The sequence below is a fragment of the Homo sapiens genome, chromosome 5 (genome assembly GCF_000001405.40).
Source record: "Homo sapiens chromosome 5, GRCh38.p14 Primary Assembly".
Classification (NCBI taxonomy): Eukaryota; Metazoa; Chordata; class Mammalia; order Primates; family Hominidae; genus Homo; species Homo sapiens.
In genome coordinates this window covers 162,981,955-163,054,043 of record NC_000005.10, presented here as the reverse complement: position 1 = coordinate 163,054,043, position 72,089 = coordinate 162,981,955, and the positions used below count along the sequence as shown (strand labels likewise).

The following is a 72,089-nucleotide window of genomic DNA, read 5'->3' as shown; positions in this document are numbered from 1 at the left end:
ACAAGATTTCATTTTTTTATTGCTGAATAATATTCCATTGTGTGTATGTACCACACTTTTCTTTATCCAATCATTTGACGATGGACACTTTGATTGCATATCTTGGTGATTGTGAATAGTGCTGCAATAAACATGGGAATGGAGCTATTTCTTAGATAATACTAATTTCCTTTCACTGGGATGTATACCCAGGAGTGAAATTCCTGGATCATATGGTAGTTCTGTTCATAGTTTTTTTAGAAACCTCCATACTGTTCTTCAGAGTGGCTGTACTACTTGTATTCCCACAGAGTATGGAAGTTCCCCTTTTGTTACATCTTTGCCAGCATTCATTATTACCTGTCTTTTGCATAAAAGCCATTTTAACTGGGGTCAGATGATGTCTCATTGTAGTTTTGATTTGCATTTCTCTGATGAGTAGCAATGTTGAACATTTTTTCATATACCTGTTGGCCATTTGTATGTCTTCTTTTGAGAAATGGCTACGTAGATCTTTTGCCCATTTTCTAGTCAAATTATTTGTTGAGATGTTTGAGCTTCTCATATATTTTGGTTATTAATCCCTTGTTAGATGGGTAGTATGCAAATATTTTCTCCCATTCTGTGGGTTGTCTCTTCAGTTTGTTTATGATTTCCTATGCTGCACAGAAGCTTGACTTGATGTTATCCCATTTGTCTATTTTTGCTTTGGTTGCCTGTGTCTGTGGGATGTATTACTCAAGTCTTTTCCCACTCTAATATCCTGGAGATTTTCCCCTATGTTTTCTTGTAGTAGTTTTATAGTTTGAAGTCATGGATTAAGTCTTTAATCCATTTTGATTTGATTTTTGTATATGGGGAGAGATAGGGGTCTAGTTTCCTTTTTCTGCATATGAATATCCAGTTTCCCTGGCACCATTTATTGAAGAGACTATTCTTTCCTCCATGTATATTCTTGGAGCCATTCTCAAAAATGTGTTGACTATTGTATTAGTTCATTTTTCACACTGCTATAAAGAACTTCTGAGACTGGGTAATTTATTATTTCATTTTATTTTTATTTTTTGCTCTAGGTAACAGGTTTTTTTAAAAAATTTATTCATTATACTTTAAGTTCTGGGATACATGTGCAGAACGTGCAGGTTTGTTACATAGGTCAACATGTGCCACGGTGGTTTGCTGCATTCATCAACCCGTCATTTATATTAGGTATTTCTCCTAATGCTATCCCTCCCCTAGCCCCCCACCCCCTGATAGGCCCCGGTGTGTGATGTTCCCCTTCCTGTGTCCATGTGTTCTCATTGTTCAACTCCCACTTATGAGTGAGAACATGCAATGTTTGGTTTTCTGTACTTGTGTTAGTTTGCTGAGAATGATGGTTTCCAGCTTTATTCATGTCCCTGCAAAGGGACATTAACTCATCCTTTTTGTAAGGCTGCATAGTATTCCATGGTATACATATGCCACATTTTCTTTATTCAGTCTATCTTTGATGGGCATTTGGATTGGTTCCAAGTCTTTGCTATTGTGAATAGTGCTGCAATAAACATACATGCTCATGTGTCTTTATAGTAGAATGATTTATAATCCTTTGGGTATATACCCAGTAATGGGATTGCTGGGGCAAATGGTATTTCTAGTTCTAGATCCTTAAGGAATTGCTACACTGTCTTCCACAATGGTTGAACTAATTTACACTCCCACCCACAATGTAAAAGCATTCCTATTTCTCTACATCCTCTCCAGCATCTGTTGTTTTTTGACTTTTTAATGATCACCATTCTAACTGACATGAGATGGTATCTCATTGTGGTTTTGATTTGCATTTCTCTAATGACCAGTGATGATGACCTTTTTTTCATATGTTTGTTGGCCACATAAATGTCTTCTTTTGAGAAGTGATTGTTCATATCCTTTGCCCACTTTTTGATGGGGTTGTCTTTTTCTTTTAAATTTGTTTAAATTCCTTGTAGATTTTGTATATTAGCCCTTTGTCAAATAAATAGATTGCAAAAATTTTCACCTGTTCTGTAGGTTGCCTGTTCACTCTGATGATAGTTTCTTTTGCTGCGCAAAAGCTCTTTAGTTTAATTAGATCCCATTTGTCAATTTTGACTTTTGTTGCCATTGCTGTTTGTGTTTTAGTCATGAAGTCTTTGCCCATGCCTATGTCCTGAAAGGTATTGCCTAGGTTTTCTTCTAGGGTTTTTATGGTTTTAGGTCATACATTTAGGTCTTTAATCCATCTTGAGTAAATTTTTTTATAAGGTGCAAGGAAGAGGTCCAGTTTCAGTTTACTGCATATGGCTAGCCAGTTTTCCCAACAGCATTTATTAAATAGGGAATTGTTTCTCCGTTGCTTGTTTTTGTCAGGTTTGTCAAAGATCAGATGATTGTAGATGTGTTGTTACTTCTGAGGCCTCTGTTCTGTTCCATTGGCCTATATATCTGTTTTGGTACCAGTACCAAGCTGTTCTGGACACAGTAGCCTTGTAGTATAATTTGAAGTCAGGTAGCGTGATGCCTCCAGGTTTGTTCTTTTTGCTTAGGATTGTCTTAACTGTACAGGCTCTTTTTTGCTTCCATATGAAATTTAAAGTAGTTTTTTTCTAAATCTGTGAAGAAAGTCAAGGGTAGCTTGATGGGGATAGCATTGAGTCTATAAATTACTTTGGGCAGTATGGCCATTTTCACGATATTGATTCTTCCTATCCATGAGGATGGAATGTTTTTCCATTTGTTTGTGTCCTCTCTTACTTGAGCAATGGTTTGTAGTTCTCCTTGAAGAGGTCCTTCACATCCCTTGTAAGTTGTATTCTTAGGTATTTTATTCTCTTTGTAACAATTGTGAATGGGAGTTCACTCATGATTTATTGGTGTATAGGAATGCTTGAGTTTTGCACCTTGATTTTGTATCCTGAGACTTTGCTGAAGTTGCTTATCAGCTTAAGGAGATTTTGGGCTGAGATGATAAGGTTTTCTAAATATACAATCATGTCATCTGCAAACAGAGACCATTTGACTTCGTGTATTTCTATTTGAATACCCCTTATATGTTTCTCTTGCCTGATTCCCTGGCTAGAACTTCCAATACTATGTTGAATAGGAGTGGTGAGAGAGGTCATCCTTGTCTTGTGCCAGTTTTCAAAGGGAAATCTTCCAGCTTTTGCCCATTCAGTATGATATTGGCTGTGGGTTTGTCATAAATAGCTCTTATTGTTTTGAGATATGTTCAATCAATACCTAGTCTACTGAGAGCTTTTAACATGAAGAGGTGTTGAATTTTATCGAAGGCCTTTTCTGTATCTATTGAGATAATCATGTGGTTTTAGTCATTGGTTCTGTTTATGTGATGAATTACGTTTATAGATTTGCATATGTGGAACCAGCCTTGTATCCGAGGGATGAAGCTGACTTGATCGCGGTGCATAAGCTTTTTGATGTGCTGCTGGATTTGGTTTGCCAGTATTTTGTTGAGGATTTTCACATTGATGTTCATCAGGGATATTGGCCTGAAATTTTTTGTTGTTGTTCTGTCTTTGCCAGGTTTTAGTATCAGGATGATGCTGGCCTCATAAAATGAGTTAGGGAAGAGTCCCTCTTTTTGTATTGTTTGGAATAGTTCAGAAGGAATGGTACCAGCCCCTTTTTGTAGCTCTGGTAGAATTCAGCTGTGAATCCTTCTGGTCCTGGACTTTTTTTGGTTGGTAGGCTATTAATTATTGCCTCCATTCCAGAGCCTGTTATTGGTGTATTCAGAGATTCAACTTCTTCCTGGTTTAGTCTTGGGAGGGGGTATGTATCCAGAAATTTATCCATTTCTTCTAGATTTTCTAGTTTATTTGCATAGACGTGTTTCTACTATTCTCTGATGGTGGTTTTATTTCTGTGGGGTTGGTGGTGACATCTCTTTTATCATTTTTCATTGTGTCTATTTGATTCTTCTATATTTTCTTCTTTATTAATTGGCTAGTGGTCTATTTTGTTCATCTTAAAAAAAAAAAACAGCTCCTGGATGCATTGATGTTTTTGAAGGGTTTTTTGTGTCTCTAAATCCTTCAGTTCTGCTCTGATCTTAGTTATTTCTTGTATTCTGCGAGCTTTTGGATTTGTTTGCTTTTGCATCTCTAGTTCCTTTAATTGTGATGTTAGGGTGTCGATTTTAGATCTTTCCCGCTTTCTCCTGTGGGCACTTAGTGCTATAAATTTCCCTCTTAACACTGCTTTAGCTGTGTGCCAGAGATTCTGGTACCTTGTGTCTTTGTTCTCATTGTTTTCAAAGAACTTCTTTATTTCTGACTTAATTTCGTTATTTACCCAGTAGTCATTTAGGAGCAGGTTGTTCAGTTTCCATGTAGTTGTGCGGTTTTGAGTGAGTTTCTTAATCCTGAGTTCTAATTCGATTGCACTGTGGTCTGAGAGACTGTTTGTTATGACTTCCATTCTTTTGCATTTGCTGAGGAGTGTTTTACTTCCAATTATGTGGTCAATTTTAGAATAAGTGCTATGTGGTGCTGAGAAGAATGTATATTCTGTTGATTTGGGGTGGAGAGTTCTGTAGATGTGTATTAGGTCCCCTTGGTCCAGAGCTGAATTCAAGTCCTGAATATCCTTGTTAATCTTCTGTCTCATTGATCTGTCTAATATTGACATTGGGGTGTTAAAGTCTCCCACTATTATTGTGTAGGAGTCTCAGTCTCTTTGTAGTTCTCTAAGAACTTGCTTTATGAATCTGGGTGCCCCTGTATTGGGTGCATATATATTTAGGATAGTTAGCTCTTCTTGTTGAATTGATCCCTTTACCATTATGTAATGGCTTTCTTTGTCTCTTTTGACTTTTGTTGGTTTAAAGTGTTTTATCAGAGACTAGGATTGCAACCCCTGCTTTTTTTTTTTTTTTTTTTGCAATGCTTGGTAAATCTTCCTCCATCCCTTTATTTTGAGCCTATGCGTGTCCTTGAGGTGTGGCTGGCAAGATGGCCGAATAGGAACAGCTTCAGTCTGCAGCACCCCATGAGATCAATGCAGAAGGTGGGTGATTCCTGCATTTCCAATTGAGGTACCCGGCTCATCTCATTGGTACTAGTTAGATAGTACATGAAGCCCACGGAGGGCAAGATGAAGCAGAGTCAGGCATTGCCTCACCCAGGAAGCATGAGGGGTCGGGGAACTCCCTCCCCTTGCAAGAGAAGCTGTGAGGATCTGTGCCATGTGGGAGGGTGCATTCTGACCCAGATACTATGCTTTTCCCACCATCTTCACAACCTGCAGACCAGGAGATTCCCTCCGGTGCCTACACCACCAGTGCCCTGGGATTCAAGCACAAAGCTGGGTGGCTGTTTGGGCAGACACCGAGCTGGCTGCAGGAGTTTTTTCATACCCCAGTGGCACCTGGAACAACAGCAAGACAGAAGTGTTCACTCCCCTGGAAGGAGCCTGAAGCCAGGGAGCCAAGTAGTTTTGCTCAGTGGATCCCATCCCCACAGAGCCCAGCAAGCTAAGATCCACTGGCTTAAAATTCTCGCTGCCAGCACAACAGTCTGAAGTTAACCTGGGATGTTCCAACTTGGTTTGGGGGAGGGAAATCCGGCATTACTGAGGCTTCAGTAGGTGGTTTTTCCCTCACAGTGTAAACAAAGCCACCAAGAAGTTCGAACTGAGTGGAGCCCACCACAGCTCGACAAACCCACTGCAGTCAGACTGCCTCTCTAGATTCCTCCGCTCTGGGCAGGGCATCTCTGAAAGAAAGGCAGCAGCCCCAGTCAGGGGTTTATAGATAAAACTCCCATCTCCCTGGGACAGAGCTCCTGGGGGAATGGGAAGCTGTGGGTGCAGCTTCAGCAGACTTAAACATTCTTGCCTGCCAACACTGAAGAGAGCAGCAGATCTCCTAGCACAGTGCTTGAGCTCTGCTAAGCAACAGACTGGCTCCACAAGTGGGTCCCTGACCCCCATGACTCCTAAGTGGGAGAAACCTCTCAGCAGGTGTTGACAGACACCTCATACAGGAGTGCTCCGGCTGGCATCTGGCGGATGCTCCTCTGAGATGAAGCTTCCAGAGGAAGGAACAGGCAGCAATCTTTGATCTTCTGCACCTCTGCTGGTGATACCCAGGCAAACAGGATCTGGAGTGGATCTCCAGAAAACTCCAGCAGACCGGCAGCAGAGGGGACTGACTGTTAGAAGGAAAACTAACAAACAGAATGGAATACTGTCAACATCAACAAAAAGAATATCCACACAAAAACCCCATCTGAAGGTCACTAACATCAAAGACCAAAAGTAGATAAATCCATGAAGATGAGGAAAAATCAGCATAAAAACGCTGACAATTCCAAAAACCAGAACATCTCTATTCCTCCAAAGGATCACAACTCCTCGCCAGCATTGGAACAAAACTGGATGGAGAATGAGTTTGATGAATTGACAGAAGTAGCCTTCAGAAGGTGGGTAATAACAAACTCCTCAGAGCTAAAGAGCATGTTCTAACCCAATGCAAGGAAGCTAAGAACCTTGAAAAAAGGTTAGACTAATTGCTACCTGGAATAACCCATTTAGAGAAGAAAATAAATGACCTGATGGAGCTGAAAAACACAGCACAAGGATTTCATGAAGCATACACAAGTATCAGTAGCAGCATCAAACAAACAGAAGAAAAAATATCAGAGAGTGAAGATCAACTTAATGAAATAAAGTGCGAGTACAAGATTAGAGAAAAAACTGTGAAAAGAAACAAAGAAAGCCTCCAAGAAATATGGGGCTATGTGAACAGAACAAACCTGTGTTTGATTGGTGTACCTGAAAGCAACAGGGAGAATGGAACTAAGTTGGAAAACACTCTTCAGGATATTATCCAGGAGAACTCCCCCAACCTAGCAAGACAGGCCAACACTGAAATTCAGGAAATACAGAGGACACCACAAAGATACTCCTCAAGAAGAGCAACCCCAAGACACATAATCATTAGATTCACCAAAGTTGAAATGAAGGAAAAAATGTTAAGGACAGATGGAGAGAAAGGTCGGGTTACCCACAAAGGGAAGCCCATCAGACTAACAGTGGATCTCTCTGCAGAAACCCTACAAACCAGAAGAGAGTGGTAGCCAACATTCTTAAAGAAAAGAATTTTCAACCCAGAATTTCATATGCAGCCAAACTAAGCTTCCTAAGTGAAGGAGAAATAAAATCCTTTACTGAGAAGCAAATGCTGAGAGATTTTGTCACCACCAGGCCTGCCTTACCAGAGCTCCTAAAGGGAGCACTAAATATGGAAAGGAAAAACCTGTACCAGCCACTTCAAAAACATACCAAATTGTAAAGACCATCAACACTATGAAGAAATTGCATCAATTAACGGCACCATAACCAGTTAGCATCATAGATCAAATTCACTCATAACAATAATAACCTGAAATGTAAACGGACTGAATGCCCCCATTAAAAGATACAGACTGCCAAATTGGATAAAGAGTCAAGACCCATCGGTGTGCTGTATTCAGGAGACTGGGTAATTTATAAAGAAAAGAGGTTTAATTGACTCACAGTTCTGCATGGCTGGGGAGGCATGAAGGGAAAGCAGGGGACAGGTAAGAGAGAGAGAATGAAAGCAGGGGAAATGTCAGATGCTGATAAAACCATCAGATCTCATGAGAACTCACTCCCTATCACACAAACTGCATAAGGGATACTGCCCCCATGATCCAATCACCTCCTACCAGGTCTCTCCCTCCACACATGGGGATTATGGGGATTACAAATCAAGATGAAATTTAGGTGGGGCATAGAGCCAAACCATATAATTCCACAGTGTGAAAAAGGACTATTACAACTGTAAATTCATGGATTTATTTCTGGGTTCTCTATTCTATTCCATTGGTCTATGTGTCTTGTTTTCAATGCCAGTTCCATGTTGTTTTGGTTACTATAGCTTTGTAGTATTATTTGAAGTTAAGTAATGTGACACTTCTAACCTTTTTCTTTTTGCTCAGGTTTGCTTTGGCTGTTGAATGTCTTTTGTGGTTCTATACATATTTTATGATTAAAAAAATTCTGTGCAGAATATCATTTTTTATAGAGATTGCATGAATCTGTAGATTGCTTTGAGTAATATGGAGATTTTAACAATATTGATTATTCCAACCTATAAACATGGAATATGTTTCATTTTCTTTGTTTCCTCTTTAATTACTTTCATCAATGTTTTGTAGTTTTCATTGTACAGATCTTTCACTTCTTTGGTTAAGTTAAATCCTAAGTATTTTATCTTATTCATAGCTATCATAAATGGGATTACCTTTTTGGTTTCTTTTTCAGATGATTTGCTGTCGACATATACAAAAACTACAGATTTTTGCATGTCGATTTTGTGTCCTGCAACTTTACTGTGTTTGTTTATCAGTTCTAATGGTTTTTTTGATGGGATCTTTAGGTTTTTCTAAATATAATGTCAGATTGTCTGCACACATGGATAATTTGATGTTTTTCTTTCCAATTTTGATGCCCTTTGTTTCTTTCTCTTGTCTGATTTCTCTAGCTAGGACTTCCAGTTCTATGTTGAATAACAGTGGTGAAAGTTGGCATCCTTGTCTTGCTTCAGATCTTACAAGAGGGTCTTTTTCCTCATTCAATGTGATACTCTTTATGGGTCTGTCATATATGGCTTTTATCATGTTCCACCATGTTTCATCTGTATCCAGTTTGTTGAAAGTTTTTATCAAGGTAGTATATGGAATTTTATCAAATGCTTTTTTGGCATTTATTGAAATGACCATATGGTTTGTGTCCTTCATTTTGTTGATATGATGTGTCACATTTATTGATTTGCCTATGTTGACCCATCCTTGTATCACTGGGATGAATCCCACTTGATCTTGGTGAATGATCTTTTTAGTGTATCATTGAATTTGGTTTGCTAGTATTTTGTTGAAGATTTTTGCATCTATGTTTATCAACTATATTGGTTTGAAATTTTCTTTTTTGTTGTTGTGTCTTTGGTTTTGGTATCAGGGTAATAATGACTTTGTAGGATGAGTTTCAAAGTATTCCCTTCTCCTCATGTTTTTGGAATAGTTTGAGTCAAAATGGTATTAGTTCTTGCAGTGAAACAATCAGGTCCTGGACTTTTTTTGTCTTCATGGGAGCCTTTTATTACTGCTTCTAGGTTGTTACCTGTTATTGGTCTATTAAGGTTTTAGATTTTTTCATGGTTCAATGTAGGTAGGTTGTGTGTATCTAGGAATTTATTCATTTCTCCTAAGTGTTTTCAATTTATTGTCATATAATTGCTTAATAGTCTCTAATGATCCTTTAAATTTCTGTAGTATCAGTTATAATATCTCCCTTTTCATCTCTGATTTTATTTATTTGGGTCTTCTATTTTTTTTTCCCCTGGTATGGATAAAGGCTTGTCAGTTTTGTTTACCCCAATAAACCAACTTTTTGTCCTGCTGATCTTTTGTTATTTTGTTATTGTTATTTTAGCATCAATTTCATTTATTTCTGCTCTGATCTTCATTTTTTTCTTCTTCTAATTTTGAGTTTGGTTTGCACTTGCTTTTCTAGTTCTTTAAGATGCGCTGTGTTGTTTATTTGAAGTTTTTCTGTTTTTTTTTTGATGTAGGCATTTATTGCTATAAACTTCTCTCTTAGTACTGTTTTGCTCTATCCCATAGGTTTTGGTATGCTGTGTTCCCATTTTCATTTATAACATTATTTTTTAAATTTTTCTTTAATTTTTATTTATAGTATGATTTTTAAAATTTCCTTCTTAATTTTCCCTCTTATAGGCATTTATTGCTATAAATTTCTTAGTACAGCTTTTGCTCTATCTTATAGGTTTTGTATGTTGTGTTTCAGTTTTCTTTTATGGCTTGATTTTTAAAATTTCCTTCTTATTTTTTCATTGCCCTAATGTTTATTTGAAAAATATTGTTTAATTTGTATGTATTTCATAGTTTCAAAGTTCCTCTTCTTATTAACTTTTAGTTTTGTTCCATTGTGGTAAGAAAAACGACTTGATATGACTGTAATTAAAAAGAATTTTGATAATTGTTTTGTTGTCTAACATATGGTTTATCCTTGAGAATGTTTTATGTGCTGAGGAGAAGGACTTGTATTCTGCAGCTGTTAAATGTATGTTCTGTGAGTATCTATTATGTCCATTTGGTCTGTGTTACAGGTTAAGTTTATTGTATCCTTGTTGATTTTCTGTTTCAATAACTTGTGCATTGCTAAAAATCGGGTGTTGGGGCATTACTGTATTGGAATCTATCTTTTTCTTTAGTTCTAATAATATTTGCTTTGTGTGTCTGGGTGCTCCAGCATTGAATGCATACATATTTACAATAATTATATTGTTTTGCTGATTTGACCCCTTTATCATTATTAGTGACCTTTTGTCTCTTTATACACTTTATGTCTTGAAATCTATTTTATCTGATATAAGTATAGCTACTTCTACTCTTTTTTGGTTTCCATTTGCATGGAATTTTTTTTTTTTACATTCCTTCTATTTCAGTCTATTTGTGCCTTTTTAGATGAAGTGGATTTCTTGTAGGCAGCAAAGAGCACAGAGTTAAGTCTTATTTTTTAATCCATTAAACCACACTGTATGTTTTTAATTAGACAATCAATGTTATTATTGATATTTAGAGACTTACTACTGCCATTTTAAAAATTTGTTTTCGGGTTGTTTTGTTGGTACTCTCTTCCTTTTTTTCCTTCTTTCTGTCTTCCTTTTTGCAAAAGTGATTTTCTCTGGTAGTGTGTTTTATTTTCTTGCTTTTTATTTTTTGTGTATCTGTTGTAGATGTTTATTTTGTGATGACCATAAATAGGGCTTGCAAATAATCCCTTATAACCAATTATTTTAAACCAATGACAATTTAACTCTGATCACAAAGAAAATAAAAAAATCAAAGAGGAAACTAAAAAACTTCACACTTTAAATTCCATCATCCCCTCCCTGCTTTTTGAGTTTTTTTCTCTTTTATCTTTTTATATTGTCTATCTCTTTTAAAAAATTGTTGTAGCTATTATTTTTGATAGGTTTATCTTTTATTTAAAGATATGAGTGATTTACATACTGCAGTTACAGTGTTAGAATATTCTGTATTTGTCTGTGTACTTACTTTTACCAGCGAGTTTTACAACTTCAGATGATTTCTTGTTGCTCATTAATGTTCTTTTCTTTCACATTGACTACCTTCCTTTAGCATTTTTTTAAGAGAGGTCTCGTGTTGAAAAAAATCTGTCAGTTTTTTTGGTCTGGAAAACTCTTCTTCATGTTTGAAGGATAATTTTTGCTAGATATACTATTCTAGGTTGAAAAGTTTTTTTCTTTCAACACTTTGAATATGTCATCCCACTTCCTCCTAGCTCTTAAGACTTTCTCTGAGAAGTTGACTGTCAACGTTATCAGAGCTCATTTATATGTTGTTTTTTTTTCTTTCGCTGCTTTTAGAATTTTTTCTTTGTCTTTGACTTTTGATGGTGACTGTTACATGACTTGAAATAGTCTTATTTGGGTTGAATCTGCCCAGTGTTCTTTGACCTTCTTGTAACTGGATATTCATATCTTTCTCCAGGTTTGAAACATTCTCTGTTATTATTTTCTTGAATATACTTTCTACCCCATTCTCTCTCTTTAAGGCCGATAACTCTTAGAATTGCCTTCTTGAGACTATTTTCTGAATCTTGTATATGTGTTTCATTCTTTTTCATTCTTATTTTCTCTTCTGATTGTGTATTTTTATATAGCCTGTATTCAAGCTCATTAATGTTTTTCTTCTGCTCAAGCAATTCTGCCATTGAGAGGCTCTAATGCATTTTTTTAGCTTGTTAATTGAATTTTTCAGTTCAAGAATTTCTACTTGATTTTTTTTAAATTTTTATTTCAATCTCTTTGTTACATTTGTATAATAGAATTCTGAATTTTTTCTCTGTGTTACCTTGAGATGATTGAGCTTCCTCAACACAGCTATATTGAATTCCCTGCTTGAGAGGTCACATATCATCATCACTCCAGGATTGGTCACAGATGCCTTTTTTAGTTCATTTGGTGAGGTCATGTTTTCCTGAATGTTCTTGATCCTTGAGAACATTTGTCAATGTCTGGGCATTGAAAAGTCAGGTTTTTATTTCAATCTTTGCAGTCTGAGTTTGTTTATATTTGTCCTTGTTTAGAGGGCTTTCCAATAATTCAAAGGGGACTAAGTGTTGTGACCTAAGCTTGTGGTCCCTGCAGCATTTTCACATGAGAGGGTTCTTTAAGTCCCTCTCATGTGAAAAGATACACAGACTTGTGTAGATACACAGACTTGGTAGACTTGGGGAAGATAAAAGGAGAATTCCCTGGGTTACCAGGCAAAGTCTCTCACTCTCTTTCCTCTGCTCTCTCCAATCAGAAGTAGTATTTCTCTGTGAGGGAGTTTTTTTTTTCTGTCCTTGGAGTTGTGGGTGGGATGGCACAGGCACTCTTTTGGCCACCACAGCTGGCATCATGTTGAGTCACACCTGAAGCCCATGGCTTTCCAGACCAGCATAGTACTAGAGTTCACCCAGGGCCTGAGGCCACCACAGTCTGGCTGTCACAGATATTTACTTAAGGCCTAAATCCCCTTTAGTCAGCAGTTAGTGAATCCTGCTGGGACTGGGTAGCTGTCATCTGGGCAGTGGATTCCCTTCTGGCTGAAGTTGTACCTAGAAACGCCATCCAGGAGCAAATAAATGAAATTGGGGGCTTCAGGAATATGCCTGGTGCTTTGTTTTACTGTGGCTGAGTTGGCACCTAAGTTGCAAGACAAAGTCCTCTGTACTCTTACCTCTCCTTCCCCCAAGTAAAAGGAGTTGCTACAGGAGCTGCATTGCTGGGAGGTGGGGGAGGGGTGATTCAGGCACTATCATGGCCACTGCGACTGTTGTTGCACTTTGTCACACCCCAAGTCCACTGCAGCATCAGGGCTTCCACAAGGACTGCAGTCCTTATGGCCCAACTGCCACTCAGATTTATCCAGGGCCCCAGGTCACTTTAGTCAACTAGTGATGAAGTTGGCCAGGAAGTGACTTTCTCTTCCTGGGGCAGAGGAGTCCCCCTTTGATCCATGACTGTGTGGTCTAAATGCTCCCTCAGTTGGCACTGGCAGAATTTTGCCTGGTGTTGTATTCCACTGTGACTAGGTGGCTCTGAGTTTCAATGCTAAAACCCACGCTCACTTCACTTTCTCTTCCCTAAGCCCATGGATTCTTTCTCCATGCTGCCCTGCCTGGGGTTGCAGAATGTGTTACAATGCAAGACTGTCTGTCTTACCCACTTCAATGCCTCTTTCCTTGTTATTATGTTAAAACCAGGTACTGTGATTACCCACTTTTTTTTTGGTTCTTATGAAGGTGTTTGCTTGCATGGATATTTGTTTAATTTGATGTTCCTGTGGGAACCCTGAAGGATTCTATTTGGCCTTCTTGCTCCACCTTCCCTAATCCCCTTCATTTAGAGATTAAAATGCAGATCATGAGAAGATAAGAAGTTTGCTTATCTGAAAATATCCAAAGGTTCTTCTTCAAATGTCACTTTTTTCTCTGTTTTAAAAAAATAGTTCTGAGAATATCTTTTACTTTTAAATGTTCACTTTTAGTAGTCAAATCCCAGAAGGCAATGTTATTTTTAGGAGTATGTTTAAATAAAAAAGCTCATTTACCATCTAAGCTTAAGAAGGTAAGCAAATTAATATTGCATGATAAAGTCCCCATCAAGCATCTCATACTTAAGCAAAGAACCCAACTCATAGTTTGTGGCTGTATTAGTCTGTTCCCACACTGCTATAAAGATACTACCTGAGGCTGGGTAATTTATAAACAAAGGAGGTTTAATTGAGTCACAGTTTCACATGGCTGGGGAAGCCTCAGGAAACTTACAATCACGGTGGAAGGGGAAGCAGGCATCTTCTTCACGAGATGGCAGGAGAGACTGAGTGACAGAGAGAAGGCAGAAGACCCCCTTATAAAAAACCATCAGATCTCATGAGAACTCACTCACTATCATGAGAACAGCTTGGGGGAAACCGCCTTTGTGATCTAATCACTTCCCTCCAGGTCTCTCCCTCAACACCTGGGGATTACAATTCAAAATGAGATTTGGGTGGGGACACAATGTCTAATCATACCAGTGGCTTTATTAAAACTTTCATTCAAAATATGTTTTACATTATCTGTGACTCAGGAAATCCCCATCTGCATATCAGGCTAAATAAACAAGAAACACAGTCGGAGAATAATTGGACTTTTAAGTATTGAGAAGTTTAGAGCCCGAATATTCTATATGCAGACCACGATGCTCATATTTGTTTGTTTAAATAAGTATCTGGTCTAAAGGCTCACATTTTTATATAAGCTACAGATTTGTAGTTCTGGTACCCAGTAACAATGGGGCAGCCTCGCGATCTATAAAATCAAAAGGTAATGACTCAGAGTTAGGACCATTTCTGGATGACATTGAGATGGTCAATCTTGTCTACAACAGATCTATGTTGGGGGACCTTGGAAGTATTGGCCACCTTCATGGGCTCCATGGCCTCTGCCCTGCACACTGCAGCAGCATGGCCATGCTGCTGCTCCAAGGTCAATAGGGTATTTACAGCCAGTAGTGATTTTCCACCCTGATCTGTAGGCAATAGATCATGTTCTGCTTGGTGTGCAATGAGGGGCAGCAGCCACCAGTGCATCCCGATCCACTGTCTAGCAGGTATGTGAGTACGGATGAAGAGGGTGGTCAGAAACATGGTGCCTGCCCTCTGGAATCTGCATCTGGATTCCCTCTGGAATCTGCATCTCCCAGGCTGCCATTGTATCAAAAGTGCACCTGCGTCCTTTTTTTCTTTTTTTAAACTATGAAGTGGCAAAGACAGTTTGCTGAATAAAAATGAAGATTCTCTTAGACTTTGGGGACTGAACTCAAATCTGGAGCAAATTCTTAGTATAAAAACAGAAGTATGAGAAAAGGGACAACACGCTAGTTTCAGTCTTGCCTCTAGGTCTTTATGCTGTAAATGGAAGTGCCACTCATATTACCAGCAGGGGTGAGGAATGAATAAATTCAAGGTTGACCAGATTAATGCCATCGGATTAATGCACATCTGCTGCAAAGGGCAGAGAGCAATACTCATTGGTACTAATCTTTAACGAAAGTTGAAAAGGGAATACAGTTATATGGGGTTTTTTACAGAGGTTGCCTGACTGGCTACCCAGAGGTAGCATTATTGTATTTTATTGTAATTAAGGGCAGCAGGAAGAGCATATTTTAGTTAAAATATAGAGTATGTCAATCTTTCAGGGTTGAATGATATGAGATAACCTCATTGTATAGGGCACCATTGACATAAGTAACTCCATCTTAGGAAAAGACTCAATCTTACATTTCAAAAGGCACCTTGCCAACCGGGACTAGATGTTTTGCTTGATCAATAAAGACTGGACCCAACCAGATAAGGACAAAGTACACTCTTCCACTGTCAGTCCTCACCAGAGGATTCTAGGGAAATAAAAGAGCATGACTTCAGCAGCTCAAAATGGCTGTCTTAACAGACACTCTCTTTCTAGCATTCATGATAAGCAACCAGCATCTGCTGCCAAAGACTCTGTCCACATCAAAGACTCTTCTGTGAAAGACCAGCAACCACCTGGGCCAGACCAGGATATTCTTTTGGCCTACATCACTCTCTACGAACTGGTCTGTTAACCTGTTTTTGCTATCTCTTTTCTCTTGATGTTAAATGTCACTTAGTTTGTTGTGGAATGTTTAATCTATAACATGTATTGTTTAAGTATACTATCATGTATGGTTGGCAATATTGACTGACTTGTGGAGTGGCTTGAGCCAGTGTGCCTACAGCTCTAATTACCAGTGAGTGGGAATTACTAAAGAGAACTGCTTCCTTGGGAACTCCATATAGCTCGTGGCTTTTATGATTGAGATAGTATCAATAAAAGTCTGATATTTTGGGAAAGACACAGACAGGCATGAATCTGATTATCCTGACATTGCACCACTCATGATACACATTCAGAAGAATCTTACCAGGATGCCAGTTAACTAATTCAGAAAGAGTAATATTAAAGGAGACTGCCAGATATTCTCTTTCTTATAGAGCAACCTACAGGGAAACCAAATATTACATAGTTACTTGATAAGCACTTAATAAGAGCAATAAGGATTAGTAGATTAATCAGTTATTCAAGAATATCTGGAAATGATGAACTTGATTCATCCATTTCTATAATGAGAGCCACTGAGACTTGCCTGGTCATGTCCCTAGACTAGAGCAATTATTCCCCAGTCTTTATTTTATTCATGCTGGACTCAATCTCATTTTCATCTTTTCATTCTGACCACCTCATATGTGGTGAGATACCTAATCTTTCAAAATTAATATTATTTGCTTTGCATAGCTTTGAGACATTCTAACATGGTCATTTTTTACTAATGATGTATAGATTTAAAAAATATATGTTTAACTTACAGGTCCCTTTTGAATAAATGTATTTTTAAAAAAATATATATCTTTATGCTCATGTCCCCTTTCCTTCTAAGATTTTACCCCTTTTTCACTTTTAAATTCCTATATTCCTCAAATAGCTGTTGGGGTGATTAATTCACACACACACACACGCCATAAATATATATATATATATATATATATATATATATATATATATATATATATATATATTTATAGACGTCTGTTAGTGGGTATCTGTTTTTGGCTACCTAGAATCAACTCATGCTTTAGGGAACCACAACTCTGATTTCTCTGGTACCTCACTCTTCTTCCACTTGAGTCCATATGCTTTCAAGGTGTTGAAGCTATCCTAGACCAGGAATGGTTATGTGCCTATGTGCCTGTGTGCCTTGGGTCTGCCCTGTAAGACATAGAATTTCCTTGATACAGTGATCAAATCAGGAATAGCACATGACCCAGTCAGAGCAATAAGAAAAACAACTGAACTATACAGCATGGACGATAACAGCTGTTTCTTTTCCTCTTCCCCCTCCTGCTTTTTTCTCCTCCCTTCCCAATCTTTCTTTTTCACCTTCTCTTTCTTATTCCTCTTCCTCTTATTCCATCTCCTTCTCCTCCTCCTTTTTCTACTCCTTTCTTCTCTAAGGAAACTTTCTTCCTGGTCCAAGAATGACTTACTGTAGTAATATTATATATAGCAGGACATCAAATGGTTAAGTTGCATTGTATAATTGAAGCACAATATTTTTAGAAAACATACTTTTTGACTCATAATAACTGGTGGTTTTAAAATATAGTCACAAACCTTTGACACTCCTCTCTTCAAAAGATGGAGCCCGTATTAGTCCATTCTCATGCTGCTATGAAGAAATACCCAAGACTAGATAATTTATAAAGAAAAGAGGTTTAATTGACTCTCAATTCTGCATGGCTAGGGAGGCCTCAGGAAACTTACAATAATGGCAGAAGGCACCTCTTCACAGGGCAGCAGGAGACAGAGAATGAGTGTCAGCAGGGGAAATGTCAGGTGCTTACAACATCATCAGATCTCATGAGAACTCACTCACTATCATGAGAACAGCATGGGGTAAACTGCCCCCATGATTCAATTACCTCCCACCAGATCCTTCCCAAGACACATGGGATTATGGGATTAAAATTCAAGATGAGATTTAGGTGGGTCCACAAAACTAAGCCATATAATTCCTCCCCTGGCCCCTCTCAAATTTCATGTCCTCACATTTCAAACCATGATCATACCCTTCTAACAGTCCTCCAAAGTCTTAACTCATTCCAGCATTAACTCAAAAGTCCAAATCCAAAGTCTCTTCTGAGACAAGGCAAGTCCCTTCTGACTATGAGTCTATAAAATTAAAAGCAAGTTAGTTACTTCCTAGATACAATGGGGTACAAGCATTGGGTAAATACACCCATTCCAAATGGGAGATACTGGCCAAAACAAAGGGGCCAGAGGCCCCATGCAAGTCCAAAATCTAGTAGAACAGTCATTAAACCTTAAAGTTCCGAAGTGATCTCCTTTGACTCCATGTTTCACATCCAGGTCATGCTGATGCAAGAGGTGGGCTCCCATGGCCTTGGGCAGCTCTGCATTTGTGGCTTTGCAGGGTACAGCCCCCTTCCCAGCTGTTTCCACAGGCTGGCATTGAATGTCTGTGACTTTTCCAGGCACACAGTACGAACTGTAGGTAGATCTACCATTCTGGGGCCTAGAGGATGGCGACCCTCTTCACACAGCTCCACCAAGCAGTGACCCTGTAAGAACTCTGTGTGGGGGCTCCAACCCCACATTTCCCTTCTGCACTGCCCTAGCAGAGATTCTCCATGAGGGTTCTGCCCCTGCAGCAAACTTCTTCCTCTTCCTCTTCCTCCTCCTCTTCCTCTTCCTCCTCCTCCTCTTGTTCTTCTTCTTTTTTTTTTTTTTTTTTGAGATGGAGTCTCACTCTGTCACCCAGGCTGGAGTGCAGTGGCACTAACTTGGCTCACTGCAACTTCCACCTCCCAGGTTCAAATGATTGTCCCACTTCAGCCTCCCAAGTAGCTGGCATTATAGGCATGCACCACCATGCCCTGCTAACTTTTTTTTTGTATTTTTAGTAGAGACTGGGTTTCACCATGCTGACCAGGCTGGTTTTGAACTCTTGACCTCAAGTGATATGCCTGCCTCAGCCTCCCAAAGTGCTGGGATTACAGGCATGAGCCACTGCACCTGGCCAGCAGCTAACTTTTGCCTAGCCATCCAGGCATTTACATATGTCCTCTGAAATCTTGGCAGAGGCTCCCAAATATCAATTCTTGACTTCTGTGCACCTGCAGTCCCAACACCACATGTGAGACACCAAGGCTTGGGGCTTGTACCCTCTGAAGCAATGGTATGAGCTGTACTTTGGCCACTTTTAGCCATGGCTAGAATGCAGGGCACCAAGTTCTGAGACTGCACAAAACAGCATGGCCAGGGCCAGGCCCATGAAACCATTTTTTCCTCTTAAGCCTCCTACTCTGTGAGGGGAGGGGCTGTGTGGGAGGGGCTGCCTTAAAGACCTCTGATGTGCCCTGGAGACAATTTTACCCCTTGTTTTATTTACATTTGGCTCCTTGTTACTTATGCAAATTTCTGCAATCAGCTTGAATTTCTCTCCAGAAACTACATTTTTTCTTTTTTACTGCATCAACAGGCTGCAAATTTTCCAAACTTTTATGCTCTGCTTTCTCTTGAAGGCTTGGCTGCTTAGAAATTTCTTCCACCAGGTACCCTAAATCATCTCTCTCAAGTTCAAAGTTCCACAGTTCTCTAGGGTAAGGGCAAAATGATGTCAGTCTCTTTGCTAAAGCACAGCAAGAGTTATCTTTATTCCAGTTCTCAAGAAATTCCTCATCTCCCTCTGAGACCACCTCAGCCTGGACTTTGTTGTCCATATCACTGTCAGCTTTTTGGTCAAAGCCATTCAGCAAGTCTCTAGGAAATTCCAAACTTTCCCACATTTTCCTGTCTTCTTCTGAGCCCTCCAAACTGCTCCAATCTCTGCCTATTACCCAGTTCCAAAATCACTTACACATTTTTGGTTATCCTTATAGCAGCACCCTACTCCCTTGGTACCAATTTGCTGTATTAGTCCATTCTTATGCTGCTATGAAGAAATACCTGAGACTGGGTAATTTATAAAAAAAAAAAAAGGTTTAATTGACTCAGTTCTGCATGGCTGTGAGGCCTCAGGAAACTTATAATTATCACCTCTTCACAGGGCACCAGGAGAGAGAATGCGTGCCAGCAGGGGAAATTCCAGACGCTTATAAAACCATCATATCTCCAGAGAACTCACTCACTATCACAAGAAAAGCCTGGGGGAAACTGCCCCCATGATTCAGTTACCTCCCACTGGGTGCCTCCCATGAGACAAGTGCAGATGGTGGGATTACAATTCAAGATGAGATTTGGGTGGGGACACCAAACCAAACCATAGCAGAGCTTAACTTCCTTCCTCTTCAGTATGGGCTGGACTTTGTGTTTTGCCTCTAATGAATAAAATGCGATAGAAGTAATGTTGTGTCACTTCCAAGAGTGTTCATGAAGACATTGGAGCATCCACCTTCATCTCTTTTGATCATTCACTTCTTCTGGTGGAAGTTGGCCCCCTTGTCATGAGGACACTCAAGCAGTGCTATGGAGAGGTCTGTGCATCAAGAAACTTGGCCTTCTGCCAAGAGATAGCACCAACTTCTCACCTATGTGAATGAGCCATCTTAAGCAGATTCTCCAGCGCCATTCAAACTTTTATAAAAGTGTATCTTCAATTGATGTCATGACAGCAGTGTGAAACCCTGAGCCAGAATCACTGGGCTAAGTAGCTCCACATCCCATCCGCAGAAAATGTGAAGTAATGTCTTAGTCCATTTATCTGTTGCTTACAATAAAACACCTGAAATATGGTAATTTATACAGAAAAGAAATTTATTTCTTGCAGTTATAGATGCTGAGAAGTCCGTATTGGGTGAGGGCCTTCTTGCTAGTAGAAAGTCTTCAGAGTCCTGAGGCAGCACAGGGCCTCACATGGAGAGAGGGCTGAGGGTGGTAGCTCAGGATTCTCTACTTCTTATAAAGTCAGCAGTCCCTTCCCATCATAACCCATTAATTCCTTAACCTATTATCCATGAATAGATCAATCCATTCAAGAGGGAGGGCCCTCAAGATGCAATCACCTCTTCAAGGCTGTACAACTCAATACTGCCATATTGGGGATTAAATTTCTATGAGCTTTGGAGGGGACAAATATTCAAGTCATAGCACAATACATATTTATTGTTTTAAGGCACTACATTTTGAGGCAATTTGTCATGCTTAACACTTTAATACTTTGAAATCGGCATGGATAGTGAAGATTTTGGTTTAACTCGAGTGTCTATAAACTGTTTTCATTCCCATAGTTGTAAATTATGCCTTGGAATTTTATTTTTAAAAGTGATTTTGAAAGCCTCTTGATTTTCTGTACAATAGGTATTTAAAAGAGAGCAAAATAGGATACTTTAAGGTTTGAAAAAGTACCCACAGTCGTGTTTACTCTTAAAACTTTAATATTCAAAAGTGTTAAATATTAATGTAAATATAAGCTAGACATTAACAAAGGTTTTATTGATGTATATAATTTCAATTAGATTGCTTGAAAACTCATTTTAATACCCTAGTAACTATGACTACCTGAGAGAAGATGTTCATGGTTCTCAAGGGGCATCTCAAAATCACCGATGCCTAATGAATTCATTCATTAATTCTGATCAAATATGTATTGAGCAGCTACTATGCACCAGCCACTGTTTTAGGTTCTTGATATGATTAAGCCAGACTTTCTGACAAATTAGGTCAGTTTTGGGACCATCTGGCCATTCTGTCTCTGTCTCTGTTTCACAGCACATGGACCCAGATGAAGAAATTGGCTTTTCCCATTACTTTCATCAAACCATTTATTTTATAACATTTTATGTCAAGATTTTCCTGAATTTTTGACAATATGGAGAATTTTGCAGTGAAGTAACACATACAATTTAAAATTCACTGTAAGAAATTCCTGTTTATGGAAGTCCTGTAGCTATTTCTGTAAATTGAGCTCCAGACTCCCTGGTTGTGTTTCTTGGCCCCCTTGCCCTTCATCCTCTCTTCTTTGTTCTCTCACTTTCCTCACCATCAGAGTTCTATTTATTTTTAGTGCAGAACATTTTAGCTATTTCTTCTACTGTCTTGACTTTTGCCAACTTATAACCACATGCATTTTCTCCTAACTCACTTTCTTATCAAGGTGTTTTCCTCAAAATTTGTTTTCCTCTATAAAAATAAATCTGATACTATCTGTTAAAGAAATAATTTTTACACTATGCCAAGTATTTTTTCCCTGAAGTGATAGGTGCCATGACACATTGATGAATAGCATTTGGAAAACTGGTTGAACTAAACTTAAACATAGTGCAAGGATTATTTGCTGTGCAACCATATACACATTCTGCAAATGTTTAATTACCAGTGAATTAGGAATATCCGAGGGCAGTTATATAGTTGAAAAGGAAAAACAAACTCAGTTTCTTCAACTACACTCTCTCAAAATACTTCTGACACCAGATGTGTGTGGATTTCTCCCCAGCAGCAAGCAATTAATTCTGCAGTGGATACCAGCTCAGTGTCCTTTAATTTGCTCAGTGTCCTTTAATTCAATTCAATTCTGACACTATCTACCTGGAGGTTGCATAGATTGCACAGATTGAGAGCTCAGTCCCTACAAGACTGCCCTAACTTCAGATGCCAGTAGCAAGCCTCAGTTTGTTTTTCCTGTGCTTCTGACTGACTAGCTGTAAATTGAGGTTCCCATGGTGACCACCTTTTTGAGTTTGATTAATTTGCTAGAGGAACTCAACAGAGCTCAGGAAAACACATTTACCAGTTTCTTATAAAGAATATTACAAAGAATGTAGACAAAGAGATGCACAGATCAAGGCATGTGGGAAGGGATGTGGAGCTCCCATGCCCTCTTGGATGTGACACTCTCCGGGCACTTCCATGCATTTGGCTATCTGAAAGCTCATTGAGATCCAGTCCTTACAGTTTCTCTGGAAGCTTTATTACTTAGGCATAATTGATTAAAGCACTGGCTACTTTGGTTAACTTAACCCCCCACCCACCCCTAATCCCTCCCCAGAGGTTGTGGGTGGGGCTGAAAGTCCCAACCTTCTCATACTGCTTTGGTCTTTCTGGTGCCCAGCTCCATTCTGAAGTTATCTAGGGGCTGCCAGCCATCAGCCAACGCATTAGCACACAAAAAGGCATGACTTTGGCGATTCTACAGATTTTAGAAGTTGTATGCCAGGAAACCGGGATGGATGCAGAACAAATGTATGTTTTATAGTATCACAAGAGTCCAAAAAGGCTATTATTTTTAGATAAATGAATTTTTTAAAATCTTCAATTTTTAATTTAAACAGAAAATTTGGCTTTTTTTCCAACCTTTCTTTCTGTTGTCTGACACAGCAGTTCCATCCACACCATAGATGATGTTGACATTAGAATAACTATGCCCTAAAAAGGCTAGGCTATAAATAATAACTTTTTATGTGAGGAAATAGCAGGGAGAATAGTGAGAATGAGAAATCTCTGTTTTGGGAAAAGTCATTAGAAAATATTTGCTATTTTTTTTCTTTTTCTCTTGATTTGGATTTACACAGATTTTAACTTGTAGAGGGCAGAAATATTTGAAACTCTTTGAAAGTTCTGAAAACACAATGTTTTAAATTTAAAGTTAGGAGTATAGGGCAGGTTTATCATTTAACTGTTGTTGCCTCTAAACAAACACACAAAAGAGTTTTGGATATGTAGATACTAATGAATTTGGTTTTTCCAATCAAGTGAAGCATTGATATTGTTTGGCTCTGTGTCCCCACCCATATCTCACCTTGAATTGTAATAATCCCCACATGTCATGGGAGGGACCCAGTGGGAGGTAATTGAATCATGGATGTGGGTTTCTCCTGTGCTATTCTCATGCTAGTGAAGAAGTCTCACAAGATCTGATGGTTTTATAAAGGGAAGTGTCCCTGTAAATGCTTTCTCTCTTGCCTACTGCCATATAAGATGTGCCTTTCTCCTCCTTCACCTTCCGCCGTGATTGTGAGGCCTCCCCAGCCATGTGGAACTGTGAGTCAATTAAACCTCTTTCCTTTATAAATAATCCAATCTTAAATGTGTCTTTATTAGCAGTGTGAGAACAGACTAATACAAGCATATCTTTTGGTATTGCATTACTTACCAATTCTGTTGGCAATACTCTGCTATTGAAGTTGGCAGACAAAAAATTAGACAATAATATTAAAATGTTTCTTTTAAATGTAAAAACCTTGAAAAAGAATTGTCTTTGACACAACACAATGTCCAAGTAATTAGTTATCTTTCTTTTTTCCTTTACCTTTCCTTTCCTTTTCTTTCCTCTTTTTTGTAGTTTCTTCTTTTTCTCTCCATCTCATCTATTATAGGTTGGAGAACTTAAAAACCATCCAAAATGAAATAGCTATTTAGGTTCATGGCATATATTCAGACAGATGTATTTCTTTGCCCAGACAAGAATCCATCAATTTGCTTCTACTAGAAGTACTTAGAGGGTGTAGGGCTGATTTAAAAATGACTCTAGTGGACTCATGTGAATATAGTCAACTGATTTTTGATAAAGGAGCAAAGACAATACAATGAAGCAAAGATAGTCCTTTCAACAAGTGGTGTTGGAGCAACTGGACATCAACATGCAAAAATAAACCTGGAAACAGACTTCACATCCTTCCCCAAAATTAACTCAAAATAAATTGTATACCTAGATGTAAAATGCGAAACTGTGAAACTCCTAGAGGATAACATAGAAGAAAATCTAGATGACACTGGGTATGGTGATGCCTTTTTAGATACAACACCAAAAGCAGAGTATCTGAAAGAAATAATTGATAAGATGGACTTCATTAAGAATAAAAACTTCTGCTCTGTGAAAGGCAATGTCAAGAGAATGATAAGACAAGTCACTGACTGGGAGAAAATATCTGCAAAAGACATTTATGATAAAGGACTGTTATCCAAAATATACAATGAACTTTTAAAACCTTAAAATAACTTTAAAAATAAGAACTTTTAAAATAAGAAAACAACCTGATTTAAAAATTGGCCAAAGACCTTAACAGACACCTCATCAAAGAAGGTATACAGATGGCAAATAAGCATATGAAAATATGCACATAATCATATGCCATTGGGAACTGCAAGTTAAAACAACAGGACACCAGTATATACCTATTAGGATGGTCAAAATCTGGAATACTAACACACCAAATGCTGACAAAAATGTAAAGCAACAGGAACATATAATCAGAGCTGGTAGGAATGAAAAATAGTACAGCCACTTTGAAAGACAGCTTGGTGATTTCTCATCAAACTAAACATACCATTTGACTCAGCAGTTATTCTTCTTGTTATTTACCCAAAGGAATTGGAAACATATTTTCACACAAAGTCCTGCATGCAGGTGTTTATAGCAGCTTTATTCATAATTGTTAAAACTTGAAAGCAACCAAGATGTCCTTAAGTAGGTGAATGAATAAGTAAACTGTGGTACATCCATATTGTTCAGCACTGAAAAAAGAGCTATCAAGCATGAAGAGACACGGAGGAAACTTAAATGAATATAGGTGAGTGAAAGGGTGTATCTGAGAAGGCTATATATGTAATAATTTCAACTATATTACATTCAAGACACGGCAAAACTATGGAGACAGTAAAAAGAACAGTGGTTCACAGGAGGTGGGGGATGAGGAGAGAACTGAATAGATGGAACATGGATTTTTAGGGCAGTGAAAATACTCTTCGATGTCATAATAACAAATACATATCATTATACATCTGTCCAAACTCATAGAATATGAGTGAACTCAACACCAGGAGTGAACTTAACACCAGGAATAAACCCTAATGTAAACTATGGATTTTGGGTGATAACGTGTTAATGTAGGTTCACCAGTTATAACAAATGTACCACTGTTGAGCGATGTTGGTAATGAGAGAGGCTACTGGAAATCTCTGTACCTTTCTCTTTTTTTTTTTTTTTGAGACGGAGTCTTGCTCTGTCGCCCAGGCTGGAGTGCAGTGGCACGATCTCGGCTCACTGCAAGCTCCACCTCCCGGATTCACGCCATTCTCCTGCCTCAGCCTACCGAGTAGCTGGGACTACAGGCGCCCACCACCACACTCAGCTGATTTTTTTGTATTGTTAGTAGAGACGGGGTTTCACCGTGTTAGCCAGTATGGTCTCGATCTCCTGACCTCGTGATCTGCTCACCTAGGCCTCCCAAAGTGCTGGGATTACAGGCATGACCCACCGCGCCCAGCCTGTACCTTTCTCTTAATTTTGCTGTGAACTTAAAACTGCTCTAAGAAATAAAGTCTGAAAAAAATGACTTTATGTTTTATCAGTCTAAATTGTCATTGAAAAGAGATTTGAGATTTGTGTTGTACATTTGTCCTAGGCTGCTCCTCCAAGAAACAGAAATAAAAGCAGAGAAATACAGATTCCATTTACAAATAACTTTTAAACTTGATATTAAGCGTGCCATTTATGCTCTTCTGGAACCATTTTATTAATCTATCAAAATAAGTAGGTTGTATCTACTGATTTCTTTCTTTTTTTTTTTTTTTGACAGAGTCTTGCTCTGTTGCCAGTCTGGAGTGCAGTGGCACAGTCTCGGCTCACTGCAACCTCCACCTCCTGGGTTCAAGTGATTCTCCTGCCTCAGCCTCCTAAGTAGCTGGAACTGCAGGCGCCTGCCACCACGCCCAGCTAATTTTTTTTTTTCTGTATTTTTAGTAGAGACGGGGCTTCACCATGTTGGCCAGGATGGTTTGGATCTCTTGACCTCATGATCCCCCTGCCTCGGCCTCCCAAAGTGCTGGGATTACAGGTGTGAGCCACTGCACCCAGCCCTGTATTTACAGATTTCTAAACTGTCTTGTAGTTCTTAAGATGTAAGAGTTTATTACACTAAGTAACTCTTGGATTAAAGAGTGTCATTGGCCAGGCACGGTGGCTCACGCCTATAATCCCAGCACTTTGGGAGGCCAAGGCAGGTGGATCACCTGAGGTCGGGAGCTCGAGACCACCCTTACCAACATGGAGAAACGCTGTCCCTACTAGAAATACAAAATTAGCCATGTGTGGTGGCACATGCCTGTAATCCCAGCTACTCGGGAGGCTGAGACAGGAGAATTGCTTGAATTCGAGAGGCAGAGGTTGCTGTGAGCCGAGGTTGTGCCATTGCACTCCAGCCTGGGCAACAAGAGTGAAACTCCGTCTCATAAATAAATAAATAAATAAATAAATAAATAAATAAATAAATAAAAGAGCATCATTATTTAATGTAAGGTCCATGGCTATTTCCATAGCACCTGGTAATACAATACTGATTGTATTACCCTTCAGCCCTCCAAACAAACAAAATTTCAAAATTGAATTTATATCATTAATTAGCAATTATTCATTTTTACCTCATAATATTTAAGTTATGGAATATGAGGAAAAGAGTAAACATCACTCAAGGACTTAACCTCCTCTTCTAGGGAAGGGATTAATACATTTTTGGTTGTACACAGAATAGTTATATCATGTTAAGTGGAACTACAACCTTTTTATTTCATTTATGCAGAGACTAAGTATGATTTAAAGACATGAGTATGGGTGTCAAGTTGACAAGGAATGGACTTGTGGTGGCTGATTTGGGGTATCAACCTGACTGGATTAAGGGATATCCAGATAGCAGATAAAGCATTATTTATTCTCAGTGCTTTGCTTGGCCTGGGCTCATAACTTTTCTGCTGAAAGGGAAGCCCAGGTGGTTTGTTTTGGATTTCAATGACAGGGCTGCTCCAGCTGTGTCTGTGAGGGTGTTTCCAGAGGAGATTGGCCTGTGAATCAGTGGATTGAGTGTGGAAGATCCACCCTCAATGTGTGTGGCACCATCTAATCAGCTGGGGTCCCCGATGGAACAAAAAGGCAAAGGAAGGGTTAATTATTTCCCTTTCTTTTTGGAGCTGAGGTGTCCTTCTCCTGACCTTGGACATCAGAAAATTAGGATCCCTGGCCTTCAGACTCTAAGACTCCCCCCAGCAATCTCACTGGGCTCTTGAGTCTCAGCCTTGGACTGAGAGTTATACCATCAACTTCCTTGGTTCTGAGGCTTTTGGACATGGACTGAGCTGCGTTACCAGCTTTCTTGGTTCTCCAGTTTGCAGGTGGCCTATGATGGGAATTCCCAGCCTCCATAATCAAACCAGCCAATTCTCCTGATAAATCCCTTTTAGCATTTCTCTCTACCTATCCTATCAGTTCTGTGTCTCTGCAGAACCCTTATTAAAACATCAGTGTAGATGGACATTTGTTGATATCTTCTTTGCCAACTCTCTCCTCAGTTCCTTTTCCAAATGGTCACCAGTTTCCACTTGGGCATCTAGTGCTGGAGTGGGGCTGGAACCTAGGCCAAGCCAATCACAGCATTTCATTTCATTGGTCACACACTGTGGTTCAGGACTTGCTATCCCATTCCCATGGTACCTACACTCATTCAGAGTGAAATTCAGTTTGCTGGGAATTCTGGAGCAAAAATGACCTCTTTCCCTGCTAAATATGAATGAGGAAACAGGGAGCCCTAGGTATTAGCAGTCATTTGAGATGTTAAAATAAATCAGTTTTAGGAAGATGTAAATATCTTGGAAGGCAGAGTGAGATGTGAGAAGCACGCACACACACAGATACACACAACTACACAAATTTTGTGACACAATTAAAGCCTGAGCTTTATGTGAGTTAATAAAATCTCCTTATATTTTAAGGCAATTTGAGTTAGGTTTTCTATTATTGGTAACCAAAACTGATCTTCACGTCCTGAGTGTGCTAGCTGAGGGAAATTTATGGGACTAATCACAATTTTAGGATGGTCAAAACAAATATATGACAGGACAAACTAGAAGAGATCTGTCAAATATTGTGTAGAATCCTCAGCCTGTTAAAGGGAATGGTAATGTAGTAGAAAAAGCATGGACTTTGAGGTGAGGCAGACATCAGTTTAAATCATGACTCATTCACTTGACATAAATATTTGCAAATATCTAGTTTGTCCTGCCATATATTTGCTTTGACCATCTTAAATTGTGATTAGTCCCATGAATATCTCATGTAATCCTCTTAATGAGTCTATTATTTTACCAATGAGGAGACTAAGAATAGAGAAACAAATCCAAAGTGTACAAGTTAGTATGGGGCACCGGTAGTTTTCAAACCTATGTGTACATCATACCATGTTTTCACTTTTACTCCCTTACATCTTCGAAAAGTGCTGATCCATGTGTATTTTATTTGGCCCATGCATTGTGTTTTTAAAATGTTCGAGCCAGCATATAAACATTGGATAATTTCATGTAAAAATCCGAACTTGCATCTTCACTTAAAAAACGAGGTCTGGCCACCCTAGGTCTGCATTCCCATGGGAACTATCAGCTGGAGAGGTACAATGGCTGCGCCATTTAATCATGACGTGCCTTCTACAATTTTCTGCAATTTCCATCCTTCTATAGTGTTGCCCTGACTCCAAAGCTGTGTTAGTAAATAATGGTCACTTATTTCACATCGTTGCTTTTCTTATAATAGAGATATAATTATTTGTACTTGGGAAAATGAAGGATTAATCTAGAGGGTGAAACTTTTCAAGTAACAAGAGAGAGTGAACTCTTACTTGAAGAAGCAAAGAACATTTCTTTTAGTTTAATCTACAAGTGCCACACCTAATTTATTCATTTATTTTACCTGCTTGGCTGTGGTGAGCAGCAAAGTTTGCAAATACTCCATTAAATTATACTTTTTTGTGTGTGAAATTTTGAGAAAACTTTTTCAATTCTCCAAAGCTCCTTTTCCTTATTTTAAAAATGGAGATTTTGTTGCAGGGTTAAATAAGAGAAACTACTTAAACAACCCAGCTGAACACTTGAAATCTAGTAAATGTTTAGAAAGACCAGCCTTAGCTCCCTTCCTCTCGCTCTCTCGCTCTCTCTGTCTCTCTCTCTATATGTTTATATTTGTGTGCGTGTGTGTGTGTGTGTGTTTGTGTGTGATGAATCTGGCCTATATTACTATAATAAATTGCGAACATGAACACATCATTTTTACATTAATAGATTTGCTGTCTGCATCATTTGCAAAATATCATCTTTTTAATCTTGTGCATCATTGGCTTGTGGATAGTGCCTGTCTAATTTGAGGACTGCAAAGGTAAAAGTAATTAGTACTATATGGGTGACATCCCAGTGTGTTGAAACTTCCCATGATATGAGAGAAATCAAGCAAGTGCCTGTTTTCTCAAAATGCCATCTAGGAGAGGAGATTCATGACAGAAAGAGGCCAAATTGCACATCTAGAATGAAATGGATACTGACTGTCAGGAGGAAGAGACACTTTAATTGGCGATGATAAAGTTAAAGTTTGCCAGTAGCTGTCACCGTGGGAGTGACCCCTCCCAAGGAATGTTAGGTGAAATGAAGGAAGAAAAGTATGTCCTTCTCAGATTATTGTCTTTTTGGAGCCTTGCAGTTTATCAGGTAAAATAAGAGTTTTGTGATGTGAAAGTCAGTATCAATATCTATCTTTAACTTTGGAGAAAAAATAGATTTTCTTTCTTAGTGTCTCTTTAAACAAGTGATTTATGTTTGAACCTAGTCATCCACTGTAGAAGCACAAAATTACAGCATTAGATAAGAGGTCTAGAAAACCCCACATGGATTATTGTAAGAAGTCAAGACAAAAATTATTTATGTTTGTTAAAATATTCTGAAGTTTAACCCATCATTGAAAAGATTGAATAATAGCACTTTAAGGCAGCCAAAAATAATAGTATTTAATGTAATGGTTCTATTGTCCTTAGTGACTCTCTTTGAATTTTTCCTGCTGGTTAACTAGACACTGGAAACAAGATCTTTTAGCTTTCAGAGCAATGACCTTTTCATTATACTATAACTTCCTACTGGGGTTATTTTTTGAGCTAATGCTCCAAGATCAGACACTAGTTAAGGTTTCCTTCTTAAAATATAATTGGAATAGACTATTTATGATCTTTGCAGCCCCCCTTAACTTATTGGAGACTACTTCCTTTTTTATGTAGGTAATTGCTCTCCCCATAGATATATGCATTAGAGATAACTTTCATGTTTGTTCAATATAATCCTAGCTTTCTGGCCACAATTGATTTGTTGAAAAATATATGGGTAAATCAATTCAGTCAAATAAATTATTTTCGTGAGAATTTGGATTAGGGAATAAAAAAGAAAAGATCAGCATATTTCTGATTGGCTGAATATGTAACCTATAGCCTTTGTAGCTGTTGGCTGCCACACAAACTGAATCCTTTTCGGAATGAGGGAGAAGAAGTAAATCCACTAAATTCACTGCAGAGAAAAGCAGAAATGAGAAAGGGAGAGGAAGGATTTCTGAGTTCCCTATTTTCAGTCCTGGGTTCTATAACATACCACTATAATATCCTAATGGATTTTCTCTTTAGTTTGAAATAGTTTCAGAAGGCTCTTTCCCTTTCTTTCTCTTTCCCTTTCTTTCTCTTTCCCTTTCTTTCTCTTTCTCTTTCTTTCTTTCTCTTTCTTTCTTTCTTTCTTTCTCTTTTTCTTTCTTTTTCTTTCTTCTTTCTTTCTTTGCTTTTTCTTTCTTTCCTTTCTTTCTTTTTCTTTCTTTCTTTCTTCTTTCTCTCTCTTTCTCTCCTTCCCTTTCTCCCTCCCTCCCTTCCCTTCTTCCCTCCCTCCATCCCTTCCTTCCTTCCTTCCTTCTTTCTTTCTTATTTTATTTCCTTTTTGGTTTTCTTTTATTCTTTCTTTTATTTTTTAAAATCAAGTAAAAGTCTAAAACTCTCATTTTATTTTTCACGTGTTTGTGTTTTGGGGTGCTCTTGATGACAAATTGCATCTTGCTTCTTCTCATGCGGAGACTGTATATAATAATCTCTATCATTTACAAAGAACCTTCTGTGTGCCAGATACTACAGTAGTCATAGTAGATTCATTATCTCTAAGCTTTACCTAAACATTTAAAAAGTACAATTCAGAAAGATTAAGTAACTTACATAAGATTCTTAATCTCATAAATGACAGAGCAAATTTTATATCCATTTCTTCATTTATTCCTTGGTTAAACTTTCACTAAATGCCTACTGTCTTCCAAGTATTATTCCAAAGACACTGAAGATGCAGAAATGAAAAAGACAAGGTTTCAGATCTCATGATTCTACATTCTAGTGGAGGATAGAGTCAGTAAACAAAGAAGTGAATATAAACATGAAGAAGTGGTGAAGGATATAAAAAATAAAATGTGATAGGGATTAAAAAAAAAGCAGTGAGACACTGGGAAATACTTTAGGTTAAAATTGTCACGAAAGTCCAGTTTGAGCAAAGACTCAACATGGGGGAGAAGTGAGTCAAGCAAAGAGCTTCCAGGTAGAGGCAACAGCAGGCACACACAAAAAATCCAATGCATAGAATGTTAGGAATCCTAAAAATTTAATTATAACCTCTAGAAATCCTAGAAATTTATCATATAGCCAAATATGTTATACATATACATATAATGAAAACAACATATACAAAGGTGCTATAGAGATAACTGGAGAAAAGATGAGCTTAGCAATAAAGAGTTCTAAGACACATGCTTGTTAACATGGAAAGATGTAAAATTGAATCCTCCTTCATCTCCACACTTATACACACATAAATATCAGCTCTCAGTGATATTAAATATGAAAAATATACTTTTATGTTTTAAGAGAAAATTATCTCTATTATATTCTCAAACAAGGCACAAAATCTGAAATCGTAAAGGAGAAAATCACTTTATATTAAAAGTAAGAATTTACATTTTTTTTGAGACAGAGTCTTTCCTTGTCACCCAGGCTGGAGTGCAATGGCGTGATCTCGGCTCAGTGCAACCGCCGCCTCTTGACTTCAAGCGATTTTCCTGCCTCAGCCTCCTGAGTAGCTGGTATTACAGGCGTTCACCACCACGCCTGCCTAATTTTTTGTATCTTTAGTAGAGACGGGGTTTCACCATGTTGGCCAGGCTGGTCTCGACTCCTGACCTCGTGATCCACCTGCCTTGGCCTCCCAAAATGCTGGGATTACAAGAATTTACATTTTTCAAAAGATACCATAAATTATGAAAATATAAACCAAAACCCAAGAGATTTTTATAATACTTATTACTGACATAGGAATAGTATCCAGACCATATAAAAGAGTCGTAGAAATCAATAAAAGGACAAATAAATAATCAAATTATAACAAGCGTTTCACAGAAAAGGAAATATAAATGTCCAGTAAGTATATTTTTAAAGCCTAATATCAATAGAAAGCAGAAGGATGTAAATTATAACCTAAATATGACATCATTTTACAGTTACCACAGTGGTAAAGTTGTTGGCAAGGATGTGGAACAACAGGAACTCATACTCGCATGGTGAAAGTATATAACCACTTGAGAAAGCAAGGTGATATTATCTAGTCAAAAAGATAGATGCATGTCCCTTAAGAATCCAAAATTCTAGACCCAAACATGTATCCTGGAGAAAGTCTTCCACATGTCTAAGTGAAAATATATGCATATATATAGCAGCATTTCTCTCAATAGAGGAAACAACTCAAAAAAGAAACAACCCTAATGTCAATCAATTGGAAAATGGAAAAAAATTAATTTTAGTTTATGCATGCAGTGTTTTCCTATTTAATGGTGAAACATAGATAGATCTCAAAAACATAGTACTGAAGAAAAAATGACCTGATGATTTGCCCATTTATCTAAACCTTAAAAACATGCCTGGACAGGTTGTTGACTTAGGGACACATCGATTTGTAGACAAGACTAAGGAAAAGCAAATGATGATTAAAGGAATTTAGTATAGCGGTTACCCTTCAGGAGTAGGGAGGCATTATGGTCAGGTAGAAGCATGAAGAAGCCTTCAGAAGGTATCTGTAAGGATCTATTCCTTAAGCTGGTTTCCAGGTGCCAGGTCATTGTTTTGTCATTCTTTAAGCTACACACTTAACAAATTTAAACTTTAAATATGCTATTTTCTATGTGAAAATAGTTCATCATTTAAAAATAAAACAAGAAGTGCTTGACTACTTCATGATGCTACGCTTCCAAAATGCAAAAGAAAGCAACCATTATTTTCTCACCTGTGCATAATTCAAATTGATTCCATTTCTTTATTTCTTCCATGGAGCATACCTAAGGTCCTTTTACAGGAAAGCAGTTTATTGCTCATTTATTTATATTTTGCCCCTTGACATTTCTCACTTTATATCCTATTTCAAGGCTTTGAGATATGGTGAAAGAAATAATACCAATTTCATGTTTGGATATGGGTAATCAAATGTGCAGCTAAGTAAGTAAAATGTAAGTCATTACTGTCAAATACCATTAGAGACCTCTTTATTTACCAAAGAAACCACTTTTGTTGTTAGATGCTTTAAAAGCCCTTCAGAACATTGATAAATGACAATCTTTACAGATTATTTTGAGCTTTCAATTAATTTCTTTCTGTAGAGATAAACTGCAAATAATTTTTATTGTAAGTGCATGAAATTGAAGGTTGGAAGAAAGAATGTGTCGTAAAGGGAAACAATATAAATTTACGTGGATAACATTCTATTTTTTTTTCTCTAAATATTATCCTCTGCTCTTCGTGGGTGGTTCCTTCTTATTCTTTGGTAATACTGCCCAAACATTTTGATACACTAAGCAAGAAAGAATTTCTGACTCCACTTTCTCAAAGGATGTAACCTTCAACCAATGCCACTTTTAATTTCCCAATAATTATTATCTTGAGCTGATAGAGGCAGAAGAGCAAAGACAAGAACCATTTAGGGAAAAGACTTATGTTCCTGTCTCTCTACAAAGTGCCAAAAGTGATAATAAAGAGTGGTAAAGATTGAAGCTACCTGAGTTAGAGGGAAGTTATTTCCACTGAGAATCTTTTCTTCTCTTATTTCCCATTGTGATTCTGAGGTCAGGATACCTAATTCTTTTCAGCATGAAAAGTCCCTTATGCAAAAATGAGAAATTCTAATTCAGAAACAGCAGCAGATTTGTTCAAAGTTTAATTTTCCTTCTATGCATAAGACATCTTCTAAAATCAATTCATTAAAAATATCTGTGTGACAAGACATGAACCTGCAGCACAGAAGCTCTGAGTTTTAAGTGTTTAGAGATATGTATACTTTTTCTGTAGAGAAAACCTACGTTTTTCTTTCAAGAATCAAGGAGGATTACCTTTCCATCATTTGCTTTAGAAGCACTAAGGGAGGTAAAAGGACTTTGGGGACTTTTGCTATTATAACATTTTGCCTTTATTTTTCATATCAGTATGGTTCTTTAGTTGCAAGCAAAACAAAACAAAACAAAACAAAGCAAAACAAAACAAACTGGCTCTGATAAGCCTAAGCAAAGCAGAGATTTGTTGGAAGGATATGGAATAGTTCAGAGAATTGAACAGAAATATAAAGATGTAAAGTTTAGAAATGACCAAAATCACTCTGAAAATTCAGTTAAAAAATGGACTTAAAAAACTTTTACTTTAAGTTCTGGGATATATGTGCAGAACGTGCAGGTTTGTTGCATAGGTATACATGTGCCATGGTGGTTTACTGCACCTATCAACCCACCATCTAGGTTTTAAGCCCTGCATGCATTAGGTATTTGTCCTAATGTTCTCCCTCCCCTTGCCCCCCACCCACTGACAGGCCCCAGTGTGTGATGTTCCCCTCCCTGTGTCCATGTGTTCTCATTGTTCAACTCCCACTTATGAGTGAGAACATGTGGTGTTTGGATTTCTGTTCCTGTATTTATTTGCTGAGAATGATGGCTTCCAGCTTCATCCATGTCCCTGCAAAGGACATGAACTCATTCTTTTTTATAGCTGCATAGAATTCCATTGTATATATGTGCCACTTTTTCTTTATCCAGTCCATCATTGATGGGCATTTGTGTTGGCTCCAAGTCTTTGCTATTGTAAATAGTGCTGCAATAAACATACTTGTGCATGTGTCTTCATAGTACAATTATTATAAAAATAGATGACTTTTAATACGGCACTACTGGTAGATGAGTGAGTCCAAGTTTCTTTTTATCTGTGAGTCCTTCTGCTTAAGATTGAAGTTCCAGGAAGAGAACATCTGGCCTCCTGCCCACCCTTGCCCAGAAGTTGTGGGGGACCTTGACTGATTGTCCCACTATATTTATATACAAAGAAGAATCAGGAACTTTTAACTAAAAAAAGAAGGAATCAATGCTAGGATAGCAGTAAAAAACAAACTACAAACTACAAATAAACAAAAATTTAAAATATTTTCTTGCCCGGCACTATCATTGCAAGGATGCACTGCCCAGTAGAAGTCTCAGGAAGAGTATGCTTTCCTGTGCCTCTCTTGCTTTTAAAATGACATCATTTCTGTGGATATCCAATTTACCATATTAAAAATGGGTGATGTTAGCAACTTTCCAATTAAAATAAGTTGAAAAAAAGGCAAATGTAGAAGAACTAGGAACAGTCTGGAAAGCGTTACTGAATATAGCAATTGGGACTACAAGGATTGTTAGAACTAAATGAATGAGTCTACATTTTGTTCTTCATTAAATGGATGTTTATGTCAAGAGAATGGCTGTTTAACCATATTTTATTATGTTCCACTATTCCCTCAAATTAATAAGAATTTCTTTTGCCTCCATTGAGCAAAAAACCCCACATGACTAATTTAGTGGACTCAGGTTAAAAATGTGCTTTAAGATCCAATGAAGTGAAATTAATAGCTGGTTGGGGAACTAAGGTACTCGTGTTGTTATACTAAAGAGTGGCTTCTTCAGGTTATTTGGTAGCAAAGACCTAAAGGGCAGAGCTTCCAATTACAAGACAGTGTTACCACTCTGTCTGGAACGTGGGTTAATAAACCTCTCCCCTTGGAGAAATTGGCAATACATGTTGTCTATTTGCAGTTTAGTGGCTCTATTTTATGGTGCCATTACCTTCTAAAATATGAGCACTTTTATTCATTAAATTACTCCCAAATGTTTATTGTCCAATCAAAGCTGGATGAGATTAAAACCAAATTGATTTTCATTTTAACTTGTGAGAGGCCTCATCAACATTTTTCCTGGAAAGTTTCTTTAAAAATAATGAATTGCTCTATAGTTTGAGTTTTAACATTGCAGAATCTTAAGAACGCATGGACAAGACAGGTGAATCTCGTCATGTAGACATTTAGCTTTTGCAGATTCAGCTGGAGCAAGAGAACGAGAAAGGGAAGAAAAGAGAAAAAGAGGGAGAGAAAGAGGAAAATTCCAATGTTGGAAGAAAAATTGATTTCATTGGACTTATTGAGAGAAGATATCTTCATGTCCAATTTAGCTATAGGTATGAAAGTTTTGTTCATGCACTGGCTTTAAAAATTAAAATATTTTATAAGCAGAAATCAAATTCTTGGCCGGGTGCACTGACTCGTATCTGTAATCCAACACTTTGGGAGGCCAAGGCGGTTGGATCTCTTGAGTTCAGGAATTCAAGACTGGCCTCGGCAACATAGTGAGACCCCATCTCTGTGAAAAATACAAAAATTAGCCAAGTGTGGTGTTGTGTGCCTGTAGTTTCAGCTACTTGGGAGGCTGAGGTGGGAGGATTGATTGAGTGGGGAGGTCAAGGCTTCAGTGAGCCATGATCATGCCACTGCACTTCAGCCTGGGTGACAGAGTGAGACCTTGTTGCAAAAAACCAAACCAAAACAAAACACACACACAAAAAGACAAATTCTGTGTGTCTCATTAAGTTGAAAGAATTTGAAGATATCTTACTAGTGTTTTCAAGATATAATCCTCTGATACCTTTCTCAAAAATCACCTGCCATTGCTTGGCAAAAATGTAGATTCATTAGCTCACCACAGACTACTGGATGAAAGTTTTTGATGATGAGGCTCTAGAATCCACATATTACTAGCTTTCCTTGGGGACTGTGATAGATTTAAATTGAAAAAAAAAAAACACTGCCTAATCAGTAATACAGAATACCTCATTTATTTTTAGAAGGGATGTCTCTGAGGAGCAGAATGGTAAAGTGACCTGCCAGAGTAGCACAGTATGTTAATCAATATTAATATGTTTACTGATTTGAAAACTTGTGCTTTTCGCCTACACACCATTTTTTAACCTTCATGCATCACCTCTAAATAATGATAGTCAGTTGTTTGTTATATACTGGTCACAATAATGAATAATGAAAGAATTGAGCTTAAATATGTTTTTTTAGTGGGTACTAGAGAAGGCAATAAGAATAGATAAAAAGGGAATAATGGAAGAATAGCCAGCATATGGTCAACATGTGATAATATAATCTGTATTCCAGTATTGTGACACCCCTACTGTAGACGTAACCTACATTGTATTCCACAGATTCCCTGTCTTTATTTGTCTTCATGTTTATCAAAATACTGTGAAAATTCAAACATTGCAGAAATATATAATATGGGAGAGGTCTTCCATAATTCCATCACTGATATCACTAATATCACCACTGTGGTAAAAAAGTTGTCCATTTCTCCATTTCTTCCTTAGTAACAGTTGTTGTTCTCCATTTCTTCCTTAGTAACAGTTGCTTGAATTGTGGAAATGGGGTAGGGAAGTAGCATGATCTACACAAAACAAAACTGCAAGTCCCAGCCTCTTCTGCAAATAAAAATCACTAATGTAATGTAAGCAGAAGTCGTTTGGTAAGGACTCCATGAAAATTTTATAAAGGAATCACCTTGGCACAGAGATGTTTCCTGTTTATCCTCCCACTCTTCTATTCTTCCTTCCTATAATGGTGATGTGATAACTGGAGCTGCTTCTGCCTTTTTTTGGTTGAGTTTAGGAATTCAAACTTGAAAACGAAAGTCATGTGTTAATGATGGTGGGACAGGAAGATGGAAAGGGCCTGGGGTGAGATTTTCTATGCCAACTTTGGTCCGCCTAGCTCTTCTGGATTTCCTTAATGAAATAAAATAAAATAAAATACAACTTTATCTTGCTCAAGCAATTGTTATTGCAGGTCTCTGCTTTAGCAGCTGAATGCAATTCCAAACTCACATGACATCCTTAACAGTTTGTTGTATGTTCTTAGTCTGCTTTCCAGGAAAACATCTTTACTCCATGGGCAGATGGAGGGAAGACTAAGCTATATAGGGAAAAGAATGAGAGTCAGTCTGGTGTGGAAATATATGAGACAAAGAAAGACAGAGCAAGGACAAAAATGATGAGCGTCATTAAGAATTTTAAGAGTCCTTCCTGGGAGCTTTACTTTCATTTATACCATAAATACATGAGCATATATAAAGTATCCCATAGAAGGCTTGGTTTTTGTCAGGCTAGTAGCTTTTATTTCATTTGTTGGTAGCTATAGCTTGATTTCAAAGGGCAACCACCCGTCCTATATTCTTAGTTCTTAAGGTTTAAATGAACTCACCAGATGTTTTGTCACCATAGTTAGGCAAATGACCCAGGACTGGTCAAACAGCCTATTTCATGTTTCCACAATGACTGGTTCAGGAATCAGCGATGTGACACAAGCCAATAGGATATAATCTTAGTAAAGTCTGGAATAGAAGAGCTCATGTTTTGCTAGCTGTGAGGAGCCTGGAAACTTGGAGCTGCCTATAAATATCTCAAAAGAGAACCTGCCTGAAGATGATGCCAACATAATAGAGCAGAGTTGAGAGATAGAGAGGAATGCATTTCTGATGAAATTGCTTTAAACAAGTTATCTGGCTGATTTTTGTACAAATTGTCCAACGCACCACTTTGGAAAACACTGTTTCATATTTTAACCTTACCAAAGAGGCTAGCTAGAGGAATACCCTCAAAGAATCAGAAGCCTATTTTATTAATGTTCCCTGTAATATTTCCTTATTTCTTGTGTACATTAAACTCATATTTCCATTGTTTGTAGTTTATCGTGTTTGCATTCTCTACTTTTTTTTTAGACGGAGTCTCACTCTGTTGCCTAGGCTGGAGTGCAGTGGCACGATCTCAGCTCACTGCAACCTCCGCCTCCCCAGGTTCAAGCAATGCTCCTGCCTCAGCCTCCCGAGTAGCTGGGACTACAGGTGCCCACCAACAAGCCCAGCTAATTTTTTGTATTTTTACTAGAGACGGGGTTTCGCTGTGTTAGCCGGGATGGTCTCGATCTCCTGAACTTGTGATCTGCCCGCCTCGGCCTCCCAAAGTGCTGGGATTACAGGTGTGAGCCATTGTGCTCGGTCCACAATCTCTACTTTCTTGATCACATCAGTCTACATTTTGATCACCTCATTTGTCTTCTCATTTTACTTGTAGGAAAAGAGTCAAATCTTGTGAGACTGAGACCTGGTGCTAGTAATTGGGTATGAAAGACAGAATATTCATCCTTTCTTAGAATCTGTACCCTAAAAGTAGTTTTTTTGTTCCTAGAAGAGGCAAAAAAGCTTTTGCCATATTCATAAAACCCTCAAATTCCAAAACACCATTCAATAATCCCCCAAAGTACTATAATCAATGTTCAACTAACACATAAACAATCTCTTTTTCCCTAGCTGATGATTCTACTGCAGTATTTTCTCAAAAACTGTACCTTGGTGGGCCATTCTGTTCTGCCTCTTTAGCTATTGAGCCAAAACATGATTTTGTTAGCACCAAAATGTATCTTCATATCATAATCATTGCTGCAATAAATGGGATAACAGAGTATCTATCAAGTAAGGCTTTGCTGGATCCAAGAGAGCTGTATATTACATAAGAAACAAACATGAATTCAAGACTGAAAAGTATAAAACATCCTTTCATAGCAGGAACAGGACAACTTGTAAACTAGAAATTTAGGTGTTTCTACAATTAGAAGTCTAACAGCAGTTCTTATCATTATTCCAGCTTCTTAAATAGAAGTATTTCTTCTGTTTAGGTTGATTCAAAAGATAACCTTTTGAAAAGATAACCTTTCCCTCAAGGGAATATGCAAATCCCATGATTTCTGTGGAATAGTATAAAACTTGTATTTTGTTTTTGCTCCTGTTTTAGGGGACATCTTTAAAGATATTCTGTTTTAAGAGTATATATTGTGCTAACTTAGTAGCGTTCTGGATGAATGGGTTGGTAAAATATTGGGGACCAAAAATTAAGAACTGTAAATTCAGAAAAGTTTAAGAAACTCAATTATTTATTTTTACTTTACCTGCCTGTATTTGCAGTTACCTACCATTAAATACTTCAGAATAAATTCAATGTTTCTATGTAAAATTATTTGAAGTTATTAGAATATATTCTATTAGAAAAAGCAACATGGTAAGTTACATGAATGAGTAAATTCATATGCAGACATTCTTCTTTCCAGTTGGTTTCTTTTTTAGTTCAAGAAAAATGTGGAGTACAAGGTAATTTTTTTTTTTTTGTCACAGAGTCTTGCTCTGTCACCCAGGCTAGAGTGCAGTGGCATGATCTCGGCTCACCGCAAGCTCCATCTCCCAGGTTCACGCCATTCTCCTGCCTCACCCTCCCGAGTAGCTGGGACCACAGGTGCCTGTCATTACGCCCAGCTGATTTTGTTTTGTATTTTTAGTAGAGATGGGGTTTCACTGTGTTAGCCAGGGTGGTCTCGATCTCCTGACCTCGTGATTTGCCCGCCTTGGCCTCTCAAAGTGCTGGGATTACAGGTGTGAGCCACCGCACCTGGCCAGTACAAGATCATTTTTAAACAACTGCCGGAGTCTCCACTTACATTCTGTTTATTCGCTCAATCAATCATCCAATTATGCAGAAAATACTGGAGGATCTACTTTAAAATGCACTGGAATCACCCAAAATAGATGGTATAAATGCAGATTAATCAAGCCTCAGTCTCTGAGTAAAAGAGTATAGAAATCCCAGTTTTTCCAGGTTTTTCAGATACTCCTGATTTAAGTGGACCTTAAACTACACTTTGGAAAATACTGCCTTCCTGTATCATATCCACCCTAACATCAAATGTGACTGAAAGTATCAAAATGCTTAAAATTCCTGCAGGGCTGGGTGCAGCAAGCAAGCAACATGCAAAATATAAGAAGGCATCAACTCTCAGACTCAGTTCAACTTTTTTTTTTTTCTTGAAACAGAATCCCACTCTGTCAGCCCGGCTGGAGTGCAATGGCGCAGTCTTGGCTCGCTGCAACATCTACCTCCCAGGTTCAAGTGATTCTCCTGCCTCAGCCTCCCAAGTAGCTAGGATTACAGGCTTGCACCACCACACCTGGCTAACTTTTTGTGTTTTTAGTAGAGACGGGCTTTCCCTATGTTGGCCAGACTGGTCTCAAACTACTGGCCTCAAGTGATTTACCCACCTTGGCCTCCCAAATTTCTGGGATTACAGGCATGAGCCACCGAGCGCAGTCCTGACTCTGCTCTTGGGATACCTGAGAGTACTGTGTTATATGAATATCTGATCTACCTATGGATTCAGCCGACCTAAAGTTGTTGAATTCTTAAGCCACCACCCCCTTCTCACCAGGTAAGCCCTGTATTCATCATAACTTTGACTAGATTCTCAGACTTAGTGAATACCAGTTCAGATGCTTGTCACATAGATGGACATTATGTAACTTTCTCTTCCCAGCACAAGATTTACTTTCAGATCATCAGTGCGTTAATTGAACAAATGGCAAAGATCTTGCCAAAATCTGAGAAGATGTCCTCTGACGTTGTAAGTAGTTTTAAGTGTAATTTCATTTAAATAGCCCAAAGCTTTTAGCCAAATACAACTTGGCAGTTCAATAATATTTGGGGAGGGTAAAAGCAGGTACTGTGTCAAAGAGCCAAGTGAATAAATTTTTTATGGAAGTCAGTCATATTAATTGTATTGTTCAAAGATGATACTGTTCACATCGGTATTTATATATCTGTTAAAATGTTTGGGTTTATCTAATCCATGATTTCCTTTATCATATGTTAATACTGGATGTATTTAAAACTTCAAAGTGAGGTGATCTGCAAGCAGAGGGGCCCTGAATGTGTCTAAATGGAATAGTGACATATTTCTCCTATAGATGACATTGCAGTTATTAACTGCTCATTATTCTAGAACATGTGTGAACCCTCACCCTTCAGGGGTGCTTGTTTTTCACCCTTGAAGTTCTTCAGTTCAAAAAAGGTTAAAGATCTATACCTTAACAAAAGAGAGACAGCCTCAGTTTGCTCTATAATATGTACTAAACTTAAATATTCTTGTTATAATATGCTAGTTGGAAAGAGATTTATCCTCTTAAATAATGCCAAGACTTTCCTTAACCCCATTTCTGTGGATATTGTTTGCTTTTCAGCATTTCAATTCTTGCTAATCTTATTTCAGCATCCCACATAATTAGAACTGTACAGATTCTAACTATTCAATCATCTCTTCCCTCCCCTATAAAATGTGCTAACAGGATGTGAAATGGAGGTGGGCTCCCTGTGTTCTTGCTTTGAGTCTAAGGGAAGTTAAATATAAAAACTCAGGAAGTGTCTGAACACACCTCCATTTCAATGTGATCCTCAGTTAGTACATTTCCCTTGAGGTAGGCAGAAAAATGTGAATACATTTTTTTTAACCTATCCAATTTCAACTTAAAACTTCATCTTAAAATTTTCCTTTTGCCCCATCAACTGGGTGCCCTAGATTATACAGGAATGGAGAAAGAAAAAAGAACTTGGCTTAACCATTTGCTATTTTGTGATATTTTATATCATATGCTGCTAGTCTCACCAGGAGTGAATATATGTTAATTCACATATCCAAATCTATGAAAAGGAACATGAAATGGGATCAAGTAAGTTATATTGAATACATATACAGATACATTAAGCTTTAGAAAACATCTGGACTTTGGAATACTGGTCCACACTTGTCTTTCAGAGAGTCTCTTGTAGGTATGAAGAATAAAAAATTTATTGTGATTTTTATTATGTTCAAATTCAGCAAAGGAGATGAATTCATTTCCCTTGAACTGTGGTTTGAATGCGTGTTTGAATTTATACATGGAAACTTAACCCCCAAGGTGATAATATTAAAAGGTGGGGTCCATAGGAGGTGATTAGGCTATGAGGGTGGATGGGATTAGTGCCCTTAAAAAAGGACGGGAGGGAGCAAGTTTGTCCCTTTTGCCCTTGTGCCATGTGAGGACACATAGAAGGCACCATCAAAGGCCCTCGCTGGCCAGTGAATTTGCTGGTGCCACAGTCTTAGACTTCTCAGCCTCTAGAACTGTGAAAAATAAATTTCTACCATTTATAAATTACCCAGTCTATGGTATTTTATTGTAACAGCAGGAATCAACTAAGACACCTAATCCAACTTAATATGGTTTGGCTGTGTCCCCACTCAAATCTCATCTTGAATTGTAGTTCCCATAATCCCCACGTGTTGTGGGAGGGACCAGGTGGAAATAAATAGATTGTGGGGGCAGTTTCCCCCATCTTGTTCTTGTGAAGTGAGTTAGTTTTCGCGAGATCTGATGGTTCTATAAGGAGCTTTTCCTCCTTTTGCTAGGCGCTTCTTGCCGCTGCCATGAGAAGAAGGATGTTTGCTTCCCCCTCTGCCATGATTGTTAAGTTTCCTGAGGCCTCCTGAGCCATGCTGAACTGTGAGTCAATTAAACCATTTTCCTTTATAAATTACCCAGTCCTGGGTATATCTTTATTAGCAGTGTGAGAAGGGACTAATAAGGAACCTGCAGTGGACCTTGCCTTACTAATTTCAATCTCCTGTACATATGGCCTAGATTACGTACAAAATCTAAGTTTACTTCAATGCTGGGTTAACCGTATGGCCACGGTGGCTGGCACGAAATTAACCAACCTTAAATATTAGTATGGCTTAGTCAAACTTTCATTTATTACTAAAGATTTATCACTGCTGTTTCCTTTGGGAATGTGGTTGAGTAAAGTGTTTTGAGCTGCGTTCGTGCATACTTGATACCTGCTCCTTTTGATCTGGGTGATCTATTAGAAGGAGGAGGAGAAAAATTAAACCTAAAATATCTTTAGTTGTGTGGTAGAGGTGGAAGGTAATTTTGTTGGGGTCTGATGAAACCCCTGAAGGATTATTAGATCCTGAAACCTGAAAATTAGGCTCTAAAATGTAGCACAATTGGAGATATTTGTGAACTTGACCCTTTCTAGAATTTTTGAAAATTCAGGTAAGTAGAGACACTTGAGTTTCTGGACTCAAGATTATATATGGTGTCTTCTCTGTTTTTACTCACGTTTTACATTGAGGCATTGATAATTAACACACTTACCAGTTCCTTTTAGCACAGACCTTGTTTAATAGAGTATAGACAAAAGTCTCAACGTTTGAGAACTGCCAGGAAAGGAGAGGAAACCATTTGCTTTCCGAGAGCACACTGGATAACTTCAGCACAAGGCAGAATAAGGGTATTTAGCTCAGAGGGAGGAGAAAGAGAGTGGCCTCGAATATTGCTTATTTTAGTTTTCCTTAAGGCTGCCCACACAAAGTTTTCAGTCAGTGACTCATCAAATTTCATTCTGCTAGATGTGATGCTGAATTTTTTCTATCTTAAGATGTTCAACAAGAATTTTCTGCTAGTAAATATATTTCCGGTGAGCAGAGGTTATTAAGAATACTTGTACCATGGACCCCTTTGGCACCTGGTGAAACCTGTAGACCCCCCCTTTCTAAATAAAGTTAGTGAGGGCATAAAATACCTAAGATTAAAGAAAACCTATATTTGGCCGGGCGCGGTGGCTCACGCCTGTAATCCCAGCACTTTGGGAGGCCGAGGCGGGCGGATCACGAGGTCAGGAGATCGAGACCATCCTGGCTAACACGGTGAAACCCCGTCTCTACTAAAAATACAAAAAAATTAGCCGGGCGTAGTGGCGGGCGCCTGTAGTCCCAGCTACTCGGGAGGCTGAGGCAGGAGAATGGCGTGAACCCGGGAGGCGGAGCTTGCAGTGAGCCGAGATCGCGCCACTGCACTCCAGCCTGGGCGACAGAGCGAGACTCCGTCTCAAAAAAAAAAAAAAAAAAAGAAAACCTATATTTAAAAACATGTCACAAATATAATAAAACAAACTTGTGACATGGTAATATATGCACTTCTTCAACACATTTAGTAATCGAATCTATGATTACCTAATTACTATAATTTTGACATAGTGGTGGACATAAATAATATATTGAACTATTTGCACAACTTTAATGTATTAATAATATGAAAATTGTGATTTCTTCTGATGAGAACCACAGATTTTAACAGTACTATGGTCTGTTGCCTACATTCATAGCTTAAGGAATGGCTAAACCAGTTACAGGTTAGTGGGAAAAGGGGATCTAATTGTATTCATTCAAGTTCCTGGACTTCCTGAATTCCATACATGGTCTTCTGGGTGGCTTGAGCTTCCCACGTTAAAAATTCTTGCTATATAGATTAAGATGAGTAAGATACAACCAGGTTTCTTTTTTACATGTCAAATAATAGTTTTGATATATTTCTCATGACATAAGCTTTATAAAAACTGAAAAAAAAACTATCTTGAAGATGATATTTGTGTATGAAAATTAGGTCCAGATTTTATTCTTTTTTCCTTTTAATGTTTTTTTCTTTATGAAACTAAGTGTTCTGTTGGCATGTTTACCACTGTTAAATGCATTTTAATAAAATCCCTGTGGTATTGTGTGCTTTGACATTGCTGGAAAAGGGTGTCTATTTATGAAAATAATGTTAGACTATAAAGTTAAATAAAGGGAGATGAGATATCAGAAATAACACATTTCCATGGTAATTTTTTTTAAACAGTAGATTGATCAATAGCATTTTGCGGTAAGATGTTGTTAATCTGTCTCAGTCAGGACCCAAACAGCAAGCCATTTCAAATTGATCACAGAACAAAAATTGGCATTACGTTCCCTTGGCTTCATTGTGAGGGTGCTCTACAGCTCATTTCACGACCAGTGAAAATACTGATGCTAATGACAACTATAAGAATGCTGTGCCAAATATCACAGAGAAAGAAAGCAAAGGTTGGGGGTGGAGATTATAATTGTTTCTAGCACTGTGTTTAAAACTCTTGGAACTTGTGTTTTCATAGTGAAAGAAAACAATTTTTAATAGCAAGCTAGGTGTGTCATCCACAACATCCCAGTCATGTTTAATTTGTATTTTCTGAAAAGTTGCATTTCTGAGAAACACAATGAGAAGAAACCAATGGAAGTTATAATTCCAGACCAAAAGTTCTGACTCAAATGTTGACAAAGATCAGGTAGGAAACATAGAGACTTATAGTAGGCCAGGTATAAAATAGAACAAAGTTTGTGAGATGACCAGGGTCACAAGGATTGGATTGTAAGTGAAAATAATAGCTGTGTAGCCAATAAGAATTTTGCAGTCTGCCCGTTAGAAAGACTGTTATGCCTGGACTTGTGACCTTCCTGATCTTACATGGATACAAACCAATGTCCTTGTTTCTTTGCTTTCTCAGCTAATAGATTTTTAGAAAAGGGTTTCTGGAGCCAAACACAATGTCCATGGTTTGACAGAGTGAATGGAGACAGGAAAACATACTTTCTCAAAAGAGCAAAATTGCTTTTCCATCCTCATTCTTCTGGTCTGTCCACTGTACTGCAGCAATATTAACCAACTTGATCTTTCCTTTTGTCACATTCTTACCACCATATTTCTACCTTAATTTATTTTTTAGCATCAGACTTTCATGCAATTATTTAATTTTTGGTTTCCTACCACAGATTATGTATGACTTATCCAGTGTTAGTAGTAATACTACAAAATAAACAAACAAAGTGACAATTTGTTTAGCCTTGAGTCTATAGGGTTTTGCTGACTGGAACTAGGATTGACTGACAAGGCTATGCTTAGGTGGTCTCACCTGGGCTTGCATATGCCTCTGCAGCCAACAAGAATTAGCTTGAAGGTGCTGCTCATCTTGGCTAGCTCACTCACATGTTTGGTTGAGGGTCAGCTACCGGTTGCCTAACCTAGGATGTCCTCATCTGGGCTGACTTGAGTAGTTTGGCTCTGTTCCTCATATCCCTTTCTTCAACAGGCAAGCCTGAGTATGTTCTTCCCATTCTATAGATGCTCCTTGACTTCTGATGGGGTTACATTCCAATAAGCCTATTGTAAGTGAAAAATATTTTAAGTAAAAAATGCATTTGATACCTTGCTAAAGCCATCATAAAGTTTAAAAATTGTGAAGTTGAACCATTGTAACTCAGGGACCATCCATTACCAGCAGAGGGCAAGAGACAAGCCCGAGCACATTTTCAATCTTATTCATGAGTCACTTTGCTAGTATTTCATTGACTAAAATTAGTCATAAAACCAGCCAGGTTTGTGAGTAAAAGAATAAAGGCAAATCAAAATCACAAAGAGATATCACTTTATACCCATTAGGCTGGAAAAATAAAACAAAATGAAATGAAACCTGAAATTGACAAGTGTTGGAAAGGATACAGAGAATTTGGAACACTTCTGCATTGTTGGTGAGAATATAAAATGATGGAGCTGCTATAGAAAATGGTATGGTGATTCTTCAAAAATTTAAACATAGAATTACAATGTAATCCAGCAATTCCCTCTCTAAGTACATACCCAAAGAATTAAAAGAATTTAATTTTCAAATAATCAAAAGCATGGATTCAAACAGATATTTGCACACCCTTGTTCAGTAGCAGCATTATTTACAAAAGCCAGAAGCAGAAGTAACCCAGGTGTCCATCAACAGATGAATGGATAAACAAGATGTGGTACATATATGCAATGAACTATTATCCAGTCTTAAGGGAATTTTGATGCATGCTAGAGCATGGTTGAAAGTTGAAAACATTACGTTGTGAATTATGCCAGTCACAAAAGGACAAATATTGTATGATTCCACTTCTACTAGGTCCCTAGAGTAGTCAAATTCATAGCAAGTAGAGTGGTGGTTGCCAGGAACTGGAGTTGTTCCAGGGACTGGAATTGGGAATTAATATTTAATAGACACAGGGTTTCAGTTGGGGAAGACAAAAAAGTTCTGAAGATGGATGGTGGTAATAGTTGCATAATGTGAATGTACTTCATGCCACAGAATTGTACACTCAAAAATGGCTAAAATAGCTACAAGAAAAAAGTACACAAAAAGAGAAAGGGTATAGATTCAATCTCATCAGTAATTATTAGTGAAAATCATGTAGCAAAATGGGTGCACAGAAACCAAAGAATTAGAGACATTCATGCAGTATCTACCACAATGGGAATCGTTAAAGGTGGTAGTACTTTTAGCAAGGCACTAGAATGATTACAGTATTAAATTTTCTTCTAAGTGGCCTGATATTTATAACAGATTTAAAAAATTATAGAGAGGTATTATACCAGTCTTAGCACTGAACTCTAAATGCAATAGGGGTTTAAGTTTTGATCCAGAGTTCAAGAATACCAGTGACAGAACACCCAACCCTCTTAGCACACAAAATACTAGTTACAGTGACACATTTGCGTTACTGGGAATAATTCAAACCCTGTTTAGGTTTTCTTATGATGAATATCACATGATGCATATAACAACTAAGTAATTAAAATCATTTGTATCAAATGGATACCATTGAGATATCTGGGGCTGGGCACATTGGCTCGCTTCTGTAATTCCAGCACTTTGGGAGGCTGAAGTGGGAGGATTACTTGAGGCCAGAAGTTCAACACCAGCCTGGGCAACATAGTGAGACCCCATCTCTACAAAAGTTTTCTTAAAAATTTTGCCACATGCAGTGCTACACATCTCTAGTCCCAGCCAGTTGGGAGGCTGAGGCAGGAGGGTTTTTCAAGCCCGGGAGTTGAGGCTGTAGTGAACTATGATTGTACCATTGCACTCCAGATGCAGTGACAGAGCATGAGGCCCTGTTTCTTTTTTAAAAAATGAAAAAAAAGGATAATCTGAGAAAATAAGGTACTGAACACCTTATTTAATAAATTCACTTTTCAGCAGTTCTATAAAGATATATAAATCTGGAGTTGCTGCATTATTTGTTATGTCATTGTGATTTCAGTTTAGCGTGTTTAAGTGTTAATTAAAATTCTGGACTGTTTTTCATAATTTCCTCCTTAATCTAGGCTATTATCAATTTCCTGAGTGGTGAAAATGCTTGTGGTTCTCATAGCCAAGGCACCTGCCCAGTATTTACACAAGAGCATCATTAGATATTTATAATTTATTAAAATGCCCATGTATGTTCTTTTTGAATAATTGGCTAATAACTTCATTCATAAGGGACATTTGTGTGAGTTCTAATTTAATTTATAGAAAGCCTAACAACATTTAATGTATTTTTAAAGCTATCACAGTACAAATAGTACAGATATTTGTTTTAGTAGTAGTAATCCTTTTTGGTGTTTGTTTTTATTATTAATTTTGAAGGTATAAAAATCATGAAAGTAAAGTAAGATGGAAATCATTCTTAATAATGTGAGCTATTGAGTTGAATATTCAAATATATTGAATTGTTTTTAAATTTATTATTGTAGCTTTTTGAGGCAGATAAAATGAATATTATGCCTATGTCATAGATGACAAAAGGAAACCTAAATATTGTGACTTTTTTAAGGTCACCAAATTGGTTAGTGTTAGGAGAATAAGATACCAGAACCACCACCTCCTAGTGCTGTGGTGTGTGATACAGCAGCCACTAGTCATGAAGGTATTGAGCATTCAAAATGTGAATACTCTGAGATGAGATACACTGTGAGAGTCAGAAAAACACTGGATTCCAAACGTAATACTAGAAAAGAAATGGAAAATATCTCAATAATTATATATTGATTGAATGTTGAAATAAGATTTTAGATTTATGGGGTTAAATAAAATATTAAATTAATTTAACTTTTTAGTTTTCTTATGTGACCACTAGAAAACTTAAAATTTTACAGATGGCTCTTATTATATTTGATGGGCAATACTATCCTGGAATATTTTTTTCTACTGCTTTGGGCTGAATATCTAAGCGTGGGGTCTGAATTATGCATATAAGTTCCTATGGTGTGATTCATACATAGTTTATAAATATCTAAATGTTTAGTAGTACTTAGAATTTTTTAAAAATCTTACATAGTAAGAACAAACAATTGTTTGTTGACTTTTTCTCATATGCCTTGCCCAAAGCAATAGAGAAAAATAAAGTATATTTAAGACTTTCTATGTGAAATGTGAGAGCCACACATAAAATTTTAAGTTTTCTAGGAGGCATATTAGAAGAGGAAAAAATAGTGAAATTAATTTAGCCATGCATTTTATTCAATTTAGTATATCTAAAGCAACCAAGGTAGTGATATTTTACACAAATCTGTTTATATATCTCTTTCTACTTCTTATAACCTACCCTTGCCTTTCTATTGTTCTTAAGGTAATTAAAATTCTTAGCCTGGTAAAATTCTTATCATGATCTCTCCAGCCTTACCTGCTCACTTTTTCCTCAATCTTTCTCTCTACTCCCTTCCTACTACCAGGGCTATTATACTGTCTCTCATAGCTTTCAACACTCTAGCATCCTCTCACTCACCCCAGGGCTCTGTGCAGTGCTTCCTCCTTGTGGAACACTGTTTTCTTTTTGCCTAGTTAACTCCTGTTAATTCTCCAGATTTCAGCACGAGATTATTTTCAGCATGAGATTATCATTTCCTTTTGGACTATTTCTTTGATTCTCAAATGTAGGTCAGTTATTATTTACAATGTGTACCCACAGTAGCCCTAAAAATGAATTTATCTAATTTACTTTGGATAAATTATTCACCCTTAACTGAAAAGTTCACTAACATGATTATTTGATTAATATCTGTATGCCCTAGTAGACTCTTTAAGAGTCATGACACTGGTCTTTCTTTTTTTTTTTTCAGTGCTATATTCCCAGTACACAGTACCTGATATATATTAGGCACTCAATAAATATTAGTTTAATGATATATAAGTGAATAAACTCATAGATGGGCATTCTTTGAGGTATGTATAATGCTGTATTTAAAATAAGATTCAAGATGTTTAAATAAGGTCCTCTGACATTTTTTATAGCTATTTTATCTTTCCTATTTGTTTTGCAAAGTAATTCAGTTTTCAAATAAAAATCAGATTCACTATTATAGTATATCTTTGAATACTTGAGCATTGTCAATTGTATTGCTCAACATATACCAGCATTATGTACTTGGTTCACACAACAACCCTAAGAAAGAAAAATGGATATTTCTACTTTTGGGGCAAAAAGTTAAGTTATGAAAAGTGAAGTGGCATTGCTTCAACTTAAAGGGACAATAATAAATACAAAACAGATTTGGTGTGTGTGTGTCTGTGTGTGTGTGTGTCTGTGTGTATGTGTCTGTTTGTGTGTTTGGGAGCAGGGAGAGAGAGAGAGAGAGAGACAGAGAAAGAGACACAAAGTCCAAGGCTAGATTTTCAAATACTGACGAAAAATGAGAACTGATATCTAAATGATGACTTAATGGCCCAGAGATCTCTTAAGAAATACTAAATTATGTCTGGTAAGTAATTCTGAAGAATGTAGACCATTACTTTTTTTTTTTTTTTTTTTTTTTTAAGACAGAGTCTCACTCTGTCTTCTAGGCTGGAGTGCTGTGGTGCAATCTCAACATACTGCAACCTCTGCCTCCTGAGTTCAAGTGATTCTCCTGCCTCAGCCTCCCCAGTAGCTGGGACTATAGGCATGCACCTCCACATTGGGCTAATTTTTGTATTTTTAGTAGAGATGGGGTTTCACCATGTTGCCCAGGCTGGACTCCTGGACTCCAGCAATATGGCCCGCCTCGCCTCCCAAAGTGCTGGGAACAAAGGTGTGAGCCACTGTGCCCAGCCTGACCATTACATTTTAAAATGATTTTCATCAGAAAGTTAAAATATTTTATATTATTAAGGGCAAATTTTCTAGTTGCTAATAAAATATGGTTAAGTATCCAATGGTTTTCAAAGTATGAGGCCTAAACCAGGAGCATATGCATCATCCAGAAACTTGTTAAAAATGCACATTCTTGACCACCAACCCAAATCTACAGAATTAGAAATTCTCGGAGTGTGTGCAGCTCAGGAGTTTGTGTTTTAACAAGCATCAGCATTTTAGTATTTGAGAACAAGTGGAGAAGACTATTAGATTTAAGGAGCATTCTCATTAATAGCCTCAAAAATATTTAGTGAATGGCAAAACATTTTGGGAGCCTTCCTATGACAAAGGGAAAATGATACATCTTAGAAGACTTCTGTTCTTTAAAAAATAAAACATAACTGGTTTTTATATTTCAAATGTCCTCTATAAGATTTCTATTTCAGTCATCAAATTCTCAAATATTTTCACAAGAATCAAGGTTCCTGAATCAAGAAAACATTTGGAACATTTATAATTAGTTATGTATTGGAAAATTGGCTCTGGAATAAAAAACTGCCCAGATTTGTTGCATTTACTGATATCTCTGCTGTATGTTCTTCCCAAATGGCCAATTTCAAGCTACCAGTAGAGTCATTACGACTTGACTGAGTGTAGGATTGAAGAAATGCTCAGAATAGGTGTTCTATTTTTTTCTTTTTTTTGGAGGGAGGAAGGAGACTCTTTAGAAAGGTCTATTTTGCCCAGTCCACTCACATTATAGAAAATTTCCTTTTACTGTGTATTCTTTTTTTTCCCTTGTTAAAAATAAGTCATACAGATTCTTTGCGCAAAGTATTCTTATACATGAATAATATTTTGGTATTTAAATGGGCTGCCGGTCACTTGATTACATTATCTTTTACCATAAAATATGTGCTGATTTCTCAGCAATTTATGCATGCAGAAGAAGGGTCCTTTACAATGGGAAGTATTTGGAACATGTATAATTCAAGTTGGATTTTGGATAAATATTCCAACCGTATATTTTACTTAGGGATTCCTTTGGTAAGTAGAGTCAATCCTCAATAATTTCATACTATAACAAAAACCAAGAGTTTTGGGTAACTAAGAATCAACATTTCAATTATTCAAAATATTATTGAATGTAATTATGATTGAAAATGGTGCCAATGAGTAAAAACAAACAGTGGAAGTGAGGGCATTTTTTTTTTCTCAGCTGGTAAAAAAGCAAATCTGGTGTGTTATAATTGGTGATGAGGACTTTTTAAACAAATCTGGCTAGTTATTATTTCTAGTCTGGTTGCTGTCCTGGTTTTCAAAATATTTCAGTGCTTTCTTAGGTCTTTTTGTTTTGTTTTTTGCTTTTAAAATATGCAAGAGTATGTCATTTTAAAAGAAATAAAAGCACTACTATTAATGTTCGTAAAAACCTGTTTTGAATATGCATCTCCTATGCTCAGAAAGGTTTGATATCTCCCACTGCTCACAATATAAAACCCAACAATTTACCTTGGTACTCAATCCCTTTGACTATTTGGCCCTTCCTACCTTTCCATCGTAATTTTCTAATTCTGTTCTACAAACACACATGCAGTTTGCCATCTCTGTGAATACTTACAATATGCTTTTTTTACCCATGATATTGCTCCTTTTTCTCATAATTGGAAGTACTATGCATACTTTTTGTCCTATGCATCTCATGTTCTCTCCAAAATTTTTTCATCCTTCCTACTACTGTAGGTGAGCAGTGCAATACGATGATTAGAGTCACTGCCATGATTTGAATATTTAGCCGCTATACTATCTTTTGTACATTACTAAGTTACTCTCAGTGTGTCTTTATCTGTAAATGGGGTTTAATAATAACTGTTTTGTGAGTTGCGTAGTGAAGATTACATGAGAAAAGATCTGTAAAGCATTTACTAACGTGCTTGGCAAGAATTATTAACCATGGCTTTATTTTTTTTCTCATTTGAACTCAAAAGCTATATCCAAACACTTGTTTGGACCTTCCATGTTTTCTTGTAGTATACTTTTGTATACTTATTATGGTGTTCTGAATATAACTGTAGAGTGTTGGCCACAAGGACATACTTTCGGCCTTCTCTATAACATCTAACATGTGCCTTTTCTTGACATAGTACATGCCAGAATAACAATGAATGAATGAATAAAATGGAAGAGTATAAGAAACATTGATTGGATCATTGGGAAAACAAGGCTGTCTCAACTCTGCTAACATCATGTTGTGTCATATTAGCTATTAATAACTGACTTCTTTGAAAGTCAGTGTCTTTATTCAAAATAGAGATGGAACTAGTAGGTAATCTCTATGGCCTTTTTCAACTGCAGGGTGTAACTATCTGAGATATGGCTTAACTGCATGAATGTAAATACAGACTGTTTGTTATAATTACTTATTAATTCTCTATTGAAAACTTTTTGTTTTATTGCACTTTATTTTTAAGCCCTCAGATGCTCAGAACTGACATGATAATACTCCTCAATTCATGATACACCTCCCGATCTGTGGGAGACTTTTTTCTTTTTAAAAGTTGTGTTATGTGTGTTTCCCTTCAACTTATATAATCTGTGACTTAGCGATTTAAATGTGACAGTAAAATTATAAAAGCAATAGAAGAAAACACACAAAACAAAATAACAAGAACAAAAACAAATTTTCCTGGTCACTTCCCTCATTGTACATATCTCAACACCCAACAATTAAGATCTGTCATTTCTGCATCAAAGGTATCTCTTTGCCTTTTCATTTCTAGCCATCTCCTCCACTAATACACCACTGGAGGACACCATTATCTCTCTTTCAGATTATTGTAGTAACCTTCTCTTAATTGACTTTTCTCTCATTCATTCTTCAGTTTTGAATTAGGCTCACCCCTTATAAGCTTATTTATTTATTTAGTGTAAGCTAATTTGAAATGTACTTTGCTTCTTGCAATCAGAATAGTCTTATGATAAAAAACTTTTAAAAAGTAACATCTACATTAAAAATTATTAATTTTCGTGGGTACGTATTAGGTGTATATATTTATGGGTTACAGAAGATATTTTGATATAAGCATGCAGTGTTTTATAATTACATCAGGTAAATGGGGTATCCATCACTTCCTGCACTTATCCTTTGTTACAAACAACCCAGTAATACTCTTTCAGTTATTTTTAAATGTACAGTTAAATTATTTTTGACCATAGTTTTTTAAGAGCAGAAATAAATTTTATAGTGGGTCTATCTCATACAGTCCACTTACTTTGTAGACAATTTCTCTTTTGCTCAGATTTATTTGAGTTGCTAAAAAAAATAGCCATGTAAATTCTAGGTTTATTCACACTAAGTGCTTTCCTTTTTCTCTTTTAATGAAAACCTGTGTTTTTTTCTTTCCTTCTCAGCAAGAACCCGTATTATTCAATTTGCAACTTTCTAGAGAGTCAGCCCAGTTCATATAATTCTTTATAGTTTTAGCAGACTATGGGTCAAAAATAGGAATGTATCTACCATACGTTTGATGGTAAATTAGCCAGTGGTTTCATTTCCTCATTATATTTATAAGCCAGGTCATTAAGTAAACAAATTAATTGAATTATCAAATGCAACATAATTTCTTCTGACCCAAGCAATTTGGGGATGATTCTACCATTAAAGGTTATCATTAGGAAGAAAATTAAGAGCGTAGGCAAATAGTGGTTGAACTGCTCTCAAAATGTGGACTATAAGCACATTTGGAAATGTTTCAGAAATTTAATTTCCATCTTCCACTTCGATGTGTATGGCAGCAAATATTAATCCACCCTATACTATTCCAAAGCTTATCAAGAACAAAACAATAGCACATGCAGTATTTCTATAGAATTGTCATCTACTGGGAAATATAGAGAATAGTATTTTAGATGTCTACAGCTTCTGGAAGATCACATTTTTGCCTTATATAGTGTACATTGCCTTTAGTTAGTTTCTTTGGTCAAATAAAAGATTCTTTGATTTTCCTTTATGAAAGTTGCAATGAAATTTTCCAAGTCCAAAACTGAAATTTTAAAAAGTTATTTGTAATTCTCTAATTGTTAGGTTTTTTTTTTCTAATAAAATAAAGCCACCTCAGGGTCCAATATTCTTTCCTTGTCAGTTTATATCAGTGGTTATTTAGTATAAGTCAATGATTTAGTTCAGATCATTTATTTTGCCTCTGTAACATGGTGCTTAATTTCTAATTTAACTTTTCCATATATGTTTATATTTCGTTTTCAATTAGTATACTCTTTAGGTCAAGTGTCGTGTTAGACAACACCTGTAGGAAAACATGCTGGACCTATTGTCAGAAATCCCAGGTTGAAGTCCCAATTCTGACACTATCTTTCTGAACTTGGAAAAATAACAATCTCTCCTGAATCTGTTTTCCAGTGAGTTACCTTACTTTTTATCAAGTGTGTTAAGTGAAATGTAGTGACATCCCTTTGCAAGCTCTAGAGAGCCCTAGAGATATAAGGTGCTTTTTTTGTTCTTTTGTGGACCCCTCAACACAGTGCAGGAAAAGAGCTCAAATATTGATAAATAAGCATAGACTTTCTCAAGGCTTAATGAAAATAAAAAAGAATTGATTATGTTCCAAAGGATTCACTGAGTTTCTAAAGTACTCATAGATGTTATTTAAATTAATTAATTTCCCCATCAAATGGTCATAGAGCATGAACAAGAACAGCATGTGATAAGGTTTCACAGTATTAAATTTTCTTCATAGAATTTCAACATCTGTTTCCAAATATTGTCTAGGTTGTTGTAAAGAATTCATTTAACTATCAGATAACTTTTACTCTTTTCCTTTCATATAGAAATGAGATCTTAATGTGACATATATTTGTGTTTGAAACTGAGCCATAATCCAAATAAACAATGTCCTCGATTTTATCCAAATAAAAATTTTTTTTTATCTCTTCTGGGGAAGATAATTAATTACAAGAAAATAATTTTTCACAGGACATTTACTTAAAAGCATGTGTCATACCCACTTAAATGCTTATTTATCTTCATGATATTAGAAATTCAGCCTAAGTAATTTCCATCCAGAGCTCAAAAGGACATTTGCTAACTGAATTTAGAGCTCTATAATAAGAAAGTAGCTTAGTTATAACTAAATAAAAAAGGATGAATTACTTTTCTTTGTTAGTGAATAATAATCATGTTAACCATTGAAAATAAATGAAAATTATTTCGACTCCAGAAACTGGCTCATCTTTGAAGCTAAGTAGGGAGCATAGAAATAGTACAGTCAGCAATTTTGGCCTCATGTACCTTTCCCACAATGCATTTACAGTCTGTCCATCTCATTTGTCAGCTGTTGTTGCAACTATGCTTTCAGATTTTATATAAACCAAAACATATAATCTAAGAAACAAATGTGAAAAGAATTCATCACATTACTTTTATGTAGAATCAAATGTATTTTTAAAAAATCACAGGAGAAATATAGCATATGCTTTCTTAATGCAAAGATGAGATATATTACCTTAAGCAGATTTTCAAATCATATAAAATTTCTTATTAATGGCATATTATGGAAAATCTAAATAGTGCATGCAAAATATAACCTTTTCTAAATTATGACTCAGTATTGCTTGACAGATTAGTCAGTCACAACATGATTTGATTCTGTGCTGGTTTGTGCTCAATGTGATTTCAGAACCTGAAACTAAGTAATTAAAATCTACCTTATCTCACTAAGTCAGTAGGAGAGGCTCATTATGAATCCAGAAACAAACTTAATAGCCTGTGGTCATGCATCAGAAAGAAGAACGAAGATTGTGTTTATGCCTTCAGAAAGTTTAGTCATCTGTCTTTGAAGTTTCAGCACCATGAACAATAGTCTCCTTACTGGTGGCAGAAAGGGAGCGAAAAATTCAATTACGGCTGTAGTTATTTTTCGAAGAATACCATTTCTTTATTATCCAGCCAGTTTACTGAAGGATGAGCTAAAATGTAGGAAAACATATCAGATTATTAGGAAGATGATATTGTAGCTTCCTTTAGGATCTTACACTGATGGAGACTTGGTTTGTAGGCAACATTTTTACTTAGTAGCCAAAGGACCTGCCCTATATCTTATCCAACTCTTTTTCACTCTCCAGCAACTTCTACTAATTTTCTCTTTGTTAAAGTGTTTGTGGGCTGGGCACGGTGGCTCACACCTGTAATCCCAGCACTTAGGGAGGCCGAGGCGGGTGGATCACGAGGTCAGGAGTTCAAGACCAAACATGACCAAGATGGTGAAACCCCTGTCTCTACTAAAAACTACAAAAAAAAAAAAAAAAAAAAAAAAAAAAAAAAAGCTGGGCGCGGTGGCAGGTGCCTGTAATCCCAGCTACTTGGGAGGCTGAGGCAGGAGAATTGCTTGAACCTGGGCAGCAGAGGTTGCAGTGAGCCGAGATCACACCACTGCACTCCAGCCTGTGCAACAGAGTGAGACTCCGTATCAAAAAAATAATTAAAAAAAAAAGTTTGTATAATGTTTAGTAAAAGAAAAGTAAAAATAAAATAAAAAATCCACTTTACTGACAGCACTTGGGGGGGAAGACTTTTCATGTGGATGTATAAGATATTACTATAAATGAGTTTTCAGCCACATATTAATTTTACCTCTATTTCTCATGTGTACATAATTAACATTTTTAGTAAAACTATGTTTCTAAGGCCAATAACATTGTCAATTTTTTTTAAATTAATTTTTTTTTTTTTTTGAGACGGAGTCTCGCTCTGTCGCCCAGGCTGGAGTGCAGTGGCGCCATCTTGGCTCACTGCAAGCTCTGCCTCCTGGGTTCACACCATTCTCCTGCCTCAGCCTCCCGAGTAACTGGGACTACAGTCACCTGCCACCACGCCCGGCCAATTTTTTGTATTTTTGGTAGAGACGGGGTTTCACCATGTTAGCCAGGCTGGTCTTGAACTCCCGACCTCGTGATCCGCCTGCCTTGGCCTCCCAAAGTGCTGGGACTACAGGCGTGAGCCACCACGCCCGGCCCTGTTAGTGTCAATTCTTGTTCATTTGATCATTCACTTGTTCATTCCACAAATATTTATTTGGCATCACCTCTGTACTGAGTACTCTTCCATGTACAGGGGTTAAAAGAGGTAAATACAACTGATAAAATTCCTGCACTCATGTGTGAGTCTAGTGGGAAAGCAGGCATTGAAAAATCTTTATAAGACAAAAACTGTATTGTTGTGATACCTATGAAGAAGGAAGTATACAAGGTATCATTAGAGTACTTAGGGGCTGGGGACGAACACTTGATCAGATTTGATATTGACCAGGAAACACTTAAAAGAAGAGATGCCTTGATTTCTTGCCTGGATGCCAATGATAACCTCAGAAATGGAATTCACACACTAACTCACGTTTTTTTTTTTCTTCCAAACTATGTCCTGTACGGTGGCTAGCATGATCTTTGCCATGTGTAAATATGATCATTCTTGCCTCCTGATTGATTCTCTTCAGTAGATTCATAGCTCTTTAAAATTAAGATTGAAATCTTTGTTAGGAATAATTAGAAACTGTAATGCCTGAATCTCTCTCTCTCTTTGGCACCCCATTTCTTCTAGTTGCCTTCATTCTCAGACATACTCTTTTCATGTGAGGGCAAAGGCAGGCTCCCTAAAGAGTTATATTTATGCCATCCTAACAGTTCTTGATCTTAGTTCCCCAGATTACATGGAGTACAGGAGAGAAGGCTGCCAAAAGAAAGATATGAACAACAAATAACACATACTCTCTAGCCATATAATTAAAATAAAATTATTCTGTATATACTGTGTTTCCAATTGTCAACTAATGCTCTCTATATTTAAAAACTATATTTAAACAAGTATGTAAAGTAATTTGCTACAGGGAATTCCCACATATTGAGATAATTTTTTTTTTTGAGATGGAGTTTTGCTCTTGTCACCCAGGCCAGAGTGCAGTGGCGCGATCTCAGCTCACTGCAACCTCTGCCTCCTGGGTTCAAGTGATTTCTCCTGCCTCAGCCTCCCAAGTAACTGGGACTACAGGCGCCCGCCACCATGCTCAGCTAATTTTCTGCATTTCTAGTAGAGACAGGGTTTCACCATATTGGGCAGGCTGGTCTTGAACTCCTGACCTCAGGCGATCCACCCATCTCAGCCTCCCAAAGTGTTGGGATTACAGGCGCGAGCCACTGCGCCCGGCCATAGTGAGATAATGTTAACCTTCATGGAGATATTAGGAGTGAGGTTGGAAGTTTATGAGAAAAATTATTTTATAATCTATATTCTACTTCCAGGAAATGAAGGAATTTAAATGATACTCTAAACTTCTGTAACGGTATTAAATACAGTTAACATTATTCATTACCTACCATATTCCACAAACTTTATTAGCTTGAAATTCTTTGCATAATTTTCTTTTTCCCCTTTTCCTTCCTCTTTAGTTTTTGATGAGACCTGTGGAGAATTTTAAGCTTTCTAAGATATAACATGGAGCATTGCTTCTTAAAGCATGTGAGTTTAGTTTATTGATAATGTGATATTGCAGCATAAAAGTTATATTAGACAAACCCCATCACAAGGCTGCTTTTCTTCTTGCCTTGTATAGCTTCTATACGATTCTTTCACTAATGTCCAAGAGGAAAAACAAAGCCAAAATCTTATCTCTAATACCAAGAGCATGTCATGTGTAGCAGGTCAGGCATGGGAAAATGTAAATCATTTGAAGCCTATACAAGTTTTAGTTACCCACTTAGGATAATAAGTTATGTATGTCTATAAGCCATTGGTCTATAACTGAACAGAGTGTATTGTTGGCTTCAAGCTAGAAAGGTTATGAGTCAAATGTGATTAATGCTATAGCATGGATAGGTACTGTGAGACTACTGAGTAGCTATGTATGTTTCCTGTTAAATTAGGTACATATATTCCCTAAAAATATTTCATTAAGAAGTTTAGGACTCACTCAGTTATTCACCTTTAAATTATATATGGCTTATATCTATTTATATATTTATTGTTTTGTTTTATTGTGCTTTGTTTTAGATACATGAATTTGTGATTTCCAGAAAAATTATGTTGCTTTTCATGTCTTCATTATTTTTCATGTTTATATTTATTTCTATAAGCGAGATTTCAAAATGCTGAAATAATTGGCCATCCAACAGTTAAAATCCTATAGTAGTAAAACCGTGGAAATCCTGGATAACTGTGACTATTCTTTATGACACAGCTTTTTCTTAAAATTGATATTAACAAAATGCCTTGATTCAGAATTAGCATGAAGCTATACATAAGCTTTTCCCCTGTCTTTCAGTAACTTAATGGTTTAAATTAATGTCATATTGAAGGACAAAATTTCCACAAGAGACACTTTGAATACAGAAAATTCTCAAAAATGCCTCTCTCAGTCAAGTTCCATCTTGTGATACTTTTGTGAGTTATTTTGAAGCAAAGTCACTATTATTTACATTTATTGTTAAGCTGTTAGTTTCCTAAATATTTTGATATGCACAATTAATTTAATTTTCACAATAAGTCCCATAGATAAATACAATAATTAATCCAATAATTAATCATAGGTGAGTTATATGAACCTTTATTGCACAGTGGTAGTTAATTTGAAAGAGACTGGGATCCAAAACATTTAATTCCTGATCAGACTCCACACTCTTCATGTTAAATTACAGATCAGAGAACAGCCCAGTTTATGTGGCCTAGAGCTTCAGCTAGATATTACATAAGAATACTGGATTTTTATTGGAATATTGTTTGGTTGTTCATTCTATTTTGCTAAAGTGCCAAGTATACAAAATTCCCCATAATGCGCTATAGAGTAATATTGCTTGTCACTTTAAACATAGATAAAATTCTCAAAAGCTTCCCCTGGATTCCCCCAGAATATCCATATGTATTTGGAATTATGTAGGAAAATGCAACTGAAGAGTTTCTCTGCAGTGGGCTTGATGAATGTGTTCCTGGGATGAAGAAATTAGCCAGCTGTCTGAGAAATAAAAAGATTACAAAGTTTTACCAGTTCTTGAATTAATTGACTTTCTCAGTTTGTAATGAGATCTGAGGATGACTTTCAGTGCAATTGAGATGATCCTTTTTGATCTATCTCAGGGTTTCTCAACCTCAGCACTATTAACATTTCGAACAGATAATAATTTTATATGAGGAGGGCTGACCTGTGCATTGTAGGATGATTCACAGGATCCCTGGCCTCTACCCATTAGATGCCAATCTCAGCTCCCCATTATGACAAACAATATCTCCAGGTGTTGCCAGTATCTCAAGGAAGTGGTGCAAAATAGTTCCCAGTTGAAAACCACTGATCTAGATGTATACACTTCAGAGAAATGCAAACTTTTCCCTTATTTTATGGAATGCAAATGAATGTCTAGCCTTTTTCTGAATACTGAGCATCTTCATTTTGTTGTGGTTGAAGGGAAATTCCTAAGTGACCACTATTCTGTGCTTTCTTTCAGAACCATTAACTACACGGCTCTCTCAAGCCAATTATTATCACATAAAATGTTTTCAAGGCCTGTGTGAGTGTTCAAAGGTCACATCATAGTAAAATGGCAAATCTTTTCATCTGATAACCCAGTAAATAAAAAACTACTATTCAAGAGGAAGAATCAGCCACAAACTATTTTTTTTCCTAATAAATCTGCCCTTCCCTACAATCTCACAGACACTGTGTTGAGGCAGGGATGCCAGCTTAAAAGCCTCATTATTCAAAAGGCTCATTATCTTATTTCTTGTCTTACCACTGGGCCTTGGTTGAAGCTATTCTGGACCACTCCTCCAGGTTTTTCTAACTTCAGGTCTCAAAGATCAGGATTTCAGGCATAACTCCTTTTTCTCTCACAGACTCTCAACTTCTTAGGCATATCGGTTCACTTATTCTGAGAAATCAACTTGGAATATCAAGGAATGAAACAGATTGGCTAAGGTACTCAAAAACATAACAATGGGTGCCCACTTCTTTACACTGTCGTAACTAAATAAGGCATCCGAATAACCTTTTATAGAGGCAAAATTATCTTCAAGGTGACTCTCCATCCATTTCTGTATTATAAAGTAGGTGCCAACTTCTCTTCCCAAAAGGCAGCTTATCTTAGGAGATAGCAAAAATTCCTCACCATTTAGCTTATCAGTTATTCTACCAGACAGTGATGCAATCTCCTTGCAAATGCAATCTGTTTTTCTGATGAATTGCCAAAGTTCAGTAGCCACAGATGGAGGTGAGGACAGGGAAGAAAACCCCACAGGCATAGTTGTCCTTGTTTGAGGATGTCATTAAGAAGTCCATTCTGGTTCATGGCCAGATGCCTCCTTGTTGCCTTTGTAGAAGGCCAGTCCACTCATTTGTGTTTGTTGGTACAAAGAGCTATTTTTGTTGTTGAGTGCAATTGCCTCCATTTAGAAGTACTTAAAATGAGCACATGCACTTTCTGGAAGGCTATTTTACTTTCATTTTATTAAATGATTTATTGGATGGCTCCCAAAATGATTACCCAGAAATGTCAGGTAAAGGTTAATTCAATACCATGGGGCAGAGTGGTGTTAGACTTATGTGGCATGAGGCTGATTAGAACATTTGCCTTAGGAAAGGAAAGGGAATAATTTAGTGTAACACCATGGGTATCTGACATTACTTTTCAATTTACCTGTTGATGAAGAAATACATTTCCGGGTGTCTTTTCCATCTCAGAAAAAGTGAAAATGTTTTTGAAAGAATGGTCACACTTCACTATTTGAAAATATGTATTGACATAATTTAGGAATATTTTTCATTGCTACAGAAACACTGTTTTCATATAAGATTATGCTATGGAAGAAAGAAGAGGCATGAAATGGGAGACAAGGGGAAGTGCATTTTGGCAGATATATTATTACATAGAATTTTTGAGGTCTGGAAACTCTGAATTAGAAAGTGTGGGCTTGATTAACAGCTTCATGGTCTATGTACTAAATATATGACATTAGGACAATTCATCTTCTTAAGCTTTAGTTTCCTCATCTGTAACATAGAAAATGCAGAACACAGTTTGCTTCACACAAACATGCTCAGTCTACACATTTTCTTATTCAAGAAACATTCATTGAGCACCAGCTGTGTCCCAGGAATGGTTTTAAGCTCGGGAAACAAAAGACTGCGCAGAAACAAGCCCATTCTGCTGCCTTCGTGGAGCCTGTGAGTTGGGTTTGTGGGCTTGGTTAGAAAGCAGCTATGAATTAAGTAATCATATAAACGTGTGAAATTTTAACTGTGATAACCGCTATCAAATAAAGCAATTCGGTGTTATAACTCTGAGTTATATTCTAGTCTGAGACAGCAGGAAACTTCCTTGAGAAAGTGACAGTAGAGCTACATCCCAAAGATGAATAGAAGTTAACTAAGTACAATGGTCTGAATATTTGTGCCCCCTCAAAATTCATAGGTTAAAATCTATTCACCATTGTGTTGGTATTGGTAGGTAGGGAATTTGAGAAGTGATTTAGATTATAAGGTGCTCTCATGGTTGGGATTAGTGCATCTAGGAAAGAGGCCTTAGGGAGCTGCCTTGCCCCTTCTACTCTGCGAGGACACAGCATGAAGACATCCTCTATGAATGAGAAAGTGGGCCTTCACTAGACATTGAATTTGCTGGGGTCTTGATCCTGAATTTCCTTGCTTCCAGAACTGTGAGCAAGCTACCTGGTCTCTGGTATTTTGTTATAGCAGTCCAAACAAGCTAAGACACTAAGGGATGGTGGGGAGAGAAAGGGAAGAGTAATGTAGGTAAAAGCCCTGTATCAACAGAGAGTGTCAGAGAAATGTAGTGAAGGCCAGGGCGGTTGATGCCTCAGGAATGAGAGAGAAGAGTAATGTGTAGTGCAACTGGGGATGCTAGCAGGAGTTTGAACATGTAGGGCCTTTTAGACCATATTATGGATTCCGTTTTTTTAAAATTAATATTTTTGAGAAGCCCCTGAATAATTTTAAGAAGAACGAAATGTTGGTGATGGTGACATAAGTATGTTGTATTTTGAACTCTGGTTACAATGTAAACAAGATGGGGGGATGGGATGGATCTTGCAATAGGCTAAGTGAGGGCTGAGGGCACCTTGGGTTAGGGAGACAGTAGAGAGGAGGGGAAGAAGTTAATAGCACTGAGAAGGTCAAATCAATATATATATATATTAGGTATAATTGTTATTGCTATGGTTCTTAATGCCATGTGATCAGACTATTGACATTCTTCCTTTTGAGTTGGAGCCAGTTGCTTTTCCATGCTTAGTGATATGGTTTGACCATGTGTCCCCACCCAAATCGCATCTCAAATTGTAATCCCCATGTGTTGAGGGAGGGACCTGGTGGGAGGGACCTGGTGGGAGGTGACTGGATCATGGGGGAAGATTTTCCCCATGCTGTTCTTTTGATAATGAGTTCTCATAAGATCTGATGGTTTGAAAGTGTGGCACTTTCCCTTCACTCTCTCTCTCGTCTGCTGCCATGTGAGACGTGCTTGCTTGCCTTTTGCCTTCCGCCATGATTGTATGTTTCCTGAGGCTTCCTAGCCATGCTTCCTGTTAAGCCTATGGAACTGTAAGTCAATTAAATCTCCTTTACTTATAAATTACCCAGTCTCAGGTCGTTCTTTATAGCAGTGTGAGAATGAACTAATACACTCAGAAAAATTTGATGCCAATGTGAAACCCTCTTTTTCAGATATTTATTCTTTGATAATCATCATCTTTAAGGGAAAATCTTCACCCAGTAAGTTGAGACCCTCTAGTGGACTCTGAGAGATCCAAGAGCAGATCTTAAGATACACTGAGCACTTCAGTCTCCTTGTGGATTCTGGGGTTTCCAACAGGAATGGTGCACCTCTGCTGAGAAGACCCATGGTCAGCTTAACCATCTGTTCTCCTAAACTTGCCATGTTTTAGATCCTGGTTCCCCATTTTTTGGTGATGAGGTATAGATTTAAAATTCTTCATTTTCTCCTATGTTACTTGAAGGGCCAAAAAAAAAAAAAAAAAAACCAATTGCATTGTACGGAATTGACAATCTGATGCATAGCAATGAGTAAGTCTCTATTCTTGGATACCTGACTCCCTTTAATCCTCATTTGCAGTTCTGACAGTTAGTGTGTGAACTTGAACTCACTTCTTTTTCCTGACTGTATTCAAGTTGTTGTACTAGGAAGATGGGGATAGAAGTATCTCCATACTTCCATACTCAAGAATGTTCTGAGGTTAAAACATTATATTTATTTATATAAATATTTGCATGCCAAATATTTATTTATTCTACAGATATTTATTAAGCATATATTAAGTGCCTGAAACTGTTTACTAAAGTAAACATATACGAAAACAAAATATATCTGCTGTTTTGGTATTTGTACTCTGATTAGGATGGGATGGAGTGGGGTTGAGACTTCAATCTCTTCCTAAAATTCCCCAGCCAGCCCATGCCCTGGCCCTCACAAATAAGAGGAACGCACTCTGGCCTGATCTGGCACATCTCTCACTACTGGTCAAGGAGTCTGAATGGCCACTTGCTCTTCTCTGGAGATCATGATCTAGGCAACTGGCACTTGAATTCCCTGCCCAAACAACTTCAAGCCTATACTTTTAGGGAGTGCACAGGACTATTTCCTGGGTCCATATGCACAAGGCAAAGTATACCACTGTTGTACCCCTTTCTACATCTGAGGAGTGGCCAGGGGCATTATAGTTTGCCTGGGGTATGAGATGGACACTGTAGATGGACCATGGTTATATCCACTGGTGTGTCTTACATACAAACATGAGGCCCATTCTTATATGAGACAATGTCAAGGGTGGGAAGAAAAAGGGGTTGGGCTATGGGTAAGGGTTAGTCTCCTTCTCCCATGCTGTTATATTCTGGCATAGAACACCAAGCAGTCAAAAATTCTACATTTGAACTTGGCCTTTCTTTACCAACCCATTTTTGTCAAGGCAGGAAGGTAGAATATATTTTACTTGGCAGTTTTATCACTTGATTTCTAAACTTCTAAATATTTAAGCATACATTAGTGGGTCTTAAAAATCTTAGAAGGTTTATTGGGGAGGTGTTTAATCAATAGATAAATACTTGAAGACAATCATTGTAGACAGTGATAAATGTATGAACATAATAAGTCAGGGAGATGTGACCGTGACCTCCGGAAATAGCAGCTCTGTTAGACTGGTTGCTGAAGGAACTTGTCTTTGAACAAGCAGCAGAGAAATGACATGAATAAGAAGGCATTCATTAGAAAGATCTTAGTGCAGGTCATTTCCGGCAAAGGAAAAAACAGATGCAAAGGCTCTAAAGAAGAGAGGCACTTGGTGCATCCAATAGAAATAGAGCCAATAAAAAGGACAGTGTGATTGGAGTATAGTAAACTCAAATACCTAGTATAACTTGGAGTTAGAGAAGTCAGCAGGAGACAGATCCTATAGGGCCTCGAAAATCACAGTTTAGAATATGGATTGATTCCAAATGCAGTTTAAACCACTAGAACATTTTACACAACAGAGCAGTGTGATATGATTTATGTTTTACAATTATCATTCTGGCCATTCAGTGGCAAATAAATTGTAGAGACATAGTAACAGAAACAGGAAAATCATATAAAAGACTATTGCAATGGTCTAAGTTAATGGTGATAGTGGCTTGGATTATGTTGCCAGTACCATGCTGGGCATTTGGTGTGAAAATGTTGTGATTGAATACGTGTTAAGAACTATTCTATTGACTCCAGCCAGAGGGACAGAGTGTGATCATGTCTCTAAAAAGAAAATACATAAAACGTAGAAAATTGCTATTATATTGAGTTCCATGGAAACTTCTAGCAATTAATTACATGTTGAATTCCTTTGGGGACAACATTATTTAGCCTATGCTTCAGCAAACTGACTATTCGTTTAGTAGTCTTCCTCTTTCAGACAGCACCACTGCCTCCACCTCCACACGTGATACTAACAACATCAGAAAATCAAACCAAATTATTTAAAATATTATTTGAAGATGAAATATAGTGAGCTGCATTGGAGGCTCAGACTGAGTTCTGTGGTGGGTCACCTCTTAACAGCTGAAAATGGAAAACTGTTAGAAGGGAACAGGAAAAAGTATGAGGAAATAGCACAAATTCATTCAAGTTTCGTGTCAGATGAAATTACAGTTGAAATACTTGGCTTATTCATAAAACTGTGGTGTATCATGTGAGGCCTTTACATAATGAATGACTAAGCAATGTTTTCAGTTTATGCTATTGAACTATTAACATGTATAGTGGAGTTTACAAATGCCAGAAATTTCAGTTTACCCAATAAGTGTTTCCTGAAGGCCCACTGTACGCAGAACGAACCAGGGAATACAGAGAAAATTCTAGTCCTTAACTTAGAAGTCCTAGAGGACTCGAGGAGGCCACAATTTAATAAAGCCTTTGATTTTTAAATCTTTCCAGCTTACTTTTTCGATTGTTATAAAGCTCACAGGTTTTTTGTTTGTTTTCATTTGCTCACTTTATTTTCCTTAATACTGTCTTCTTTACATTCCAAACTTTCACAAAATGGAGTCTTTGTGAATTGCAGTATTTTCTTTAACATGGCCCCATTTCCATGGATGTATTTATTACTTAGTGAAATGGTTATTATCCCCTAAATCTTTGTCCAGAGGGTAAATTTCTCCTTAGATTATTTTAATGTTCCAATCCCCATGAAATGTAATTAACCTGCCTCTTGTCTTATCTTTTGTCCAAAGTAGCTAGTTACCGTTACACTAGATCTTGATTTTGTGATTAAATGGCAAAAGCACTTTCTTAGGTAAACGGAATAATGTCTGCCATGTAGGTGTCATTTAAAAATAATAAAATACATTTTTTGCACTGTGACAGTTCCATTGTACTTATGGCATCCTTGTTAGAAACTATAATTCCTTTTGCTTTGAAACTATTTTTTCCTTGGCTTTTTTAGACTTGAACAAAAGTTATATTTCCATGTGGCTTCTATAAAAATAACTTTCTGATGCTCACATTGTCACTAACAATATGAGTGATAATTAAGACACATAACATATGTAACTGCAGGTGAAGGGATTATCTACATGATTTTATATCATCTTCACAACAACCTATAATGTATGCATAACATAGAATTCGTAAAATCTGCATTTTTTAAAAACTGGCATTGTTTGTCACTCCCTTAAAAAAAATCCCCACTATAATGTAAAGAATATGAAGTCAAGGATTTTATCTGCCTGTTTCCCTGTTATTCTTCAGTGCTTGCCTGATGCCCAATCCAAAGGTGATACTTAACCTGGCTTTCTAACTACATGACACTCAGAGATTAAGTGGCTTGCCTAAAGTAACACAACTACTATAGAGCTGTCCTACTCCAAAGACTGTTCTTAGTGAGCTTTATATGTAGTTTCAAGGGGGACGTTCAGAGCCCTGCTGGGATTAGAATTAGGGATTCCTTATGCCATTTGGAATTATCTAATAATGGTGAAGCTAAAGATCTGCTATATTTTATATTATCTAATTTGGGAGAATGTTTTATTCTAGATAAATAGCATCAGATTCTTATTAAACACAAATGACTTGCTGTAAGGCTTTTTCTTCTCATCACAGTAGCATTTTCCCATCATAATCCAATTTAGTCCTAACGGAAGTAACTGAGCCATGAATGTCAACTTCCCCTTTCTCAGATAACCCATATAAAGTTATGTTTTTCACAGGCTGTCTAGTTAAAGTCTTCCTATCCTACCATAAATGAGTTTAGAAATAGTAAATTCTCCTTTCTGGGGAAATTATTGATCCTGCCCTCATTGTTCTAATGACAAACATTGGGTAATTTCACATTTCCTGCTGCAGTGAGTTTCAGCTCCTCCTCTGAGCATTCAAGATGCTTACTTTTCTTACACTCTCTTCCAAACATTGAAACCTAGTTATATCTTTAGTCCTCACTTCCAGAAAATTCTACTGATATTGAGGGAAAAGAGAGAAAGGAATTAGTTAGGCAGATAGCTAGGACAAGTCCTTGGTAGAATTCCTTTTTTTCTAACAAAGGAACAGCTTGAAAGATCAGGCTGCAAGCATAGATAAGGAGGCAAGGTCTACCATAAGATGCTTTCTGTGTAAGTTAACTAGTAAGGGTCACATATACATGGTAGGCTTCAGTGAGCACATTTATTTCCTTTTCTGGACATACTCAGATATGGGCATTAGTGCAGGGGAGGGGGAAGGGGGGCTTGCTTGAACCATGCCTAAGAGGAGTAACATAGAACCCAGCACATCCACAATGGGGAATCCCACCCCCTTACACATATGCAGTAAGGGAAATTAAACAACATGGAGTAACTTAGGGTGAGTCCACATGTGCACTAAAAGGATAGGAAGGAGCTGTCAGGAATTCATGCCTTATGTAAATGAAATACCTAGTCCTAACCAGTTCTTTGCACCTTATGTAAATGAAATATCTCAGCCTACTAGTATGTTTATAAAATCCCTAGTATTCAACTTTAGAATGGCAACCCTCTTTCAGGCTCCCTCTCCATTGCTGAGAGCTTTCTCCTTTCTCTTGTTAAACTTTTGCTCCAACCTTACCCTCGTGGCCACACTCCTTAGTTTTCTTGGTGGTGAGACAAAGAACTCCAGGTTCTACTTTGGAAAACAAAACTCAAACACTATGTTCATTGGTAAGGCTGCTGCAATATCGTGTAACCTAGGGAGGCTGGAGGGCTCTCTTTAGCCTAGTCTGAGATCATCTACTTCTGTACCTTTGTGCTGGTGTTATCACCTCAGATAACACCAGCTTACGTGAAACTTACATGAAGTGTGTAAGTCTGCTTACATGAAACCTGCTGTCTCCCAGGGCAGAACAGAGGTAACATCTTCTTGTATAACTTGTGTCTCTCTTATGGCTCTCTCCCATGGACTAGGCCAATGGTGTATGTCACATCCCCTCAAGGTGGCAGCCTTCTGTGATAAGGCCTGAGTTTGAATCTCTGTGAGTGCCCCAAGCAATGCCTACTTCACAGTGAACAGAATGATGCTTAGCAGAAGAGTTCTGCTCCCTCACGTCCTTTCTTCCTTTGTTCTTTCTGTGAGACAACCCTCTATTCTGAAGAGTCAGGATGTTGAATATCAATGGAGAAGGATTTAGATTATTTGGGTTGGAGCATCTGTATGGACAACAGAATTTCTCTTTGCATACTGAACACTCCTTTATTCTTCCCCAGTAAAGATGTTCCTCCATGAAAGGGTCAAGAGGAAGGAAAGACATAAGTCCCTTAAATATAAGCCCTGTGGTTATTTTGATAACATGTGGTGTGGTGTTAATACAATTCACTATATTCCCCACATATGGTACACACCAATTCTTTATTTTTCTCATTCAGTAATTTGTTCATTCAGAATCCATCTTGGATAGGCACCAGAGAATTCCCTTCTTTCTTTGATTGTTCTCCCTTTTCTTCAATTCCTAGTCCTTTTGTCCTCTTTTACCTCTTTGAAGGTCCCATTATTCCGTACCGGACAGGTACTTCCTGCACTCAGAAGCC

The 72,089-nt window shown here is 37.3% G+C and overlaps 1 long non-coding RNA gene and 1 pseudogene across 2 annotated transcripts; one reads left to right on the top strand and one right to left on the bottom strand.

Moving 5' to 3' along the window:
• MRPL57P6 (mitochondrial ribosomal protein L57 pseudogene 6) lies at positions 14,438-14,763 on the bottom strand (annotated as a pseudogene).
• On the top strand, positions 41,756-48,240 carry LOC105377699 (uncharacterized). 2 transcript variants are annotated; one of them, XR_001742959.1, is made up of 4 exons: positions 41,957-42,147; positions 42,253-42,339; positions 44,161-44,254; positions 48,047-48,240. It is a non-coding gene; the product is annotated as an uncharacterized LOC105377699 (long non-coding RNA). The 2 variants fall into 2 exon arrangements; XR_001742960.2 differs by lacking the exon at positions 42,253-42,339 and having other exon boundaries at positions 41,756-42,147.
• Positions 48,241-72,089: the final 23,849 nt, after the last annotated feature.